Source organism: Leucoraja erinacea, chromosome 8 (assembly GCF_028641065.1).
Source record: "Leucoraja erinacea ecotype New England chromosome 8, Leri_hhj_1, whole genome shotgun sequence".
Classification (NCBI taxonomy): Eukaryota; Metazoa; Chordata; class Chondrichthyes; order Rajiformes; family Rajidae; genus Leucoraja; species Leucoraja erinaceus.
This window is the reverse complement of record NC_073384.1, coordinates 50617025-50689113: the sequence shown is the minus strand read 5'-3', so window position 1 is coordinate 50689113 and position 72089 is coordinate 50617025. Positions and strand designations below refer to the sequence as shown.

Here is a 72089-nt window from a genome sequence, read left to right as displayed (position 1 = left end):
TCAATAAAACAGAAGAGAAAGAGAGGTTTTGGTGTATAAGAGGAAGGAACTAATTACAAGCTGGAAGGGAATCAGAATGGAAAACAAAGATTTTATTTAGTTTGCTGCACTCTGCCCCATTGTCTCCAATGCAGTCTCAGTCTGCACAATGAGACCACCTCTTCAAATAACACAGGAGACTAAATGTCAAATGTTACTTGTTGGTTAAAATGCATGTTACTTTAGTTGTTCAAATTCATAATGACCATCATAAGAAAACACAAAGAAAAGCTTACAGTTGGGTGAACGGTTAAAGGTTTCAGAAAGATATCCACACATTTCTCTGCCTCATTTGTAATGCTTTCATTTCCATGTATCTGTGAAGGAATGTGTTCAGGGCACAGGCAAGTGAACAAATAGAAACAATCGACAAGTGAAATACCACTGTATGCTCAGAACGACGCCATGTGTTTCTTATTTCAAACCCGTTTCAAACAATGCGGAGTGCTCACAAGAACAAATAAAATACCGTCCCAGTCAAAAGATGGTACACTTTCACACGAGAAAACTTTGAAACAACATTATGAGATGAGAACCTCATAACTACCCAACCTGTGAGTTATGAGGTTCTAACTTTGTCCCTCATGCCATAGATAATTTGTTCACATTTTACCAGATTTGTTTATCTCTTGCTTTGATAGAGTTGAAATAAAGCAAGTTATTTTTTTGTTTGAAACATCCTCAGTGCAACAACATAGTGAATTTTATTTACCAAATAAATGTGGAAGAGAAAGGATTTGCTTTTTAATAGGTACTGATTTTAGTTGTTTTAAGCATGGAAACAATTAATACTAACACTAATTAGATAAAATAAGTTTTTGATCGTTAAATTAAAAAATTGGCATATAGATATTTCCAAATTCAACAATTGAGGGGTAATCATTATGCCTGTGTCTAACTAAAACCCCTTCACCTGCATCCACCTATGTTGCCAGGTTTTGCCCCACCCCCACCTCTCTTTCACAGCTTTTCCCCATCTACTACAATCAGCTTGAAGAAGGGTCACGACCCAAAACGTCGATAGTCCATTCCCACCCCAGACGCTTTCTGACCAGATGTGTTCCTCCAGAACTTTGTGTTTTGTGTAAGGATCAATACCCCAAGAGTCACAGCGGTAGAGTTGCTGCCTTACAGTGTCAGAGACACCGGGTTCGATCCTGACAACAGGATGCTGTCTGTTTGGAGTTTCAACGTTCTCCCTGTGACCGCGTGGGTTTTTTCTGGATGCTCCAGTTTCCTCCCACACTCCAAAGACGTACTGGTTTGTAGGATAATTGGCATCTGTGAATAGTAAATTGTCCGTAGCATGTAGGTGGTGCTAGTGTAAGGGGTAATTACTGGTCGGCATAGACGCATTGGGCTGAAGGGCCTCTTTCCACGCTGTATCTCCAAAGTCTACTAGCCTAAAGTAAAGTCTATAGTCAAGTCGAGGCAAGACTGAAAAGTCAGCACCTGTAGGCGGCATTGATCCCGGGTCTCTGGTCCTGTAAGGCAGCAAGTCTACTGCTGCGCCACTGTATAAATGTAGAAGTGTATAAATGTAGAAGTGTATAAATGTAGAAGTGTATAAATGTAGAAGTGCTTCTCATTTATACTTACGTTCGACAAAGGCTATCTGAGCCACTCATTTCCCCACATTTGACCATATGACTCGCTAGATTGCTGCAGCATTGTTTCCCATAGGAATAGGGACCATTCTTGAATCGCCTATGGTTGGTTGCCCCCTATCATGTGTGTTGAGGCAAGATGTGCATGGCATTAAGTTTGCAGGTAATACCTTGGTGTGATTAGTGCTTTCAGAAGGAGGGAGGAAATGAAAGAAAACTAATCAAGTTGTCAGACTCACCTCTGGTTAAGGTGACAATCTGCAGAGAAGGAAACAAGGATCATTTTGATGATGATGCATTATGATTGCAATAGCAAGTTTACAAGGCTGCCACTCTTCCACACATCGATCATTAAATCAAAGATACGACTGTTTCTTGCCAGCAATGAAACTTTCTCATGAAGTTTCTTCCTGGTCTGCTGGCAGGCTGACACATTGAATTTCATACAATACAAAATGAGTTTTGCTATTGCGACCACTCCAATGATCATTGATGATTGGTGAGTGATATCTATTAGGAAGATGTTACGTTCCAGAAAGCTGTTCAGTCAGATGCAAAAAAACAAGCAATAAAAGGCCTCATGAAAATGAATACCAAGACAGGTGGGGTAATCTTCCAGGTCTGGGGTCACATCCAAGATATGCTGCTCCCAGGCAACCAATGGAACATCGATTTAATTTTATTTCCACTCATTTTCATCACAACAGTTTCTGAGAACTGGTAGCAGAAGTATCCAACAGCTCGGGGTTACATTAAATATCATCTGGTAGTGGGGATTTACAATGTGCCAATTCCTGCTCCTTTTAGTGTGTAAATAGCCAGAAGCAAATTAAAGTCAGATGAAAAGATGAGCTCAGCGTACAGTGCATTTTAAGCCAAGTACACTTTAGTCAAACAATCATCTTTTTTTTCATTTATTTTTCTGTTTCCTTCATGAAACAAAAACGCAGAAATATAAAAATAGCAGTAAACCATGGTTCTATCTTTCACTAAGGCCACAGCTGATCTTTGATTAAATACTTTGCCCTTTGCCCTCCAATCCTTTGATTAATAAATACCCATCAATCAACAATTTCAAATCTTCTACTTACCTTGCACTAAATGCCATTTACAGAAGACAGTTCCAAACTCCTATCATAAACTAGCGCTGTTAATATACCTAGAAACATAGATAACATTGGTTATCGCCACATTATCACTGCAATGAAGCTTGGGCAATGTGCTGAACCGTAGTTAAGATTTAAACTACATGGAGTCCCCTTACCCCCGCATACTGCTGGCAAATGTCCAATCTATTGAAAACAAACTGGATGAACTTAAAGTTAGACTCACCTACCTTGGGAAAATGGTGCAGCTGTGTGCTCTATTTTAGAGTCATGGCCCATCTCTGCCTCACTGACTGGGCCATATTACCTCACTACACCAGGCGGACTCAAGGAGTCTCTGGGCAAGGATAGGGGCGGAGGGGTCTACTTCCTTATGAACGCTACATGGTGCTCAGACGTGGTGGTGCTGGTGAGACCCTGCTCCTTGGACCTGCAATGTCTTACGGTGAAGTGCCACTTTACTGCCTGCCATGCAAATTCACACTGTTCAATTCAAGTCCATCCATAAGTTTGCAGGTAATATTCATCTCGATTACAAAGATGACTGCTCCACTCTATCACTGTCCATGTCTCTCACATATCTCTTATAACAGGGAGCATTTAACGCAGTCCTAATCATCATGTGGCTAGGTCTTGGTCTTGAAGACATTTTCTACAAAGGTCCAGCTGACTGGTACATTGCATGGCAACAGTGACCACAAGTCCATCGGGAAGAGGTCAACAGGGAACATCCTGCAGGCACTGCAGGACAAGAACTCGATGGATCCTGTGATGTGGCTCCCTGAGCAGACTGCCCAGTTTGTCTGGTGAAATGCCTCCTCACCAGAACTCACCAACAAGCACCAAGACCTTGTCTCCCAGTCAGATGCCTCCTTTGTCACTGGAATCTTACTACCGACGCAGGCTGCCCTCGGCAGGGCTGCTAAGGAGAGGAGACGGTTGCCCACCTCTTCACAGAGTGTGAATATGCAACGAGGGTGTGGAGAATGATGCAAGGGTTCTTGTCATGGTTCATCCCCAACATGGTTCATCCCGAGGACTCTCTGTTTTACGGGTTGTTCCCAGGGACACGCTCAGAGAAGGGCATCAAGTGCTGCTGGAAGATCATCAACTCAATGAAAAACACTCTTTGATCTGCTCAAAACTTGTTGGTTTCTCTGCAGAGCGTGATGTCCGTCAGGGAATGTTGCCACCTGCAGGAGTACGTGCTGTGGGATGTACTGAAGTTTGTTACAGACAATGCCAAGGCTCTGTGGGAGAGGACACAGTCTAGGGTCCTTCTGCTGCTGAACATTGAGGGGCTGAGTCTGGTGGGAACACCCCTCAAATAAGGGAAGGGATAGCACCTCAGGAGGACACATACGTGGCAATGGTGTTTTGTTTAAAGACAGGTGAGAACATAGAAACATAGAAAATAGGTGCAGGAGTAGGCCATTCGGCCCCTTCGAGCCTGCACCACCATTCAATATGATCATGGCTGATCATCCAACTCAGTATCCTGTACCTGCCTTCTCTCCATACCCCCTGATCCCTTTAGCCACAAGGGCCACATCTAACTCCCTCTTAAATATAGCCAATGAACTGGCCTCAACTACATTCTGTGGCAGAGAATTCCAGAGATTCTGTGTGAAAAATGTGTTTCTCATCTCAGTCCTAAAAGATTTCCCCCTTATCCTTAAACTGTAACCCCTTGTTCTGGACTTCCCCAACATCGGGAACAATCTTCCTGCATCCAGCCTGTCTAACCCCTCAAGAATTTTGTACATTTCTATAAGATCCCCCCTCAATCTTCTAAATTCTAGTGAGTACAAGCCGAGTCTATCCAGTCTTTCTTCATATGTAAGTCCTGACATCCCAGGAATCAGTCTGGTGAACCTTCTCTGTACTCCCTCTATGGCACGAATGTCCTTCCTCAGATTAGGAGACCAAAACTGTACTCAATACTCCAGGTGTGGTCTCACCAAGACCCTGTACAACTGCAGTAGAACCTCCCTGCTCCTATACTCAAGTCCTTGTGCTATTGAACACTATTGAGTATGACACTATTGAATGTATAGACACTGAGAATGTGTGAAGAGTTTTGCACAGCATTTTGTTTTGTATATATTTTTTTATTCTGAACAAAGTTTATATTTGGAAAAAAAATGCCTAGGTCACAGCATTGGCTGCCATATTATTCCCCCCCCCCCCCCCAAATTGATTTAGTGCCACATTTTATTTTATTTGTTCCTGTTATAGTGTGTATTTTTATATCAAGGCTTATTTTGGCCACCATAGCTAATCCATCCTTCTGTTCCAATATGTTTCTTATTTCCCTTGCCTGGTTTTAATTAGTTTACAACATTTAGTTTTCCCTGTACTCGTCGCACCCTAATGCACAGATATTAACTATAACTTCATTCTCTTCATTTTTGTTTATTATCAAGATTTTCCTCGAGCCCCGTGAGTCCTGCCCTTGGCTTGATGTCCACATGGTTTCCTATTTATCCTTTCCATTAGCACCTTGTTCCCAGCCTCCCTCGAGCCAAATGTAGTTGTTCCCTCTCCCGACACCCGTGACGATTCCCCATGGGAGGGGACCACTCCATCCCCATCATTCCTTCAGCCACACGTTCACTGTAATCTCCACTTTGCACATGGCTCAAGGAATAAAGATCCTCACCCTGATGTCCCCGCTACCCGTTTGCAGTATTCCCCTCACTAATTGGTTTCCTTGTGGAAGCTCATCTCAGCTGAATTGTGAGAGGCCAGAGGATTATTGACAAAGGATGTCAGCCAGATAAGCCACACAAACCAAAGAGGTTAGTGTATCTCATTTTGGCTTTGATTAACGTTTTGCTTATTTGTACACCAAGGTACATTAATCTAAAAAGAACTGCCATTGGAACATAACACTACATGGTGCGGCATGGTGGAGCAGCGGTAGAGTTGCTGTCTTACAGTGCCAGAGAACTGGCTTCAATCCTGACCATGATGCTGTCTTTACGGCGTTTGTACGTTCTACCCATGATCTGGGTGGGTTTTGTTCGGGATCTCCTCCCGCACTCCAAAGACCAACAAGTTTGTAGGCTAATTGGCTTGGTAAAATTGTAAATTGTCCCTCGTGTGTGTAAAATAGTGTTAGTGTGCGGAGTTCACTGGTCGGCATGGATTCGATGGGCCGAAGGGCCTGTTTCCGCACTGCAGGGCCGGATTTAGATGAAGCGAGGCCTAAGCTATTTCACTTGAGGCCCCCCATCTCAATCCCCCACCCCCACGACTAGAGGACCATGACTACCCGACAGTGACAGTGTGACACTTTTAGATCCTACTGTATGTTGTCATTAAACAGTTGGTTTTAAAATACATATTGGATTCACAGCGGAGCGGGCGATGCCTTACCTGGATCGCCGTTTGAAGCTCTGGAGTGTTGGGCCTGCTGCTTCAACATCATGGAGCTGTGGTTCGCGGAGCTCCCAGCCTCGGGCTGCGCTGATTTTAATATTGCGGAGCCCTGGAAACCCTTTGCCGAGGGCCACCAGCGTGAATCTCCACCCAGCTCAGCCTGTGGACTTCGGGAGCCGCGATCTCCGGTAGGAAGTGGCCGATTCGGAAGTCCATGCCGCTGTGAATGTTCTCCCGTTCCGACGTCGGATGGTGACCCCCAAATTTCATTGTACCAATGGCCATGAGGGAGGTCCAATAGGAGGGGGTCCGTTGGAGACGGGAAAAGGGATCATCAATGGGGGCGAGGACTCCTTCCCATGGAAGAACGGTGTGAAGCGGAGGTGACGGAAGAGGAGCTCCAAATCACGGCGGGTGCGGAACTCATTGAGGTGGGGACGGAGGGGGACAAAGGTGAGACCTCTGCTGTGGACAGACCGTTTGGTATCTGAGAGGGGGATGTCAGGGGAGATGGTGAACACATGGCAGGGATGGGGGTTGGGGCTGGAGGAAGGCAGGTGAGTGGACTGAGGCCAAGGCGATGTCTGGTGGGGGGGTGGTGGGTGGTCAGGGGGTAGGGGGGTATGAGGACTGTAGTGTGGGTGGGGATGAGCTGGGGTCACATGGTTTGAGGGGAATGGGGAAGACCCAGTGGAACAGCCACTGGAATTACCAGGGTTGGGGGGACTAGCACTAGGACCCAGCACAGTCAAACCCAGGGGAGTTGGAGTCTGCAGCATGGAAACTTCAGGCCTGGTGCTGAGTCCAGGCTGCAGGTAAGGCGATGGTTACTGGCTGCTGAAGGGTGATGGAATGGCCAGGGTCAGCGGGCAAAGTGTAGGAGGTCCCGGTGGGCGGATGGTCGGTGGGGCGGCGAGGTTCGACGCGTCCGGTGAGGCAGCGAGATGAGTAGACCCCCTAAATCTCGAGGCCCTAAGCTTAAGCTTGTCTAGCTTATACGTAAATTCGGCCCTGCCGCACTGTATCTCTAAACTAAACTAAACTAAACTAAATTAATTTGCAAATGACGGTTCCAGTCTTAATTCCCGATCTTATTCTCCAAAAAAATAAAACATTTTAAAACTGACTTTCACTGATCAATGCGAGAATAAATAATTTTGACAACTAGATTGCCTCTTTCCTAAACCTGGTTGTCCCTAAGATTACTCCTTTTTTAAATAATGCAGAGACCTGCAGCAATTATAGTTGTCTACCCTCCTGCATTGTGAAACACTGCAAGAAGACAGAACTGGTTGATATTGAAGTGAGAATGTTAGTAAATGTGTCAAATAGGATAGTTATTTCTCTATTTTACACATTGATATTCTTTGGTAATTGCTTCCCTCCAGCCCTCAATCAGTTTTTTGGCATTCATGTTTTTTTTAAGTCTTTGGATTTCTGGTACTTGTTTTCTAATATTTATGTTTTAACTTTCAATTACCTGATATTTTATATTTTAATGTATTAGTTAGTTTGTTATTCCATGAAACAAACAAAAATCGTGCAATTTATATTTGGTTGCACTTGGAAAAGTATTACTGGGAAGTGATGCTGAGTTTTTCCACTGTTGACTATGTTTTATTGTGGAAGATGCTCATGGCCATAATTGGAACAACAATGATGAAAAAGAAAATACTATTCTGACAAAGGAAATTTATAAACATTCAGGGCAAAATAAATCCAGCAGATCCCAGAATGTGTTTGCATGTACCCTGTCTCATACCAAATTATATATTCCATATGGAAATCTGAAGAAAAATGCAGATGCCATGCATCCAAAATACAAACAGCAACCGCTGGAAATGCTCAGTAGGTTATGCTGCATCAATGAGAAGAGAGACAGAACTGGTGTTTTAGGCCGAATAAACCCTTTTCAGTGCTGAGAAGGAGAGAATAGAGCTCATTAAGATGTATGGGAGTGAGGAAGGGAGTATGCCACTGTCAGGGGAAAACCAGCGTGACCATAGGAATAAGCTTTGGACATTTATTCCTTTGTGAACTGCGGCAAAATACGGCGAGTGTGCATTTGTCGGCTGTGCAGAAGAATTTCACTGTGCTGTGCATACGTGACAATAAAGATCCATTGAAGCTGTTGACAAGGTTATCCAGTAAGGGCAGTTGGAAAATGAGAACACAGGGGAAAGAATGAAGGAGTGGAGGATGTAAAGCAGGAAGACATGCCTGGCAGGTCAGGCTGAACATGCCCTTCACTTTCAGAGAAAAAAAGGGAAAGAAAAGGGAAAACCAAAACAAACATGTTGAGCCAACATCATAGCTTATCAACAGATGTGGACAGAGGAAGCAAGTTCCTAAAGTTCCCAATGTGGTCTCCTGTATACTGGAGAAACCAAATACAGATTGGTCAATGGTCAATGGTTCTTTATTCTCACATGTACGGGCACGTTCTTTACTATCACATGTTCTTTATTATCACATGTACGTTTTTTTATGTATGCAGTTAAGTGAAGTATTGCCTTACCTAAGCACAATTCCTGGTTAGTACAAAAATGCATAGAAATAGTCCACTGACACTTGATTCAAGAACCGCCAGAATTTGGTTCTATTTTCAAAGTCCAGTCCAGTCCAGTGTGCTTGGCCCTCTGGAGCCGTGCCCGATCAGGGCGAGGCCACTGCAGGGCCTCCAGCCGTTACTTTGATCTGGATAGTCCAGCGAACTGTCATCCCTCTCCTTCCCCGACCACCTTTGTGCCTTTGGGGCGCCTCCTGCAACTGACCTTGAGGTGTGGAAGGTAAAGTTCCAATTCACTCTCTTACTGGCAGTTTCTCTCGTATCCACTGCCGCCGGCTCCCTCTATCCTCCCCTACCATATAATATAACCATATAACAATTACAGCACAGAAACAGGCCATCTCGGCCCTTCTAGTCTGTGCCGAACACTTATGCTCACCTAGTCCCATCTACCTGCACTCAGACCATAACCCTCCATTCCTTTCCCGTCCATATACCTATCCAATTTATTTTTAAATGATAAAATCGAATCTGCCTCCACCACTTCCACTGGGAGCACATTCCACACAGCTACCACGCTCTGAGTAAAGAAGTTCCCCTTCATGTTACCCCTAAACTTCTGTCCCTTAATTCTCAAGTCATGTAACCATATAACAATTACAGCACGGAAACAGGCTTTGCTGCTGGCCTATTCCTCCTGGCTGGCAGTGTGTTTGTACAAGCAGTTGTTATTCTTCAAAGTTGACTCAATTTGCAAAACAAAACTGCAGGATGTTCCAAGTGCTGAAGAAGATTTTCACAATTTACTGCCAGCTTTTCAAACGTTACCAAGTGTTCTCCTTGGCACACACCACGAGTGGAAGAATGAAGAGCAGAACATGTCTCCTCAGAAAGGCACAAAAGACCCACCCCACCCCAGGCACTCAGGGGACATCAAAGAGGGGGCAATGTTTCAGTCCTCTGGGTTTCACCTATCTGTGAGAGAGCGTGGGTTGCTCCAGGTGCTCCGGTTTCCTCCCACACTGCAAAGACGTGCAGGTTTGTAGGTTAATTGGCTTCGGTAAAATAGTAAATTGTCCCTAGTGTGTAGGATAGTGCTAGTGTACAGGGTGATCGCTGGTCAGCATGGGCTCAGTGGGCCGAGGGGCCTATTTCTGAGCTGTATCTCTAAAAGCTAAAGTCTAAAGAAAAATAATGTTTGGATGATTAACCTAAATGTAAAATTGTAGTTATTGTTCAATTTCCAATGACAATAAAAGGAAATGCACTAACCTGCTGGATGTTGTGATACCACATTTCTTTGTTCATAATTGGAATAAGCAACTGACCACATGAAGATAGACACAAAATGCTGGAGTAACTCCATGGGCCAGGCAGCTTCTCTGGAGAGATGGAATTGGTGTTGTGGTCGTTCTTCAGAATGATACCACTGACGGAGAAACAAGGCACAACAAATGCTGGTTTACAAAAAAATGACACAAAGTGCTGGAGTAACGCAACAGGTCAGGTACCATCACTCGAGAACATGGATAGGTTGGGACCCTTCTTCATATATGAAAAACTATTATGATTCTACTATGATTGGCCAAACCACAGCAAATACAGGGCAGCAACTCACCTCTAAAGAGGGTTGTGTAAAGGGAAGGTTGAACTGGATGCTCACGATAGTACAGAAGAAACAACCTTTGATACTGAAGAGCTGATAATAATTTATCAGGTTAAGGATTGGATGTTGTTTTTTAAGATTGTCAGGCTATATTTTCTTGTAACCCCAACAGCATCATTCATCGTTCTCTTGTATTATTGAGGAAGGGTGCTGCCTGCTACTCCCTAGACACCAGCCTCAGTTGTTCCCAGCAGAGTGAGGAAAAAAATCCCCACTTCCAACTCCATTCTGCTGAAAGTGAAGTCACAATTAATCCATGAACAAGCTGGTCCTGACAGGAGGTGTCAAACGACTGCAGCTTCAAAGCCTCACACATTTTTCAAGTGCTAATAGGGCCATTCAGCTGTAACTGCTTAATTCATGATTATTAAAGAAAGTAAAAATAATGATTTACTGGTCTTAATGAGTTCTGTGGTTTGAACAAACGGTGAGTCGTAAAATGAGATCTGTGGTCTGTTATCCTCCAGTCTTGAAATAGCATGATGATGACTAAACTTGCAACAAGATCAGTCTTGTTTGTTAAAGTTTGCTTAGGTTTGTTTTAATTTGTGAGTGTGGTTGAATTAGATCTGGTTTAGCATAATGCCAGTCAGGGATAGACAAACCATCAACCCTGTTTCTACAGGTTGCATAATAATCTCTGCTTCAAGTAAAAGTTCTTTAATGTGGGCACTTCAATCACACCAGTGATGTGGCTATGTTAAGAGAGTCTACAATTTAACTTTTAGAAACATTCATAATACACAAGAGACTCTGAGAGGAGCACGTAATTTTTAAAACAATTTTCTTGGTGTGAATGGAAAATATGGGTAAGATAGTCACAAGGTTTTACTTTATTTGACCTGTCCAGACAGAAAAATGGTTTCCACTGCATGTTAGAGTTGAGAAATGTTGATATCAGATGCCTTTACCAACAATTCCCTTTGGATATATTGCTGAAGATGTCCCTATCAATCTCTAACTCTTTCTAGTCAAACTGATCATCTGTTCTAACATCAAACTATTTATGTACTCAAATAAAATTGAAGGGTTGTCTTGATCTGTTGATGGGTTGTTTTTGCATAAGCAGCTTGTGTCTGTTTGTGAGAGGTCAAGTACAAATTCTAGAAACTCCAGGACAAGCCTGAGGATTTGGAAAGTCCATCTGTATGATGCTCAAGAACAATTGCAGGAAAGTCTGCTTCTCCAAGTCTCCAATGGCCCCGGGAATGGATAATGGGAGGTCTCAGAATAGTTTTGGTTAGTTCCTTTAAACGCGAGTCTGATCCAATTTGACAGGTCATGATTCTGCTAATTAAAGGATCTCAGCATCATCAGATTGATCCCATACAGTGAGGATCAAACTATTACCTGGCCACACTGAAGTTTCTCTGCTGATGAAGAATTGATGATTCAAGGCCGTTTTATTACCGGGAAGAAAAATCCCCATAGAACAATGTACATGAATCAGGCTTATATCTGTCCCAATTATAACGCCAGCCAGGCAATTGGAAAATGACACATGGACCCTTCAACGGTTTACAGTGAGGACACACCAAAAGGGTTGTAGTTTGCCACCAAACTTTCCTATTTAATAAATATGACCACATGTTTGTGGCCTTTGTCAATCTCTGTCTGATTTGGAAATCTTCCATATTGTAACGTTGGAGATTTATATTTCAGGCCCTTTTGTGCAATGTGCAATTTTGCCTTTGTCTCATATTTTGAGCTTGTTTTCTTCCATTGAAAAGAACAAAGATTGCTCCTTTCTAGGGAGCTGGCTATCCCCACTACCAGTGTTCTCTTGGAGTCTTTATTCATTCCCATGGATTGGGCTGTCCCTATATCTTAATATGAAGTACTTTGACTTTTACATGCTGTAAAATTAATTCAGTTCTTTGCTAATGTAACATTCTATTTGATTTTTTCTATGGCCATTTTTATAGATTTAACAGGGTTAAATCAGACTTCAGATGCAGCCTGTGTGAAGTTTGCAAGTTTTCCTTGAGACAGTGTTGGGTTTCCTCCGGGTGCTCCGTTTTTCCCACATCTCAAGGACATGTGGGTTTGTAGGTTAAATGCCCCTGTAACTATTGCCTCGAGTTTGTTGGGAGTGGATCAGAAAACTGGTGTGAATGGGTGACCAATGGTGGGTATAGACTCGGTGGGAAGAAGGGCCTGTTTTCATGCTGTATTTCTAAACTAAACCTGTGTCACCAGAAGCATTAATTAGTAACAGTAGTTTATCTAAAAATTGCTTCATGCACAGCCAGCAGTTTCTGATTCCTTGGTTTTAATGGATGAAAAACTGTATCCAAGATTCTCTATCCTGTGGGAATATAGGTCCTCCAAGTTTTTTTTAATAGTTCTGTTTAGATTTCAAGTTTCTATATGTTCATATTATGAGATATAATCTATATCTTCTGGGCAAAAATTCCAGCTGTTTCAAGTCAGATTCTAAACAAAGTATCTCCTCTTTGTGCTTGTTCCCCTCTGTACATTGGCTTGCTTCCCATTTTATGACTTACTGTCTCGTTAGACTGCTTTGTTTCTCTGATTGCCTGTTTGTCTTATCTTAAAGGCAGCATTAAAGATGCCAGATCCTATGGATGAATTTAAGATAGTGAAAAGCTTCACATTTCAACTTCCAGCTGAACACGATGTGCAGTCCTGTGTTCCTCTTGGTTACCGGCCAAAGTTTCACATCAGATTCAGGACACGTTTGAATATGCTTCCATAAAAGAAAAAAATATTTCTGTGATTCTGTCAGTCCTCACATGTTATGGCTCCAAGCCTGAGGTGAAATCACCACCATTTCTAAACAATGTTCTTCATATTTTCTTCGTACTGTTTATGGCACGATTGTACAGTGATAATGTGCCCACATAAATACCACAGCGGGACATTGATAGTTTGGCTTATTTTCACTTCTGTGGCATACCCTTATGATTTACATGATTTAAAATAGTCATTGCAATATTATATCATGTATAAAATATATTAGTACATGTATTCTTTAAACAAATCATCCACCGCTTAGTGCATGCATTCTTTAACCAAATCTTACCCCAGATGGCCGTGGAGGCTGTCAATGGATATTTTTAAGGCAAAGATTGATAGATTATTGATTAGTAAGGGTGTCAGGTGTTATGGGGAGGCATGGAATGGGGTTGAGATGGAAAGATAGATCAGCCACGATTGAATGGGGGAGTAAACTTGATGGGCCGAATGGCCTAATTCTGCTCCTGTAACTTCTGAACATATGAACTAGTTGCTTTCCCAGTGACTCAGCAGATTAACTGATAAATTAATCAGTTTTCTTTATTGATACCAAGCTTGACAGATCAGAAAGTTCTCATGCTCAATCCTCTCTTGATGCTGTGTTATCTGGTCTGATCGAGTCTGGTGGTGATTGGACTCTAAGTAGCCTTCAGGCTAATAAATGAGAATATTTGTGCTGCTAACCTCTATCGAATGGCTCTGAAGTATGTTGAGAGTCATGGATATGAATAAATTTGCCAATAAGGGCAAATTGATTGAAAGACACAGCACAGAAACAGGCCATACCAAGTCCATGCCGACCACCAACCATCCGTTCACACTAGTTCTATATTATTCCCAGTTTCTCAACCATTCCCTGCAGTGGCAATTTACACTGGCCAATGAAATCTACAATCCTGAGTGTCTTTGGGATGTGGGAGGAACCAGCGAAAGCCTACGTGGTCTCAGGGGTAACATGCAAACTCCACACAGACAGTACCCGAGGTCAGGATAGAACCCATATCTCTGGCGCTCTGAGGCAGCAGATCTACCAGCTGCGCCACTGTTCCACCCAAGAGAGTAGAAGAGTGTTGGGAATGTTGCAACTGAGAAAGAATGGGAAGTGGGAAGTGGGAAGTGATTCTTCAAAAGAGCCATAGGCTCTCGGTAGGGCCGAATGGCCTACTCCTGCACCTAATTTCTATGTTTCTATGTGTGCTGCTAGGAGAACAGTGTCCCTGTGGCTGCCTCATGTTGTAAACCATTGGCTCAGGGGTTAATTCAGGTGTTTCATTGACCAGAGCTATGGAGCTAGTCTTCCCCAGGTGTTGTGCCAAGTTACAGAAATTCATTGATAAGAGGTCTTGTGTAGCTACATTTTACCAATGTCTACATGTGCAGAGCTATCAATTGCTTTTACAATCTGCGTCAATGTGGTTGTCATCTGTCGTAAGGGAATTTTCCCTCTAAATATTTTTTTTCCTGGATATTCTTCAATCTCCAGCCTTCTTTGTCAGTGCACAAGTATTGCGGGACATAGTCCCATTGGCACTTCTGGTTGTTGTGAAGATATGGACAGATGATTTTTCAAAATGCTTCCTCCCTCTTTTTCTGCCCTGTCAGTGCGGCTGCTGTGTGTTTAAATCTGAAGTGGAAGAACTGTGAGTGACAAATGAAGACAGCCATTGAAAGGTTGCAGAATGAAGATGCATTTAGTCTTGTGACAACTTTGCATTTTTCATGTGCGCTAGATTTTGTCAGATGATATTTAGTTTGAAAATATTTCACGCACACAACAAATAACTGCTACCGTTTTACCACGTCTGAAGGTCAACTGATAAGTACTGCTAGAGTAGTTACATTCATATCCTTCTGTAATTGCAAGGAATTGTAAATGCTGCTTTATACCAAAGAAAGACAGAAAATACTGGAGTAACTTAGTAGTTCAGGCAGCATCGCTGGAGAACATGGTTAGGCAACGTTTTGGGTCAGAACCATTCTCCCCAGTCCGGCTTACACAAAAGTCCACAAAATGCAGTAGTAAGAAGTGCCCCGACCCAAAAGTTTACTTTTCCATGTTATCAATGAAGAGTTACTGCAGCATTTTGTGTCTTTCTTCATATACCTCTGTTTTGGGTAAAAATGCCTTGCCACTGGACTCAAAGTGTTTACAATAAAATTTGCCTGAGATGATGTATGGTCATAGTATTATTCATTATTTCCTCCTTATTTATTGACTGTTTAAAGGTCTGGTAATGTTCCCTGTGAATTGTTTAAGAACTTGCTGCCAACTCTATGCCCTGTAACTTTCCAGGCCACGCCACAATAAATTGAATGGTGTTGCACTCTATGTCAAATAGCCTTCTACTTCTGCTCTTCTGTAAACTTCCAAGATTAATGAGCTTGGCCTGTGACTGCTTTGCCTCCCTAATTTGATTTATAAAGAACAGCAGTTCAGGGTAGAGATTTGTCACGTTACTATCAGCTCCAAGGCGACTGCTTCAGTATGCATGATAAAAGCAACAGCTGAGTGAAATACTGACAAAGAACTGGTTGTGGATTCTGCACCATTTATAAATAACGGGAAAGTAGCAATTTTCAATTAAACTAGTACATCTTAATCCATTAAAATAACCCAAAGCTGTTGGAAATTTAGACGATATTATGTTTTAAGATCAAAATCACACCAGAGGCACATTCCATTACATTCAGTTGTGTGGCCAAAACAGTTTCCTTGCATTTTCATATTTGTGCAGAGTAACATATTCTCCACACTGCAGGCAAGGGAAGAGGCCACTCAGGCAGGTGATATTAGGAAGGAACTGCAGACGCTGGTTTATATCAAAGATGTGTGATGCATGGTTTGGGAACAGCTCCATCCCAGACCGCAAGAAATTGTGGACACAGCCCAGATCATCAACCTCCCTCCATTGAGTCCATTTAGATTTCACGCTGCCTCAGCAAGACCACCAGCATAATCAAGGATAGTCTCACCCCGGTCATTCCCTCTTCTCCCTTCTCCCATCAGGCAAATTTATTATTCTTAAAGTCACATACACTGAAGTTCACCGATCTGGTTAAATTTAAGACTGCGCAAATCATGTACAAAGCAAGAAATAATTTACTTCCAAGAAAAAAACAAAAACTGTTTATGGAAAGACAGGGTGGGTATAATTTGAGAGGGGAAAATAATTTAAAAAAACTCAATGTCAGAACATTTCTTAAAAGTATGTGCATAGCAATCTGTGGTGTGAATTTGTGGAATAGTCTGGAACAGGAGATAAAACTTAGCACAAACATAATTCAGTTTAAAAAGATGTACAAAAACACTTTTTTAAAAAGGATATTGGGATGAGGATAGGTGATTGTGTGGGATATTTGTTATACTGATTGTATTGGGAAGGGTGATTATAGGGTGATGGGTTGTATATATGAATAAGATACTGTATAGTATATGAGTGTTTTTTCTTTTCTTTTTTTCTCTCTTTGTATGGCTTTGTAAATATTTGATTAGTGTATAAATGTAAATAATTTGGTGTACATATAGCTGCTGGTATACAGATGGAGTACATATAGCTGCTAAATTTGTATAAGATAATTATAAGCAGTTGAATAATGGGTGGGAATTAATAAGCTTTGGCTTCTTCCTGCTCCTTTTCGGACATACGATTTCATTTATTTATAGATATTGTTTATGACACTATAAATATTCTCGTTTTATTTTTTGTATGCTGTTTCACACTTGCTTTTATTCTTTTATTCTGTTCGAAATAAAGAATAAAATAAATAAATAAATAAATAAATAAGAGGTATAGAAGTGTGAAACAACACACCTCCAAATTCAAGGGACAGTCCTGAGAGCAGTCCTGAGCTACTATCTACCTCACTGGAGACCCTCAGACTATCTTTAATCAGGCTTTACTGTACTTTATCTTGCACTAAACATTATTCCCTTTATCATGCATCTGTACTGTGGATGGCTCGATTGTAATCATGTATAGTCTTTCCGCTGACTGGTTAGCACACAACAAAAAGCTTTTCACTGTAACTCGGTACACGTGACAATAAACTAAACTAAACTAAACTAAACTATTGTTCTGTAGAAGGTAGACAAAAATGCTGGAGAAACTCATCGGGTGAGGCAGCATCTATGGAGCGAAGGAATGGCTGATGTTTTGGGTCGAGATCCTTCTGTGTTACTCCAGTACTTTGTGCTTTGCTCCAGATACAGTATATGCTTCATTTGAAACATTTTTCATATATTTCTAAAAGGGGGACATGATGGCACAGCTAGGTGGACCTGCTACTTCACAGCACCAGATAAAGCAAAATCAGGGTTCGATCCTGAACTCAGGCGCTGTCTGTGTGGAATTTGTACGTTCTCCCTGTGACCTCAGGGATTTCATCCGGGTCCTCTTTCCTCCCATGTCCCAAAGATGTGCGGGTTTGCAGGTTAATTGGCCTCTGTAAATTGCCCACAGTGGATGTGAAAGTGGGATAACATAGATCTTGCGTGAACGGGTGATTGATGGTCAACTTGGGTTCGATGGGCTGATGGGGTGTTTCAATGCTGTATCTCTTAACTAGATCCAAGTTGCCATTCTAACAATACATTCAACGCCATTCCGCACCAGTTGTTACTCTTGAAACAATATATGTACAGCTGACAGATTAGACAGGCAGTGTGTTGAATAGTCTTATTTTAGAGTGGAGTCGGATAAACACCTATTTGAGATACAATTAATGGGTCTAGGCATTAAATGCAGATGCAGATGATGAAATAATCTGGAAGTTCAGAAGCAGAATATCCTTTGAAAGCTGCAGGCTAGTAGTTATCATGTAGGGACAGATGTGAGCAAGAAACTTTACTGCACCCTAGTGAGTATGAGAATAAAGTATTCGGAATCTGAATCAGATGTATATTCTTGAGTGTAGCTTGATTACCCTGGGGAATTGCTGCAGCACTGATGCAGAGCAGTTCTGCAACTTCTGAAAGAAAGGTTTTGTGGGATTAAATGACATTTTGTCACTTATTTTTTTTAATGTTTGTTCATATGACAGCCAGCTTGATGCCTCAGTTTTGCACAAAAATTGTTTTAACTAAACTGGGGAGGGGGGCAATCAGCCTTTTCCTGCCGGCGTCTAGAATTACTGGTATCACCGGTAGAACGCACGGAAGGCAGCTCAGTTCACCTCCCTGCCCGCACTCGTATTTTGGATGTCCAGATGGGAAAGCTGAAAGAGATGAGGCAAAAACATTTGTGATAGTCAAGAGAGGGAAGAGTGTTTTATTGTCATAGGTCCTGAAACGGAACCATGAAATTCTTACTTGCAGCAGCACAACAGGTATGTGAACATAGTACTCAGTAAACACCATAATAAACACCAAAAATTGTTCCATAATACAAAAACAAAAATACAACTATGCCAGACTTACTTTCAACCTTCTCATTGTTTCTGCCACTGTGCTTGCGTATTTGGAGTACTATAGGGGGGAAATTCATAAGGCATGGCTGTATGTTTTCTGTACGTCAGATAGAAGAAGTAATGTGTGTGGGAGAGAGAGATAGAGAGAGAGAGATAGATAAAGAACTTGCTATCATTAGCACCTCATAACATTTCTCAGACTTGCTCAGAAATACGTCATAACCAATAAATATAACTTAAAATGCATTTACTCTGCACAGATACATCCAGTATCTGAACACACATAATGCAATCCCACAAGCAGTAATGAAGGAACTTATCAATTACATTTCTTTGAAAATTCCAGTTCTCGATTTTAGGATGTTACATGGCGCTGCAAACATGGCTACTCTTGTGTACTGCTTCAGTGTAATCTACTATTCTTACACTCTTGCGCTTAAGCGTTATTGTGCTGACACATAGTAAGGTTTTTACTGAATTGTATGCAAAATAATTTCACTGCTCCTAGGTATTGATGACAATAAAGTACTATTAATTAAGTAGAATATAAGGTTTGCCAATTCACCTGCAAAAACACGTGTTCTCAAATCCTAACCCATTAAAAAGATAATGCAATTTTTGCATTCTTACACCAATGTATTGGCTAAGAATACATGCTCAGATTGTGGATTAAATGTTGAATTCACAATAATTTTACCAAGAGAAAAAACGCTTGGAAAATGAGCTAGGGGGTGATTGCAGATTTTTATCTGGTAATCTGAACAACATGATATCCCCGTCCTGTAAAATATTTTGCTCAGATGTGATTATTTCTGGAGAATCTTTCAATTATTTGACTGAATCTCCTTACTCCCTTGATTTATCTTGGACATAACCTTGGCAGCACTGAGAAGTGCTCCGGCCTCCAACTGGAACGACCTTGGGCTCCAGTCACGGAGCTGCGGACTTACCCACCATCGTGGAGCTGGCCGAGTTCGGAGCGGGAGGGAGCTGTGGTGGCGAGCTGCTGCGACCCAACCCTGGAGATTCGGGGGCTCCAGCCGCCGGTCTGGTGGATGGTGACACCGGGAGCCCGCGGGTCCCTGCTTGGAGACCGCTTTTCGGGGCTTCCGCAATGGCGACTTCTCCTGCCCGAGTTGCGGGGTTGAGGACAACCTGGAGTGGGGCCTTACATCGCCCAGCGCGGCTTTACAATTGCCGCGGGACTTATTTACCATCGCCCGCCGGGGGCTTTGACTCTGACATCGGGAGGAGAATGAGGAGTGCAGGGGAGAGATAAGACTTTGCCTTCCATCACAGTGAGGAGATTCACTGTGATGGGTGCCGTGTAAATTGTGTTGTGTCTTGGTTCTTCTTCTTGTTTGTATGATTGCAGAAACCAAATTTTGTTTGAACCTCTGGGTTCAAATGACAACAAATAAATTGTATTGTATTGTAAGTGAAAGTGTGATATAACTGGTGGCTCTTGACTCTTAACAGTGTATCCCTGTTGCGCCAGCTCAGAGTGTAATTTATGACTAACTTTCCTAAATAATTGGAAACATTCAATTGGATTTACATATCAACTAATAGGAATAATTGCATATTTTCATCAGCAGGAAAAGGGGACTATCTTGGATGGGCATCCTGGTCTGCATGGACCAACGGCCTGTCCCCTGAGCTGGTATGCATGGATTACTGTAAAAAGGTATTTTTGTGGGTTTTTTTTGTGTGATGTTATGTGGGGGAAGAGGGCACGGCTCAGGGGATACCGTCCTTCAGCGGCTTCCTGGTAGCAGGACGAGGAAATATTCGGCGTCGCGTTCCTTCCCCCCCACCCGCCCCACCACCACAGAGTTGGGCTGAACGGCCTGTCCCTGCACTGTATGCGTCTGTGAGCCTCAGGAAACAAATTGTAAACAAGGAGTGTGATGATGATTCTGAAAAGAAAATCAAAACAAAAATTTGCAGATGCTGTATTTTGCTTTTGAAGTCAAAGATTCTATGTCAGAACTGTTTTGTACAGGTATGATTGTACATAAATATAGTAAAACTTTAAAGAATTGTATGAAAAACATAGAATTTCACTGTATTCACTGTATAGCAAAGAGTGACAATAATGTATCATTGACTTTTAAAATACATCTGGGCAGGTATATGAAGAGTTTAGAGGACTGTTGGCCAAATGCGGGCAAATAGGATCACACCGTGGTTGGCATGGACAAGGTGGGCCAAATGGCCTGTTTACATGCTAGCACTCTCTGAGTTGATGATACAAACTGAACATAGTCGCTACCATGCTGAGCAACTTTATTGGAGATCTATTTTTGTTGTGGGTCTGGCAAACCGTAATTGGTTCTGTATTTAAATGTTATGGGTATGGGATCTGATGTGCAGTTTCACCATCTTCTTCAATAATAAGTCTCACCCTAAACCTAAGCCTAAAGAAGCAGGGCAGAAGCAAGGGCAATGTACAGGCATTAGCTGACTGAAGATGAATCCGTAATCTGCCGACAGCAGATCTCCCTGGTAACAAAAAAAATCTGACATTCGGGTAATGGAGCACATCAGAAACACTTTCACATGACTGAAGACAATGAACAGTGCATGGTAGGGGTAATTTTACAGTTAAAACCAAACGCATTTTAAATGTACCGAGGGTCTGCTTGAAGCCTTCAGATCTGAGCGTATAGACAATCACAGTTCAATCCTTAAGTGGTCGAGGACGGATGAGTTTGAAAGAAACCACGCAGGAACCTCTACACCCCTCTGTGAACTCTGCTCACAGCCTTTCTTCTACACGCTGACTGAAACCATCTTTTCCTTTTAACCCCGAGAAGCTTTTTGATATGAAGCATCAATAGCTGGACATGTGATCCAGATGCCTTACAGTTTGAAATCCCTACAGTAATCCCACAGGACAATTGAGCCTACTTGACCCAGTCAGGGTCCCTTATTGTGAAGCCTGAATTGCAAATGAGGCTAACTGGTGCAACATTATATAAAAAAGGTTTGTTGAATGGCCTGGAAGGGGGTTTTTGTCTTGGCTGGATGAGCAGGGGTGCTGTGATAAAAGCAAAGGCATTTCACAGTAATTACTGCCAACTTTCTCACTTTTATGTGTGAAGCTAGACAGAATGGTTAATAAGACTAATTAGGGTTTATCAGATGCAAGATAATAAGCTTCAGCTAATAAAACCCTTTGCTCTGTCCATTTTTCCAGGGGCTTTCTATTGACATTTGCTAAAAAGACCAGCAGGAGGAAAGTCATTAGAATGGCCAGAAACCATTGCACTGTTGGTTGCTGCTAATGCAATGTCATTAAGTGAGCAAGTGACCTTTGCTGACCCTATCGGAAAATAATTAAATATTCTTACAGTCTGAACATTCCAGGCTCAGAGTGCTTGAAGTGGTTACTTCTGGATGAATACTTCCCTCTGAAGTATATTGCGTATGTGAGGCGGCAGAGAGGCACAGCAGGTAGTGCTGCTTTCTCACAGCTCCAACATAGGCTGGGTTTGATGCTGATCTCTGGTGTAGTTTGTGTGGAGTTTCAACATTGTTCTGGTGGCGTTTACCCAGGGTGACAGAGAACAGAGTACTCTGGCTTCCTTGCACATCCTAACAGCATACTTAGAGAAACCAATGTTCATACCACAGGAGATAGACACAAAATGCTGGAGTAACTCAGCGGGACAGGCAGCATCTCTGGATAGAAGGAATGGTGACATTTTGAATCGAGACTCTTCTTCAGATCTCGGGGATTCTTCAGACTGCTGGGTTGTAAGCTGCCCAAGCAATCTTCCACAGCCAACAATGGGTCAGAGATAGATACAAAGTGCTGGAGTAACACAGCGGGTCAGGCAGCATCACTGGAGAGAAAGGATTGGTGATAAATATCTCCAGAGATGCTGCCTGACCCGCTGAGTTACTCCAGCACTTTGTGTCCATTTTCGGTATCAACTAGCACCTGCAGTTCCTTCCTACACTAACAGTGTGCTTGCTGGTAAGTTAATTGTCTGCTGTAAGCTGGCTCAGGGACAGGTGGGTGGTAGGAGAACAGACGGTAGTTAATGCAAATGGGAGAGAGGAGGTCAAAGTGAAATAAGTGGAGTAATGGGATTGATGAGACTGCTCTGAAAGGGCCTCCTTTGAGGCAGTATGGGAAATGTGCACTTACTACTGACAAAGTGCTAGAGTAACTGAGCGGGTCAGACAGCATCTCTGGGAACGTGGATAGGTGACATTGCGAGTTGCCACACTTTGCGAAACGTCACCATGTTCTCCAATTATGCTGCCTGACTCACTGTGTTAGACACAACTCTTTGAGTCTGAAGCGGAATCTGAATTCTGTACAATAGAGGTAAATACATTTCTGGTCAATCCTAATTACTTCCCTTAATATAGGGAAGGCTATAAGGCTATAAGACTGCTAAACGGACTTTGCCCCCTGCCAAGTATCGCGCACAAACCCCCAACCTGGACACACTGCAGCAGAGCCACTGTTGTGCCGCTGCCGGTCGGAACGCCTGTTGAATGTTTAGTAGAGTGTTAAATTTGTTCATGATACATGTATTTTTTTATTTCTATTTATTTTTCATGCACACTGAATGGACACTGGTTGAGAAACGTTTTTTTGTTTCCTCTGGGTATGCGAATACTCAGGAAATGACAATAAAGATATACAATACAATAAAGTACTATTAAAAAAAATGGCAAAATTACCTGGAGAGTTGTGAGAAGAAAATATATTATTTTAAGAAGCAAGTTATAATCTGGAAATCAATTCCTTAAAGGTAAAAGATTGGCAAATAATGTCTGACGAACAGAAAGTGCAAGTTAAATATTAAACATTTAAATTGCTGGATGACACAGAGGATATATATTAACAAATGTGAGCAAGCAGGTGGTCATGATTTTCCATTCATTAAAATAGTGACATTTTATCCCAAATGAAATAATGATGTAATTTGGGATTTAGCCATTTGGGATCTGCGTAATGCACAAATATTGAATAATTTAAGAAATTATGACAATTCAAATGCATAAATATGGTTGAATCACAATATTTCTTGATGTTTTATGTGAAGCCGGTGGAAAATGAATCATTCAGAGCTTGTGAAAGGGAGTTGATTAGCTTGAGGAAAGATAATGTTTCAGGGCTACAGATAAAGATCAAGGCCATCAGCATTATCAAGAAGTCTCACTTATGTGACAATAAACAAAACAAAACTAAACTAAACTAAACTAAACTAAACTAAACTAAATAGTTTGCTTCATGAGGAAGCAGCAAGGATTCAATGAGTGGAATGGCCTCCGGTTTTGTAATGACTATCAATATTTTCTGTGACTCATTTGGAAAATTGACCCTTTCTTCTGTCATTGCCAGACATGGATGTGTTTCATTCAACTTCATATTTTAATGCCTTTTTTTTCATTTAACTACTTCAGACAATATTTTCAGTTTGACTTCCAATCCAAGGGCATCTGCAATTGTACTGAATTGTGATAAAAAAAAATGCAGCAGTTTACATCATCCATCTCTTCAAATTAAATCAGTGATAACTATTTTGTTTTCCCGTCAAAGCTTTCTCTTGTAGTCGGTACACAGATGGTGGCCGAGGGTATATGATCTTTTTATTCCGCTCTTGCTAATGCATTTGCCACTTGGCAAAAAATTCCATTCGAGCTGAGGTACAAACAACTAACTTCTTCCACTTCAGTTCATGAAGTCTGCCTGGTTTTGTCATAACAAGTCTGCTCTCTGTAGCTTCAACTGCCAAAGATCTTTTTTCATTCTGACTGCTGGAATAAACATCTCCACATTCTCACAAGACACAAAATGCACCAGCTTCTGGAGGTTAAAAAGTCTTGACTGGATGTGACTCCTCCAGTGTGGCTCTGCGTTGAATCAGTGTTACAAACAATGTCCAAATATTTATTCTATGTAGAGAAAAAATGGCTGTAATTGATTCCTGCCTCAAGGAGTGGTACACCAAAGTACAGGCAAACAAGTAGCCATTGTAGTATGTTGACTAATCACCAGGATCCTTTCAGCTAACAGAGCGATACAAAGACTATGCAAATAAAAATGGGACCTCTTCCACCTGATCTCGCAAAATTTGTGAAAAATCACACAAAGCACCATTTTAACAGAAGCGTTTTTGCTGCTGTAGTATAAACTAGCACTGTTTAAGCAACATAGCAAATACATTTCGCAATACTGCGTATTATGTACCCTTTCTGTAGCTGTCATTGTAGCAATGTTACAAAATGTTGAGATTTTTAAAATCAAGTCTGCAATTTATCCCATCAGATAAAGCATAAAAAGAAGTTTAATTTGACACCTAATTCACTTTCATATCTTTAGTATTAAAATATTTATGGCCATTTTCATACTCGGAAATTAGCATTGCTTTTCCATTGACTTAACTCAATAGCTGTGATCGAGGATAGTCAAAAGCCCATAATATTCTTAAAAATTAAGAGAACTGAAAGAAATTTTCAGTTATTATAGATTGAAGCATTCTGAAACAAATATGAAACAATCTTACTTAGATGACTTGAAATTAAAACATATAATTAGTTAGTTACCTAATTGTAGCTAATTACAAAATTCAATTACTAGATCTAAACATCTATCAATTTCTTAAGAATAGATTAACTTTTTAAATAGCCTAAGTGTCCAAATAACATTCACACAAGAATTCACAATATAACATAATTTTTAAATCTCATTGTCATGGATTTATAGGCCAAATGAAGGGAATTTAAGGTTTAATACCTGTAAATTAATGGCCATTTAAATCATCTTGCGAGTGGGTTTTTCTGGAACGCGATCATTTGGAACGTTGCGGTTGCTATGAATTTAAACCCCCATATCGGCAGGAAAAATACTGCCGGTTCGTTTGGGGAAATAATTACCGTTTCGCAACGTAAAATGTGAATTAAAGGCATCTTAAGGCGCACTTTTATGCTTAAAATAAATGGCTTTCCTTTACCTGTCCCATACGTGAAATCCGTCCCCGTTGTCGGTGTTGACGGCTTTAGAAGCTGATTTTAAAATTACTCCAACGCTGAACTTGTCGGGCGATTTAAAAAAAAATACACAGAACGGCTATCGGAACAATTCTTCAGCAAAATCTTGCACTCCAACAAAATATAATCCAGGACAAGGTAGGAGAAAAACACGTTTTAACCCCCCCCCCCCGAAGACGCCAAAATCGCGCACATGGCCAGTGGCAGAACTGCAGCGCCACTGAAGGTAAGTATTGTAACATACCTATGTCATTGCCCTCCTTTGGCTTAGCACTGGTGGCAACACCTTTACTGGCCTTATTCTGAAGATTCCTCACCAACTTCCTCGGGCAATTTTTAAAAACCTTGTAAAACCCCAATTTATCAAACAAATTGAAAACGCGCACCACCAGACTCAGGAACAGCTTCTTCAGCTTCTTCTGAAGGTTAACACAAAGTGCTGGGGTAACTCAGCGGGTCAGGCAGCATCTCTAGAGAAAAAGAATGGATGACATTTCAGGTTGGAACCTTTCTCGCAGACCCTCTGAGGGAAAATCTTCTTCCTCTCTGTTATTAGGTAAGTTATAAGTTCCATACACTGGTTTTCTCTCTAATGCTCCTTTTGATATTTTGTAAGCTAAATAAATGCATATTATTACACTAAATAGTGTGTTTTTAAGAGCATGTTCAATGGTTCTTTATTATCATATGTAGAGATGAACAGTGAAATGATTTTACTTCATACTGTTCAGTAAAGTATTGCCATACCTAAGCACAATCCTCAATTAGTACTAAGTTCATAGAAATAGTTCACTGAGACCGCATGTGAGTCACCACGTTTTGGGACCATTTTCAAAGTCCATTCCAATCCATGCGCTTGGTCTTCTGGAGCGGTGCACAATTCCAGGTGAGCACCAGGCTTCTGCAGGGCCTCCAGTCGTTCCCTCCATCCTGGTTGTCCAGCGAATTGTCATCTCTCTCCTTGCCCAGCCATCTTCAGCCTTTGTGGCCCAGGGATAACCTTGAGAGCGTGGAAGGTAAGACCACAGTTCTCTTTCTTACCGGCCGTTGGTCTTGTGTCTGCCGGCTCCGTCCATCATCCTCTCTGGTCCTCGGAGGAACGAGCAGGGTGTGACTCGGAGGCTCCAACTTGACAGGCCATGCCCATCGATCCTTCCTCCTGGCCGCGGGATATAAACATAATGCAACTGCTGGCATTTATGCCCTGAACTAAGAAAGCAATTAAATGCCAATCGCAATCTAGACCCAAGTTGGTGCATCTGAATTCAGCAAAAGGGCAGCCTAGGTAGGAATAGTAGGTTCTACTATGAACGATGATTATGAACCAGGTGGGTTTTAATGACAATTCAGTGCTTACCATGCCCAAAATTACTATATTTTAAAAAAGTTCAAAATTCCTTAATTCCTTGGATTTAAACCTCCCCGCTGTCATAGTAAGATTTAAACTCATGTCTACAAATGATGTATTCAAGAGAGTTAAATAGCTATATCTTAGGACAAACAGAATCAAGAGATATGGGGGAAAGCAGGAACGGGGTACTGATTTTGGATGCTCTGCCATGATCGTATTGAATGACAGTGCTGGCTCGAAGGGCCGAATGGCCTACTCCTGCACCTATTTTCTATGTTTCTAAGAGCGGTCCTCAGCTCTAGTTGCTAATCCATTCATTTAACACACACTCTTCAGATGATGGATTTTTGTTTTAAATTTATTATGTTTGGCTGCATCCAGTCGTTGGGTTTTGATGCAGAATCTTTGAGTTGCAGTGTCAGATAGGCACACAACATTCTTTTGTGCATGTGTGTCTCAGTTCAGTTTAGTTTAGTTTAGAGATTCAGGATGGAAACAGGCCCTACGGCCTACAATCATCCAAACAAGAGCAGCAAATAAAGCATCTTTGAACCATTGACTAGTTCTATCCTACACACTAGGGACATTTTACAGAAGCTAATTAACCTACAAACCTGCACCTCTTTGGAGTATGGGAGGAAACCAGAGCACCCGGAGAAAACCCACGCAGTCACAGGGAGAAAGTACAAATTACAGAAAGTACAGCACCCATAGTCAGGATCGAACACGGTACTCCGCTGCTTTAAGGCAGCAGCTCTACCGCTGCACCACTGTGCCACACACTATATTTTCAAAATTTACCTCTGAACCTAATGTGTAAAATAATAAGAAAAATATTTGGCTACAGTTTAATTCAGTGTTTGGATAATTGGGTCCAGCAGGAACCTATGGAACCACGTTGTCTGTTTTGCACCCTGTGTGAAGTTACTTTCCATTCCTGGATTTGAAATGGCAGTAAAGGTTGAATTATGGAACAAATGGAGCACTTTAGCACTGAAAGGAGACACTTGAAAGGCCACCTTGTAGAAAGATAAGGGATAAAAGGGTGGTAAGGTTAATCCTAAAGACTACCTCAAGGTATACTAAGAAACTACAATAGTTATAGATTCAAGTTGCTGAAAGGGAAAAACAATGAGAACCAAGGTCAAGAAAATATTTCTAACTCGGAAAAAAAGAATGTGAAAGGTAGTGATTTGAAAAGTGCAACATTAAAAACATTCGAAAAAATCAACGGGTAGATTTGATAATTTGACTGAAATTCTGTGTGTAATTCGAAGTGTAACCAAGAGAAAGACTTTAACAAAGAAAATTTGTACTTTCATTTATACATAAATGGACCCAGTTATATATTCTAATAGATTTTCACAGTTGCTAAGTTATATTTGGATATTGGCTTTTAGTTTAGTTTAGATGAGTAATACAGTGCCCTTTGGCACATCGACTCCGTGTCGCCCAGCAATATCGGTACACTAGCACTATTTCACACACTAGGGGCAACTTACAATTTATACAGAAGCCAATTAACCTACAAGCCTGCACGCCTTTGGAGTGTGGGAGGAAACTGGTGCACCCGGGGAAAACCCACGCAGGTCACGGGGAGAACGTACAAACTCTGTACAGACAGCTCCCCTAGTCAGGATCGAACCCGGATCTCTGGCGCTGTACTGCAGCAACTCTATCGCTGCGCCACCGTGCTGGCCTAATGATATATATTAGGCTATTAATGATTTATGACCAACAAAATATATATTGTACTCAGGACAACCCTGCATGGTGAAAATATGCTTAAACTAACACAGAGGGATTGAAGCAGTTTGGAGCAGTTGTATTACATGTATTTCTCAGATAAAAATACAGAAACAGGAACATTGAGAGATGGCAAACTTATAGAAGAACAATTCAAAGGGCTACACCACTATTTTCCTTGCTTGACAGAAGCTACATTTGCAGGAAAGCAACTGTGTGTGAACACTGGTTAACAGAAGAATCGTCCACATGTTTGGGAATTGCCCCAGTCAAATGAAAGCTGCTGCAGTGAAAGGGTCTGTTCCCATTATAAGCTGCAAGTTATGTATTTTAATGGAAGATTCCAAATCCCATACATCATCAGGTCATCTGTAAACAATTAGGCCATTTCTATATTGTAGGAAGGAACTGCAGATGTTGGTTTAAACCTAAGCTAGACACAAAATGCTGGAGTAAATCAGACCCGAAATGTCACCTATTCCTTCTATCCAGAGATGCTGCCTGTCCCGCTGAGTTACTCCATCATTTTGTGTGTATCTAGACCATTTCTATGATGCCTTCATTAGATTAAAACGTGTTGAAAAATGGGAGATGCCCCTCGGTTCTTCCTACTAATTGCTCGAAGGGCCAAATGGCCTACTCCTGCACCTATTGTCTATTGTCTATTGTCTACTGTCTATAATCAATCCTCACCTAAAGCAGCTCATATCCATGACTACTTTCTGCTGCGGTTGGTTGAGGCAACCTCCCTGCAGATGACCCACTCCTAGCTGCCCTTGCTTCTGAATTCTCTCCCACAATCCGACAAGCAATAGTAAACACCTCAGCCACACTGTTGGATTTACGTTGATGGCCATTTTATTACTCAAGTAATTTCAGCTCACAAATTGGCTGATTTCTGCTACAGGTTTTTTTCAGGAATTCGGAGACTGAACGCAGCCTGCAGTGGCACAGAACGGTGGAGGTGGAGGACACCAACAGCCACACTTGGCCAGGGCGACCCTGCAACTCCGACAGGAGAACAGGCCTCCATGGTCAGAACTCTACACCTATAACACCTGGTACATGAAAAGGCACCATATCTGGCAACTCTGTATACTCTGAATGTACTTCTACAATACACTTGCACCCTCTGTGATGCTTTGTAAGTGCTTACTAAACTAAGTGCAGACCCATTGGGTCAGCTCCCCCAATGCAATATTCCACCACTCACGCATAGCCCCCAACTGCACAGGCGCGGCTCATTTCCTCTCATCCCCCAGCACTCCCTCCCCCTCCTCTTCACCCTCCCTCTTCTTTCCCCTCTCCTCCTCCCCAATCCCTCCCTCACCCCTCCCTCCCTCTCCTTTCCCCTACCCCCAGTCACTCCCTCCCTCCACAAAAAGCAGCATCTGCAGTTCCTTCCTCCACAGGTCATTCATTGTTAGCTTTGGTTTAGATCCTGTTGGCTTGACGATTGGACCAGTTTGCATCGTGTGTGTGTGTGAGTTACTCAAACTCCGCGCAAACTGCTCGGCCACCCTGCAACCCGACTCTCTCTCCCTCCCGCTGCCCGCTCCGGCTCAGCCACCGCTCGGCCCGTCCCCGCCCTGCCCACCCGCCTACCTGCATGCCTGCTCGCTGCCGCTGGGGGGGGGGGGGGGGGGGGGGTGATGGAGTCGGTGTTCATCATGGTGGGCACCACAAGTTTTGATGAGCAGGTGAAGAAGATCTCCTCCGAGAGGGCTGTGATGGTGAGTTACTGCAGCGGCAGCGGAGGAGACGGACGGTCGCAGCCTTTCACCCGGGGGGATGATTAGACGGGACTGTCATTGCCGCAGAGGGTCTGGGGAGAGGGGCGTGTGTGGGAGAGAGAGATGGGACCAAGGCCTCCACTGAACCCCCCCCGCCCCCAAGCGGCCACCGCCGGTGGTGGGGAGACGTTAGACAAGTTACTGTGAGGAGAGGAGAGAGGAGTTTGTGAGTGAGGCGGGGAGGCCGCAGTGCAGGAAGGGGCGTTGCCATCCCAGCCGTGTAATTGACTGACAGGTGAGGAGACCAATCTGCATGGCGCTGACTGACAGGAAAAGAGACCAATCTGCGCAGGCGCGAATTTCGATACTTTTAAACCTTAATAACTTTAAATATACCATAGAATGGAACAAAACTTATTGCACTTGCAGCACAGGAGAATGGCGAGTAAGGTGGTGAAATATCGTAGTGCTATCGTGGACCATTTTTGCGCAAATAGAAAAACCACGCAAACCGGAAGAGCACAAGATCAGAGTTTTAGTTATGTATGGATAGATAGATAGAAGCTAGATAGATGTATAGTGACACTTGTACTGAACTGTATACGAAAATGAATTTCACTGCACCCCAGCACATGTGACAAATTAAGTACCATTAAGTAGCATTACCATCATGCAGTAGAAAACACCCTAATTGTACCTTCAAAGATGTGACTAATCCAGTACAGAACAGCCACATGCCAATTAATATCTATTAAAATTTGTGATCTAAACATTTAATTATGATTTAATGTTATGCTCCTGATCAAAGTAGAAACCTTCACTAAAATGTATATATTTGGTGCTCAGTGTGCAATATTACAGATCCAGTATATTAGTTCATGGGCAATATTTTTGGGAGAAAACCTTCAACTCTTTGAAGACCTTTGAAGTTAAACTGACTTGAAGCATGACTAAATGAACTGTAGAAATAATACATATTATTATTGTTTTTATAAGCACATAATTAAAATTCCTGAATGATATTTAAACTATCTTAGCAAAGTGCTGATGCAATTATAAGGATGTCTTTGCAATAACAAATGACCGCAGAAGCAAGGTGGAGGAGAGTATCCTCACATGGTGACTGAAGACCATTAACTACTTCTATAAAAGTATAAGGAGCATTGGGAATAAACGGACAGGATTAAAGAGAGAGTTATATAGTTAGGTCTTAGTGCTAACGGAATCAAGGATTATGGGGAAAATCAGGAACGGGATATTGATTTTGCATGATCAGCCACGATCATGTTGAATAGCGGTGCTGGCTCGAAGGGCCGAATGGTCTACTCCTGTACCGATGTTCTATGTTTCTAAAGCTGCATGTTACAATTGTACTTCGGGAACATTTTATTAGGAAAGGAATGACAGCAGAAAAGGGAATTTTACAATTGTGGAACTGCATCGAAATTACAACAGAGAAACAAGTCATTCAACCTAAAACTCCAAATAGACAGTCCCTAAGATCATAATTGAACTGGGTTACTGGAGCTGTGAGTCAGCGCCCTAGTAGTTATGTCAGTAGAAAGTTCCAAAGGATGATGAAATGACTGTGATCGATGTCTCTTTAAGTAGGGTGCATCACTGGGAGCTGATGGTATTCCCATGCACCAGAGAGCGTTGTCCTTTGGGGATGGTGCTGGCAATGAAGTCTGTATCACACGCTGATATGGCAGTAAGCTGGCTTCATTACTTCCAATATTTATTCACATTAAAAAATCTTGTTTATATTATTTTCCTACTTCTACTTCCCTCTTTTGCAGATCTTAGTTCTTATCAGGATAACAGATCCATCTGCATCATTTGCAAAACAAGCCAATTTCCCCATCTGTCAGCATTCAACGGCTGAGGCTAATTTTGTGCTCATTGAACATATCCACGCCTAACAGGATTCATCAGCTGGAGAGGCGGGAAGCAACGATTTAGCCACAGGAGAGGGCGTTATTTGGAGTGAGTTAATTCCACGTCACATTGATCACATTTTACACTAGACGAACAAATGTTTCAATAACCCATCACCCTTGTGCTTACTGAACTGTGCTAACACACAGTCTGGCAATCTCTCAAATTGAAAATGTATTTTTCTTTTCAAATCATTGCCCTGCTATATGTCTGTCAGCACCCAGAGCCCTCAGGTCTTGCACTTCCCAAATGCACATAATCAATTTTAATAGATCTATCATTGTGCCCGTGTTTCCCCAGCAACGTTCGTCAGTTCTGGAAGTTCCTCTCTCTATATTTATTTACCATATTATTATAGAACAACATAGAACATTGCAGTACAGGAATGGGCCCTTTGGCCCACAATGTTTGTGTGGAATACAATGCTAAGTTAAACTGATCTCACTTGTCTGTACATGATCCTTATCCCTCCATCGGGGTAAATCTGCTGCTGTTTGCCTTCCATCACTGTAGATGCAAGAAATTGTAGACGCTGGTTTACAAAAAAAGACACAAAGTGCTGGAGCAAATCCCAGTGGCGCAGTGGTGCAGCAGTGGAGTTGCTGCCTCACAACACCGGAGACCCGCGTTTGAACATGACCAGGGATGCTGTCTGTACGGAGCTTGCATCTTCCCCCTGTGACCCCGTGGTTTTTCTCTGGGTGTACCGGTTTCCTCCCACAATGCAAAGATGTGCAAGTTTGTAGGTAATTGGCTTCTGTAAATTGCTCCTAGTGTGTAGGATGTGAAACCGGGATAACATAGAACTAGTGTATGGTTGATCATTGGTTGGCATGGACTTGGTGGGCTGAAGAGCCTGTTTCCACACTGTATCTCTAAACTAAACTAAACTAAAATAATGCAACAGGCCATGCAGCATCTCTTGCCTTTTTGATCAAACCTTTGGTCATTTGTCGTAATATCTGCTTGCTTGTCTCTGAGTAAGATTTTGTTTAAATAGTTGTTTAAATAATTCATCTTGGGAGGTTTTTACAACAATCTGAATCCAAAACAAATCCAAAGATGAGAACATAAGATATGGTGAAGTTCAGCAGAGTTAAATTCAACATCAACAGAGGGCAGTAAATAGCAGTAGCAGATATGCTGCTCACTATGAAGTGTATTTAACCTTAACGTTAGTGTCTGACACCGCGTCTTGCCATGATGTGCAATAAACTTTATGTAGTTTAAGGAATTAGAAGCTGGTGATTGGTACAATCAATGTGATATTCTTTGCTATCGCTTATTGAAAATGATATGCATTTTGAAAGTATAACACCATTTCCTGGTAAACTGAAGCTCCTTCCAGACTAAACATGCCTGGTTGAAGATAAGAAGTTTATGTATTTTAATTAATCTTGTCAGTATTGATACAGCTCCACTTATTGCAAGTAGTCTGGCAAATCCGATTAAAGTTCCCTATGAGTTTTCTGGTGTTCTGTACAAAATTGATAAAATGATAAATTCCACTTGGGATCTTCTGTCTAACCAAAAGGAAGATTACACCATCTATTTTTCCTTATTCCTCTCTTTGATGTGTGATAGTCTCTCTTTTATCTTCATTCAGGGTACCAGCTGCAATAAGTTCAGTTGTGAAATGTTGCAAGCACATTGCTTAATGGAATGGAAGAGCTCGGCACTCCTTACCCTTGTATGTTGTTTGGGCCTGTGATGAAGTTTGTTCACTCAATATTAGGACATTAAAACCATGGCACACAACCAATGAAGAACCATGCTTCTCACATTACTCTTTACTTTGGGCTTTAGACTTTAGAATTTAGAGATACAGCGCGGAAACAGGCCCTTCGGCCTACCTAGTACACACTGACCAACGATCACCCCATACACTAGCACTATCTTACACACTAGGGACAATTAATAATTTTTTTACCGAAGCCAATTAACCTACAAACCTGTACGTTTTTGGAATGAGGCAGGAAACCGGAGCACCCGGAGAAAACCCATGCGCCACAGAAGAACGTATAAACTCCATACAGATAACACCCGTTGTTAGCCCTAACACTGGACTCACTCCTCAAAGACTTATGATAACACTTTTCAATCAGTGTTAGGGTTAATGACAGTTGTGTCTCAATTAAAAGTTTCCATTTTGAACAAGTCCTCCATGTGCAGTAAAGCTTGGAATCATATATGTGCGTACAAGATATTTAGGATGAAATTGCAAGTAATTCGAATTTCGCCATGTCAAGCCTGGTTTCACAAAGTGGACAGTATCAGCGAAATGAGGCAGTTTTCATAAAAGGCTAATCTACTTATTGGATTTACTTACAAATCCAATTCAGTACGAAAGCACATGGTGCAACTGAACTATTAAGTAGCAGAGTGCAGTACAAAAGATCTGAAGACTTTGGACGATCTGACAAAGATAGCTTAAAAAAAAGTACTGGAAGGGATGAAGAAAAAGATTACATAACTTTAATGAGACCTTTGAAACTAGTTCAGCAAAGCGTCAGCGGTATTGAGAGAGACCAATGAAGAAATGCAGCACATACAAGGCACATGATACATATTTGGCTATTTATCATATTAAAAGTAATATAGACAGATCGCAACTTTATCCCTTATACATCAACATTTTCTGAAACTAATCTAGGATATGCCTTTCCCACAATGTCAATGGATCTGAAGGAAACAAGTAATTTTGGATGGCACAGAAGCGCTGCCTTACAGTGCCAGAAACCCAAGATCAATCCTGACTACGAGTGCTGCCTGTACACAGTTTATACGTTCTCGTTGTGACCATGTGGGTTTTTCTCCAGGTGCTCCGGTTTCCTCCTACAGGAGGATATGAAAGTGGGATAACATCGAATTAGTGTCGGGGTGATCGATGATCAGCATGGACTCGATGGGCCGAAGGGCCAGTTTCCACCCTGTATCCCTAAACTAAACTTTAACATCTGACCAGAGCTTCTTTAAAATCCCTTAAATAGGAGACCATTTAAAGTGAGGCAAGTTATTTGAAAACAATCAACTCTTAATTAACCGGTAGCTGTTTTGGAGCAAGGTTTGAAAAGTCAACATTCGGAGAATGCAGTAAGAGTGCATCAAAAAGTCATTAAGCCTTTCATGTTTATTTACCCAGCAACAGTGCATCCTGGAGAGTCATGCTATACTGTCAACATGTCTGCAAGTACCTGTAAATGGACATGTGTGCTTTAATGACCATTGAAAAGAAAGTTACATTTGAGAATGTTGAAAGAGACTGAAAGTCATAGCAATAGCTCTGTAATCCAATCAATGGACCTTGTTAAAATAAACTAATGGTTTGGCTACACAAAAGCATTTTTGAAAGATAACCAATTGGGAATCTTATTGGAAAAAGCTGACAGTTTATAATGCAATTTATGAAGAAGCCAGAAGAAAGGTGAAATCACTCGCACTGAACAGATGGTGGAACAAACATGTTACATGAATAAATGGCAATAGCAACAAAGGTTGATTCAGCAGCAGAAAAGGACAAAAAATGCTGGAGTAACTGAGTATCTCTGGAGAACATTGACAGGTGACATTGTAGGTCGGGACCTTTCTTCACCCAACCCCAATATCACCAACCCATGTTGTACAGAGATGCTGCCTGACCCGCTCAGTACTCCAGCACTTTGTGCCCTTTGCAAACCTACTTCGGCAGTTCATTTTTTCTAATGTTTCAGCAGCATGCCCGGGGAGAAATGGTGCAAAAATAATGATGGAGGTGCAGATCTAAATTGATTGAATTGAATCGATTGATTGAAAGATACAGCATGGAAGCAGGCCCCTGTGATCACTGACCTATCGAACACCATTCACACTAGATCTATGTTATCCCAATTTCGCATCCACTCCCAACATGAGCGGGTCAGGCAGCATCTCTGTAGAACATGGATAGGTGACGGGTGAAGAAGGGTCCCGACCTAAAATGTCACCTGTCCATGTTCTCCAGATATATAGACAGAGAGTAGGGAGAAATTTACAGAGGTCAATTAACCTACAGTGCCCCACATCTTTAGGATGTGTGAGGAAACCCACACAGTCACAGGGAAGAATGTGCAAACTCCGTGCATAGCAGCAGGTCAGGATTGAACCCGGATCTCTGGTGCTGGGAGGCAGCAGCTCTACCAGCTGTGCTAAGTTGCCGCTCTAGTTACAGACACTAATAGTGGCTGGACATTGGTTGGCATGAACATGGATATGAGTTGCTTCCACAGGGTGAAATAGGGTAAGCAGTAAACTGCATTGAGCAAATATAAAGGAGTAGTGGGAGACATGACATAAGGGGGGTTCTTATAGAAACGTATAAAAGTATAAAAGGACTGGACAAGCTAGATGCAGGTAAAATGTTCCCAATGTTGGACGAGTCCAGAACCAGGGGCCACAGTCTTAGAATAAAGGGGAGGTCATTTAAGACTGAGGTGAGAAAAAACGTTTTTACCCAGAGAGTTGTGAATTTATGGAATTCCCTGCCATAGAGGGCAGTGGAGGCCAAATCACTGGATAGATCTAAGAGAGAGTTAGATAGAGCTCTAGGGGCTAGTGGAGTCAAGGGATATGGGGAGAAGGCAGGCACGGGTTATTGATAGGGGATGATCAGCCATGATCACAATGAATGGCGGTGCTGGCTTGAAGGGCCGAATGGCCTCTTCATGCACCTATTTTCTATGTTTCTATGTTTCTATGACTCAGTAGCATTATGTTACCCATGGTGCAGCTCTGTTTGGACAACTCCAATTACACTGAGCTGCATCTCTCAGTGGCAAACGATGCCACAAGTGTCATGGATAAACATCAGCTATACATTGTGAGGAGCGACACAGTGGCGCAGCGGTAGAGTTGCTGCCTTACAGCGCCAGAGACCCGGGTTCAATCCTGACTGCGAGTGCTGTCTGTACAGAGTTTGTACGTTCTCCCTGTGACCGTGTGGGTTTTCTCCTGGTGCTCCGGTTTCCTCCCACATTCCAAAGATGTGCAGGTTTGTTGGTTAATTGGCTTCTGTGGATTGTCCCTAGTGTTTAGCATAGAACTAGTGTAGGGGCGATTGTTGTTCGGTGGGCTGAAAGGCCTATTTCCACGTTGCATCTCTAGACTAAACTACACTAAACTAAACTAATTTAAAAGACACTTTGACGGGTAAAAGGAGGGAAAAGGTTTAGATGGATATGGGCAAAATGCGGGCAAATGGGACTACTTTTGATGGGGCATCTTGGTTGGTATGAACGAGTTGGACAGATGGTTTGTTTCTGTGCTGTATGACTATGACTATGATTATTTTAAAGAATAATGTACAATAGAGTACACTGCCTTTTTGGTTAGTTAATGTGTTTTGCATTATCCTTATTTTTGCAGTATCCATGCTGTCTTTCATCACCCTGGATTATCGAGCATTGGTTGCATCTACATTTAATTCAATCTCTGAACTGTGCAACAACTGGGCAAGGAGAGAGAAAAAAATGATGTCAAAGAAGAAATCTAAAAGATCTTTGCTGCAAGGGATGAATGCAGACAAAAGACTAATCGTTTTAATAGCCTATCTGAAGCTGCAATCCACCTTGAAGATAAAACGTGGTTTAAAGCATTAATTAAATGACTTGCCACCTCCGAATGCACCCAGCACACAATGTTTTGAAATGCTGACAATAATCTATCTGATTAGAGCAAAGCCAACAGATTTTTGACATGCTAACACCTCTCAATTATACCTCAAGATGAAGCAGCCCAAATGAAAGCAGTTAATGACAGAAGATATATGTTTCATTGCCTTTATTATTTTCCCAGGAAGGTAAAGCATTTCACTGACTATGCCTAAGCTTGTCTATCAGTCTCAACAACCAGCACCTGTTTATTGATCAAAGTGAGAAATCCTTTGCACTGTTCTCCAGCCAGAAACTCCTTTGTTGCTTTTTCATTTACTCGTTCAACAAAACCCAACCAGGTTAGATATTCCACCATGTCTAAAAGAGGCAGGCAATAGGTGGGGGCCCACGAGTCGAGAAATATCAGACAGAATCTCCACATTTTTCCAGCCACATGCCGTCAAAAATATATCCTGTCCCTCGCGGGTCTGCGTCACATTGCCACAGGTAGTGCTGCTGACTCAAAGCTCCAGCAACCCAGGTTCGGTTCAACCTGCACTGTCTATGTGGAATATGCACTATCTCTCGTGGATCTCAGCATTATATCCCTACTCTTGTATTCTAGCCCTCTTTGTCAGCATTGCATTCACCGTCCTTGCTGCCGATTCTTTACTACCATCCTGTGACTTTCCCCAATGACCCCTGTTAGCTTGGTGTTATCAGTGTAACTGAGGTGGCCCAGAGCAATATACCAGCCACACGTCACCTTTGGATATGAGGTTGGATTTTGAAATCCTATTTTCTACTACAAACTCCCTGACAATAGTTTTTTTTTTGGATGATAAAGTTAGGCAAGAGGTCATCCTAGAAACCTTTGCCACACCACATTGTCCATCTCACAAGGATTCACAAATGTTCCTTTAATATTCCAGTAGCCCTTTCAGTATTTTGTTTGTATTGGCGTGGATTATTGTAATAATAATAATAATAATAATAATAATAATAATAATAATAACTATTATTATTATTATTATTATTATTTGTCATTCGAACATATGTATACATTTGAACAAAATGTCGTTCCTCACGGGGGTCTGCAAGGTGCATAGTGGTTGATATTGATGTAAGGTGCATGTGCAGCCCATGTGTGTGTTTTAGGTGAGGTGAGTGTGGGTGTTCATCATTCAGCAGGGTGTTCATCATTCTAACAGCCAGGGAGTAGAAGAAGCTGTCACACATCCTGGTGGTGCTGGCCTTGATGCCAGACGACAGAATGGCAAAGAGCCCATGGGAGTGGTGGGAGTCCTTTATACATTTGGAGGCTTTTCAGAGGCATCTTTTATTGAAAATGTCCAGAATGGATGGGAGAGGCTCACCGATGATGTTCTCTGCTGTCCTGACTGATCACTGCAGGGTCTTCCTGCCTGATGCCATGCAGTTCTCGAACCAGACGGTGATGCAACTGGTCATGATGCTCTCTGTGGTACTTCTGTAGAACATAGAGAGGATGGGTGGGGGAAACCTCACTCGTTTCAGCCTCCTGACGAAGTCCAGCCTCTGCTGAGCCCTCCCGGCCAGGTGTGTAGAGTTAAGAGACCAGGACACATCATCAGCGAGGTGCACCCCGAAGGATTTGATGTTGCTCACCCTCTCCACGATGGAGCCATTGATGTGCAGAGGGGAGTGGCAGCCTGCGTTCTCCTGATGTCTACAATCATCTCTTTGGTCTTGGGGACGTTCAGAGACTGATTGTTGCCTTCGCACCAGTTCACAAGCTGCGCCTCTTCCTCTCTGTAGGCAGTCTCATTGTTGTCTCTGATGAGGCCCACCACTGTAGTGTCATCTGCAAATTTGATTATTTGGTTGGTGTTGTGTTTGGCGGCACAGTCGTGGGTAAGTAGTGTGAATAGTAGTGGACTAAGCACACAGCCTTGGGTGTTGCCATCACGGACTGACTGTGGTCAATGTGTTAAGAAGTCTAGGATCCAGTTGCAGAGAGGGGTATTGAGGTCGAGCAGGAAGAGCTTCCCCACCAGCTTCTGAGGGATGATCATGTTGAACGCTGAGCTGGTCAATAAATAGTATTCTTGCATAAGTGTTTTTTTGTTGTCTATGTGGGAGAGGACTACATGGAGGGTGGAGGAGATGACATCTTCTACGGAGTGGTTAGGGGGTATGCGAACTGGTGGAGGTCTAATGAGGTGGGAAGGCTATTCTTGATGTGTCCCATGACTAACCGTTTGAAGCACTTCATCATGATGAGGGTCAGTGCAATGGGACGGTAGTCATTGAGGCAGGAGACAGATGACTGTTTTGGCACAGGACCATGGTGGCGGCTTTGAAGCACGTGGGGATGGTATCCTGGCTCAGGGAGATGTTGAAAATGTCAGCGAGGACATCCGTCAGTGGGCTAACACATTCCTTGACCACATGACCCAGTACGTTGTCTGGTTCTGGGGCTTTCCGTGGGTCGACCCTGGTTAGGGCTCTCCACATGTCGGCTGAATCCAGGATTATTATCTGCTCCTCAGGGGTAGGGGTGGACTTCCTCCCAGGCATGGTGCAAAGCGCCTCAAAGCATGCATAAAAGTAATTTAGCTTGTCCAGAAGGGAGGCATCAGTGTTGTTGGAATGGGATGCTCCTTTATATATCCAAATTTTGTTAGAGGGATTCATGAGTGGTAGCTGTACATGGTAAATGCGATAAGACCTGTGTATTATGACTGTAACTTCCTTTGTGCAGTGCTCTGTACCTGTGTTTATGGAGAAATTGCACATTAATTGAGCGGAATTGCTTTCCATTTACAGAGTAGGAGCATTTCAGACATAATACTTGAATAGTCATATAAGCTCTGCAACAATACTCTATTCTCTTGACATGCCCATAGACTAAAAGGACAGTGGTTCATTGAGGATGTTCAGATGGAAACTGATGAGTTTACGTGGGGAGATGAGATACTTGGAACAACTTTGTTGTATTCTCTCATTCCATGATGTCGATTGGAAGGAAAACGTGACAAGTTAGTTGACAATTACTATCCTGGACCTGTCCAGATTAACTAATTCTAGGAGAACACATGGCATTGATATCACATCACTCTCCGCCCATTGCTGGAGGGAGTGCAAATTAAAATCATGTTGAAACTGAAAATCTGAAATCAGAAAATGCCGGAAAAACTCAGCAGATCAGGCAGCATCTGTGGAAAGAGAAAAATAGTCAGTATGCCACCGGGCAGCATGGTGGCATCACGGTAGAGTTACTGGCTTGCAGCACCAGAGACCCTGATACGATCCTGACTACAGTGCTTGTCTGTACTGAGTTTATACATTTTCCCTGTGACCTTCATGGGTTTTCTCCGAGATCTTCAGTTTCCTCCCACAGTCCAAAGACGTACAGGTTTGTAGGTTAATTGTGTTGCTATAAATGTAAGTTATCCCTAGTGTGTGTAGGATAGTGTTAGTGTGCGGGGATAATGGGTCGGTGCGGTCTCTGAGGGACGAAGGGCCAGTTTCTGCGCTGTTTCTCTAAACTAAACAAAAAGGAGATCTACTGAATGAAATCAGGGATCAGCCAGCATCTGCAAAGTGAAATAGACAGACCATGCTTCTGGTTGAGACTCTTCACCTTGGTCTCTGACGCTGTCAGGCAACAACTCTACCGCTACGCCACCTTGCTACCCCAATGGATAAATGAATCATGTATAAGATACGCCTGGGGCACGCGTGGAGATAAGAACATAGGAAATAGGAACAGGAATAGACCATTTGGGAATTTGAGGCTGCTTGAACTCTTCATTAAGACCGCAGCTGATCTTCAATCTCAATGCCACATTCCTGCACTGTCTGCATGGTCCTTCATTCCCTTTAATTTCCAGAGGCCAATTGATCTGTACTTTGAATGAACTTCCATGGGCCTCTGATATAGTGAATTCCAAAGATTCATCACCTCCATGTGAAGATTTCTTCTCATCTCAGTCCTAAAAGGCTTATCCTTTATTCAGAGTGTGACCCCTGCCTCGTGGCTCATCAGCCGGATAAACATCATCCCTGCATTGACCCGGTTAAGTCTTAAAAAATCTTTAATATCTTTCATCTTTTGCACAGAAAACAGCATCACGGCATTCATATTGCCGGAACATTCTGATCCATTTTATTTTTTATTTTGTATCTTCTCCATCCTCGTGCTTCAAGTATCGCACTATTAGATTTAATTTACATCATCTCTTCATTGAAAGAACATTATGATGTCTGCTGGGCTTGTTTATATCATTTACTATCACTAGTAACTGATATTCTTCAATTTATCACATTAATTTGCTAGCTGTAATAAATAATTACAACGAATTACCAGCACTAATTATTAAGAAATAGTATAATAACATAGATACCAATAAAGAATGTAAGGAGACCAGTTCTATGGAGACAAGGAGATACAGATGCTGGTTTACAAAAGGAGGGGCAAATTGTGTGAGCAACGCTTGTATCTCTGATGCTGCCTGATGCTGCCCTGATGCACTGAGTTTGTCCTGCACTTTGAGACCAATTCTATGGTAGATGTGGATGTATATCTTATTAATATCTACATGGTGGGTCTATCATCCAAAAATATTATAGCTTCCAGACCAGACAAATAGTGGTATTGGGCAATGTATTTAATTGCTGGTGCCAGACACCATGTTGTAATTCAAACAAAACCTCTTTCATGCCATAACATGGCAACAAAGGAATCTTTCTCCAAATCATTTCAACAATTCATTTCTGAGGCACAAAAGTTCCAATGACCTGTGTGCATCAGGCCACTGATGTTGAAAGGTGAGTAAACTCCAGGCACTGAACAGTCTGGGTGGGCAACAATGAAAATTCTTACAAGATAAGAATAATTGCCCTGCGAGTTTACCATTAGCGCACCGTGCAGGGGTTGGATTTCCAACTTCCATTGACAGTGAAGAAATGGAAGGCAGTCACACAAGTTAAAGTGCAGAGCAAGGAGCAACATAAACAAGGGATGTTTTGAAATATCAGTTTAGTGTCAAGACCTGTATGGGTCTACCTGAAATTATCAAGGTTTTAGTGTTTGAGGTTAAAAGAAAAGACAATCAAATTCCATCAATGGGAGGAAATTGCAGTAAATCATTCACTTAGTGAGGTCAATGTGCATTGGATAGAGGCTGGACAAAATCAGAGTCAATATTGGTACTTTGTTATCTTAACTTAAACTTTATTTTTTTGTCTGTGTTGAAGACCAGACTCCAGTGCACTTTGTACTGTATATTTTCACGACTGGACCAGTTTTCCCCGGTGAACTGATCCAAATAAACGCACAGGATTTCATCACTTAGGAAACAAAATATCTTGAGCACTACCCAAAGCCATTTAAACAAAAGCCAATGCTCATGTGCTCGTCTATCCAGTAAAAGTAGGGTGCAGGATATCAAGTGTCAAGACATTTGCTTTCTTTGCCCATTTTCTAACATGAAAACTATTTAGTCGGTGGCTAGACTGTCGTGCACTTCATCACTGGGGCAAGGCATCATGTTTAAAAGGAATAATCCACTGCAGTTGGCATTGTTGGTGTTCATTTGTGTGGCTGCATTGGTTCTGCATGAATCAATGTTTTCATAAGCATTTCATTACACAGTCATGTCTGGTAGCTTAGCTCTTGGGATGTAAAATAAGACTAAAGCAACTATTGGGAAACCTCCCTGAATATCCAGTACCACTTGGATCTAAACCCCAGATAATGAACAGAACCTTTGATTCCATGTGTAAGTAAATCAAAAGCAATGCTGATGACAAATTATGTAAAATACTTCAGATTATATATTGGTTCCATGTCAATGCAATACAGACAAGCACCTGGGACGTTGAAACATAATATATTATACACAATGCTGTAATTCTGTGGATTTGTTATGCCTTAGCATGTTGCTTGTGAGTTTTTCAATGATGAAAAGTCTACAGGCTATTCCAATGAATAACACTGATAAAAACATATCCTGGTTATGAGTAAGTGCAACCTCATGCATTTCACTGGAATTTTGCTACATAATGCCAAATGATGATGGAACATTCAGGGCATTTGATCAAGTGTTTTAATGCCTTTGAGGAGCAAGGCGAGAGCATACATCTTCATGCTTGTACAATTGTAATGAACACATTGTCAGTTGCACCCTCTATTCAAGATGTGCTCATAAGGTAAATGTGAGGTTATCCACTTTGGCGGCAAAAACAAGGGGGCAGAATATTATCTCAATGGGGTCAGGTTAGGTGAGGGGGAGGTACAGGAAGACCTGGGCGTCCTTGTACACCGGTCACTGAAAGTTGGCATGCAGGTACAGCAGGCAGTGAAGCAAGCTAATGGAATGTTGGCCTTCATAACAAGAGGATTTCAGTATAGGAATAAAGAGGTTCTTCTGCAGTTGAATAGGGCTCTGGTGAGACCACATCTGGTGTATTGTGTACAGTTTTGGTCTCCTAATTTGAGGAAGGACATCCTTGTGATTGAGGCAGTGCGGCGTAGGTTCACGAGGTTGTTCCCTGGGATGGCGGGACTGTCATATGAGGAAAGATTGAAAAGACTAGGCTTGTATTCACTGGAGTTTAGAAGGATGAGGAGGGATCTTATAGAAACATATAAAATTATAAAAGAACTGGACAAGCTAGATGCAGGAAAAATGTTCCCAATGTTGGGCGAGTCCAGAACCAGGGCCCACAGTCTTAGAATAAAGGGGTCATTTAAGACTGAGGTGCAATTCACCCAGAGAGTTGTGAATTTATAGAATTCCCTGCCACAGAGGGCAGTGGAGGTCAAATCACTGGATGGATTTAAGAGAGAGTTAGATAGAGCTCTAGGGGCTAGTGGAGTCAAGGAATATGGGGAGAAGGCAGGCGTGGGTTATTGATAGGGGACGTTCAGCCATGATAACAATGAATGGCGGTGCTGGCTTGAAGGGGCGAATGGCCTCCACCTGCACCTATTTTCTATGTTTCTAAGGTCATAAGTCCATAAGTTCCCAGAGCAGAATTAGGCCATTCGGCCCATCAAATCTACTCCACCATTCAATCAAGACTGATCTATCTTTCCCTCTCAACCCCATTCTCTTGCCTTCTTCTCATAACCCCGACACCTTTACTAATCAAGAATCCATCAATCTCTGCGTTAAAAATATCCACTGGCCACCACAGCCTTCTGTGGCAATAAATTCCATAGATTCGCCACCCTCTGACTAATTAAATTCCTTCTCATCTCCTTTCTAATTGTAACTGACAGACTTAGAACTGAAAAAGATGATTGGGCATCAGCTTCAATGCTGGGTTGAGCTTCTATTCTATTCCCAGAACAGCAACATCAATACAGGTGCTGCTTTTTGACTTGCTCTCATCTGTTACCAAATTAATATTGCATAAAATCCACATAAATGGATCAACACATTCCAGAATTTAAGTGTTTTCGATAGATGTTGAAAATGTCTTTGATAAGTCTTTTGGTAATAACATCTGAAGACTTTTTCATGTGTAATTGAAGTCTCAGGGTTTGGCTGATCAGTTCTACAGGAGCTGATGGAATGATGAACATGTATTCTTAATTAACAGATCTTCCTGAACAAGTATGTACAATTTAATTGATTAATGCTGGAGCAAAAATTTTTAATATGTGAAAATCATTGTATCAACATTTGTAAGAGACAGATATTTCAAACCGATGGTGTTGAAGTTAGCAGCAATTATCATTGATTTATGATGGTTAGTAATTGATATTATTTCAAATAGATCAAAATAATTGATCTTAGTGATAGTGCTGGAGACCAACAAGTTAGTAAAGGATAACTGCAGCATTGTACCAAAAGGAACAAAAACAGTCAAAAAATGGTTAAATGGAATCAGGTTACTGTGGACTTTAGCCTCAGGATTAGCCATCAGAGATCTTGGATCTGATGCCATGATCACTGGATTTATGAATGTACAAAATGGGAGGGACATGCTATTCAAACCCTCATTCTTGCTCCGCTACTCTCTAAGATCACAACTCATCATTTGTCCCATTCACCTTCTCGTTCTTACCCTATTAACCATGATTTCTTTAACATCCAAAAAGCTATCTATCTCCCTGTTGAATAGTCAACAACTAAACTGCTACAGCTCTCCCGGCAGAGAGTCTAAAGATTCATTACATTCTGCGTGAAGACATTTCTTCTCATCCCTGTCCTTGGTCGCTGATACTCAGCCAGGGAAAACATCTACTCTGTTAAACATCACGAGAATCTTATATGTTTCAATGAGATCTCCTCTTATTTTTTCTATATTCCAGAGAGTGGATGCTTCACGTCTTCCCTTGGGACGATCCCTCTTTCCCAGAAATCAATCTGGCGATCATCATTTCACTCCCTCTGTTGCTAGTTATTATTAGTTCTGGCAGACCAAACCCTTTGATAAGTCATTTGGTAATAAAATCTCAAGAATTTTTTGTGTGTAATTGAAGTCTCAGGGTTTGGTTGATCAGCCACAACGTCCCTGTTCTCATCAGCACCCTTTACAATTGTAGGGAAATATCTTTACTCATGTACTTCAATCATTTCCTCTGGATTAAAAACCAGGTTAGATCTGTGGCCAATTTAATGCACCCTAAACAACCTCTACTTTAGTTCCTCTCACTTTCTCTGTTAAAGGTGTAGCTATGGGCCCAGCTGGGCCTGCCTTTTTTGTCGGTTACGTTAAACAGTCCTTGTTCCAAATGTACACTGGCACCAACCCCCAACTCTTTCTCTGCTACATCATCAACGGCATCGCGGCTTTCTCCGCACCAGTGCAGAACTCATTGATTTCATTAACTTTACTATTAACTTTCATCCTGTCCTCAAATTCACTTGGTTATCTCTGATACCTCTCTCTCCTTTCTTGCTCTCTCTCAATCTCCATCACAGGTGACATACTATTGCCTACTACAAACCTACCGACTCCCACAGTTATCTGGACTACACGTCTTCTCACCCTGCCTCTTGCAAAGATGCTATCCTCTACGCTCAATGTTTCCGTCTCTGCTGCATCTGCTCCAAAGATGAGGTTTTCCACCCTTGGACATCTGGGTTGTTCGTTCTTTAGTAAACGTGGTCTCCCACCTGCTGTCATAGATGGACCGGAGTCTCCTCTGCGTCCCATCGTTCTGCTCCCGCTCCCCTTCCTCCAAAGGGAAGAAGAATAGACTTCCCCTGGTTCTCACCTTTCATCCCACCAGACGCCGCATCGCACACATCTCCTCTGATATTTCTGTCACCTCCAACCTGATCCCACCACCAATCACATCTTCCCATCCCCACCCCTTTCCACCTTCAGCAAAGACCACTCCCTCTGCAACAGCTTGGTTCACTCAATCAACTTCCCACCCAAACCACCCCCTCCCCTATTGAAGCTAATTAACCTACAAACCTATATGTCTTTCGAGTGTGAGAAGAAACCGAAGCACATGGCGAAAAAACATGATGTCACAGGAAGAACATACAAACTCCTCTCAGACAGCACCTGCAGTCAGGATTGAACCTACGTCACTCAAGCTGTAAGGCAGCAGTTTTACAGCTACACCACTGTGGCACCCTGTCGATAGTCTCAATCACCATACTTTATTAAATTCATATTCACCCTGCTCATTTATCTAAAATATCCATGTCCACTAACACTTAGGCAAATGGAGTGGCTACATATGTTTTTATTCTTGAGATAGTGAAACTATTGTTCCTAAAGTGAATATTAACCCATAAAACTTTACCTTAGGAATTATTGTACCTCACCCTGTAAAATGGAAATTGAAAAGTGGAAACCGATTCCTTTACCACTCAGTCTATCCATCAATTTCATTTGATTTCTTCTCAAATGTTGGCCTGTCCTGGGACTTGGTAAGATTCAGGCACTTAAACGTGACTTGCAAGTTATTAGATCGTTCTAACTTGTTTCCATAAATCTGCCAAAATCAGCAAATTATTTTCATACATTGAAAGCGGTCTTCCTCTTTGGCAGAGTGAAGGGAACATTCACTGTAATGGGAACAGATTTGTGTACACATACACCCAGCGTTCACTGTTGCTGTACCTGCTTTGGAAGTGTAAGCTTTACACCATATTCAAAACCTGACCCCAATCAGTTGTGCTAAATATATTAGCAATGGCTGTCTGATCGACTATACATCTGAAATTCAGCTCAATTGCAGTCAATGGAACCAGGGTTCAGAGAAAGCACCGAATGACAAACTGCAACCTTCAACAGCACTTGGTGCTACTGAACAGAATAGATTTCTTGGGAGAGCGTACTTCCCCATTATTCCTACCAAATGTAAAAGTTTGACTGCAATCGCAGTAGTAAAACTCATATTTTTGGAGGGAATTGTTTGTCTTTATCTGTCCAACAGTTAGCACAAAGGAATGATCCGCAGACTCAAGTTCTATGGTGCCTTATTGTCACATGTGCTCCCTCCTCTTCGGTTCTCCAATCTTCGGAGGTCGAGCAGGGTCTGGATGCAACCAGGTAAGTAGTTGGATGTAAAGCACAGCAAGAGTCAATGCAGCATTCTTCCCATTTTATCCCCGCACTGAGCCTGACATGTAATCACAGCTGAACAGCTCTTAATTCTTGACATTGCCAATGTTTTCATACCATGGTTTCCTTTTGTAAATGATGAAATTTGATCAGTTCAGACACACTGAGGGTAACTTGTGTCATCCGCCAAGAATTGAATTAATACTCCATTATAGAATTCCATTCCATTTGGGCAGACTAATTGTAGTTCCTTGCGGTTACTGGTTCATAACAGAACTCCAATCAGTTTACACAAATAACATTAAATCATCATATCCTGCCAGAGTTACCACAGCCATAGCTGTTAGAGATGAAAATAACTTCTGTTGAAATTAAATAGTTTTTATTTGATGGTTGGATTTCCTTCCAAATTATGTTAATCTCAATGCAGATGAGATACCAGAAATATAAACTGTTAAATTGTCATTATTAACAAAATTATTATTGATGCTATTATTAAAGTTTAAACGGTTGATCAACAGTCAGCATGGATAGTGGGCTGAAGGGCCAGTTTCCACGCTGTATCACTAAACTAAATTAAATTAAACAAAACTAAACAAAACTAATCTAAACTAAACTAAAATGTAAATCCTTTCCTGTACTACAGAGAAACAACAGAATTAATAGATCCCATGTCCATGACCACAAGGTAAATCATGGAACATAACAATAGATATTGTGTATTTTCCCTTGACATTATTATTTTATCCACTTTTCTCAGTCAAAAAATCCCAGTTCATTTAGGTACCTTTGCAGCTCATGGACATGCTCAGTTCAGCACAGGGACTGGCCCTTTGGCCCATAATGTCCATGCTGAACATGATGCCAGGTTTAACTAATCTCCGCTGCCTGCACATGATCCATGTAGCTCCATTCCACCACTATTATATCAGCCTCCACCACCGACCCTGGCAATGTGTTCCACTATTTTCACTGTAATATATACCTGCTCCCCATATTTCCTTAAACTTGCCCCTTGCACCTTTGACCAATAAGTGCTCAGGGGAATAAAAATAAGAAGTATCTGGAGAATTCATTAAAATAAAGTCCTTTTGTGTTCATGTAAATATTTGAAACCTATTCAGGGGTGGGAGCCTGTAAACTGTCCAGGTTCAGGAGCAGTTTCTTCCCTTCACCCATCAGACTATTAAACATAACCAAATCTCCCCAGTGTTCTTAGGAAATAGAGGCACTGATGAGCTTTCTTTATGATTGCATCAATGTACTCCGTCCAGGATAGGCCAGAGATATGCATGCCCAGGAATTTGAAGATTTTGACTCTCCACTACCATCCAGTCGATGAAGACAGGTGTGTGGATCCTCACCCTTCTATAATTCCAACTCATCATCATCTGTAGTTTGTCCAACAACGTTGGTGTCGTCAGCGAATTTGAAGAGGGAGATGGATAGTCAAGAGTGTTTAACTGTCATCCATGTAGACCACAGAAAAATGAAATTCTTACTTGCAGGAGCATAACAGGGATGTAAGAATAAGTTAGGTCTTTATTCTCTGGAGTGCAGAAGGTTAAGGGGGGACTTGATAGAGGTCTTTAAAATGATGAGAGGGATAGACAGAGTTGATGTGGACAAGCTTTTCCCTTTGAGAATAGGGAAGATTCAAACAAGAGGACATGACTTCAGAATTAAGGGACAGTAGTTTAGGGGTAACATGAGGGGGAACTTCTTTACTCAGAGAGTGGTAGCGGTGTGGAATGAGTTTCCAGTGGAAGTGGTGGAGGCAGGTTCATTGGTATCATTTAAAAATAAACTGGATAGGCATATAGATGAGAAGGGAATGGAGGGTTATGGTATGAGTGCAGGCAGGTGGGACTAAGGGAAAAAAGTTGTTCGTCACGGACTTGTAGGGCCGAGATGGCCTGTTTCCGTGCTGTAATTGTTATATGGTTATATGTTATATGGTAAGTGGATAATGTAGATTAGTTACTTCACGCTAACCAATTGTAATGCTTTATTAGTAGAAGCTCTGCCTACCATTCGGTTTATATTCAGCTCATGCAGTCAGTCGAATAGCTACTACACTTGTTATAACAACATGCTGAAGTATACCGTAAGTGAACTTTAATAAATAATGTTGTACCATGTTGTGCGAATGGCTGGCACATTTATAGATAGCATAACCTAATATAACATATAATGTCATTAAAAAGTCAGATACAAGTAAGTACAGCTGGTCTACAAAACAAAGACACAAAATGCTGGAGTGGCTAAGAGGGCAAGGTGGCATCTCTGGAGAGCACAGAGAAGTGATATTTCTGTTCAGGGTCCCCCCTCCCCCCCCCCCTACCCTCCCCCCATCAGACTGAAGATGGGTCCAGACCTGAAACATCACGTATCCATCCTCTCCAGAGCTGCCGCCCGACCCATTGAGTTACTCCAAAACTTCATGTCTTCTTTTTTCAATAAATTAATAACCTCCAGTATTTATTCAACGCAACCTGAGACAATTCATAGTTTAATCAGTGTTTTGTCATGTTCAAGCACCTGGTGGTTGTTGAGAAGAAGCTAATATTGAACCTGAAGATCACAGCTTTCAGACTCTGATACTTTATTTCTTCCCGATGGCAGGAGTGAAATGGGACGAGTTGCTGTGTAGAGCAACAGCAAGGATTTAAGTATTTTGTCTGATGCAACGGAGACATTCCGAATTGTCAAGGACCGGAAGAGAAAATAATTTTTGGAATGCATCATGGATCCCTGATAGCGAGGAGAATGGATATACTCTGTGCAGAAAGAAAGAACAGAATGTTAAACATGGAGTGATCTCAGTTATCCAGAAGGGATAACAGCAGGGAAGAAGCTAGGGAAATACACATAACCCTGAGATTTTGCAGCCGTTCAATCATTCATTTTTTTATAACTCTGGAAACACCCAGCAAGAAACAGCAACACAGTTTATTTCAGCCACATATGCTGCTCTCATCTGAGGTTGTGATGGTCTCTCAACAATTCTATCTGCTGGTTAAAGGTAACTACTAAAAACAATTTACAGATAGCTTCCTGGACAATTTATTAAAAATATATCTAATGCCCAGAGAAAGTCAGCATATAAAGCTATGGAGAGCTAGGACTCACCACCCGAGTAATTTGATGTTGAAGACGCCTGCAACTCTGACCCAGTGACACCGCCAGGACAATGGGTCTTTAAGGCCAAGTTAAGGTCAACATTTTTATGATCTTTCAAACTTGCCGGATGCAAGGTGGCACCGGAAAAGTGGCGACACCTGTATACTGCTTCAGTGTAAAATGTTAAAGAGATGAAATAGTCTAAGGTAAAAGGTTGAGAAACGTAACATCCAATAATAGTTCCTCACTCAGGAGTTCATCTGGCTAATCCTTCAGGCCACTGAAATTTTAGTTTAGTTTATTGTCACATGTACTGAGATAAAGTGAAAAGCTGTTTTGTTGCGGGCTATCCAGTAAGTGGAAAGACTATACATGATTACAGTCAAGCCGTCCACAGTCTACAGATACGGGATGAAGGAGATAATGTTTAGTGCAAGGTGAAGTCCAGTAAAGTCTGACTAAGAGATAGATGGCAGGTCAGGATCGCTCTCTAGTTGGTAATAAGATGGTTAAGTTGCCTGATAACAGCTGGGAATAGCCTCAAAATAGCCTGAAATAAATTAGCCTTCTGCCAGCTTCCACATTGAACATTAGCTCTAGACCAAAATAAATTCAAGCATTTAAGGGCTCGCACTCATATACTTTCAGTTAACGCCTTGTGCCACATTCCCGAGTTACTCACAGACTCTCCCGAATTTTCCCCTTCGAAATCGGGGAATGTCGGGTAATGTCGGCAGCGAGTCCGTAGGAGGCCGTACAAGTCCGTAGATGTTTTGTGGTGGCTCGTAATGCCAGCCGTAGGAACTCGGGGCATCAAGTAAGTCGGGACGTTTTTTCAACATGTTGAAAAATGTCCATGAGTTAAAAAAGTAGCCCCGAGTACCTACGAACGGCTATTACCGTAATTCTCCGAGTTCGAATCAAGGGGAAAACTCGGGAGAGTTTGTGAGTAACTCGGGAAAGTGGGACAGGGCCTTTAGGCTCCCTGGAGAAAGGTATAGAGAAAACCGGTGTGACTGCATCCTCAGTAGATGCAAAATCACCCTGTTTCATATAATGACTTGAGAAGATCATGAAGCACTATTTCAAAACCACCCCCCACACTATTTAACACATTTCACAGTCTGTTTTTGCCTCTACTGCTATTAATCAATGTGTATAATAGGAGTAAAAGAGCGGGGAGTATGGGGAGAGATAAGTTACAGTAGGGGCTGGCTTGAGTCCAAAGAAAAATCAGTCCATAATGCTTATTTCTGGTGCACATCTAAATAGGCCAAATGTGAGATCATTTTGACATCCACACTATTTCCTCTTGTGATCACTCTAGTATTCTCCTTGATAACTTTGCTCAGATACATTGCACTTCAAGGCCTGCTAAACCAATCACCTAAACGGAAAGAATCTGGAACGGACAAGCAACAATTTACATGCACGCTGTTTGATTCTTTCAAGACGTTCACAAAGTGCAGCAGGAAGTTTCAGCAACAATTACTTGTGCTCTGCCGTTTACTATCACAATCTCTGTACGCAGCCTGCAAGTTGAAACAATTTCCAGGAATTTCCAGAGGGAGGTTCCCAAGATGAACAGCCACTGCAGTTCGCCTACAGAGCCAACCGATCCACAGAGGACGCAGTCTCAACAACACTGAATCTCGTACTGTCACACCTTGATCGGAAAAATACTTATGCCAGGATCCTCTTCATAGACTTCAGCTCTGCATTTAACACATCATTCCGCAGCAGCTGGTGGAGAAGTTGGAGCTATTGGGGGTTGATGCTGGCACATGCAACTGGGTCCTGAACTTTCTGTCACAACGGCAGCAGACAGTCAGGGTGGGCAGTAGGACATCAAAAACCATAGCCGTGAGCACTGGCTCACCCCAAGGCTGTGTCCTAAGCCCCCTGCTGTTTAGTCTGCTGACACACGACTGTACTGCTAGACTCAACAACAACTTCATCAACAAGTTCGCTGATGACACAACAGTGGTGGGTCTCATCAGTGACAATGATGAATCGGCGTACAGGATGGAGGTGGAGCTGCTCACAGGTTGGTGCAAATCCCACAACCTCATTCTCAACGTGGGAAAAACTAAGGAGATGGTGGTTGACTTCAGGAGGGCGGGGAAACAACACCATACACCTCTGCACATCGACGGAGCTGATGTGGAAAGGGTCAGCAGCGTGAAGTTCCTAGGACTCCATCTGTCAGATGACCTGACGTCCACGGCCAACACCACAGCACTGGTCAAGAGAGCCCAGCAGCGACTACACCCTCTCCGAAGACTACGTAAAGCAGGTCTCCCCACCACACATCTACGGACTTTTTATAGGGGGACAGTCGAGAGCACATTAACCAACGGCATCACTTCCTGGTTCGGGAGCTGCAAGGCGTACGAACGGCACCAACTAGACAGGATTGTGAAGACCGCCAGCAGGATTATTGGTGCTCCACTCCCTTTCCTGCTGGACATATACAGGAAGAGATGTATCAGCAGAGCCATCTCCATCATCAAAGACCCCTACCACCCATCGCATCACATATTCTCCATCCTGCCATCTGGGAAGAGGTACAGGAGCATTAGCTGCAAAACCAGCAGGATGCTCCTCAGCTTCTTCCCACAGGCTATAAGACTGATAAACGGAATTTGCCCCCTGCCAAAGTATCACGCACCAACCACCAACCTGGACACACTGCAGCAGAGCCACTGTCGTGCCGCTGCCGATCGGAACGCCTGTTGAATGTTTAGTATTAGAGTGTTAAATTTGTTCATGATATATGTATTTCTATTTCTATTTATTTTTAATGCACACTGAATGGACACTGGTTGAGCAACGTTTTTTTGTTTCCTCTGGGTATGTGAATACTCAGAAAATGACAATAAAGATATACAATACAATCATTTCGCCAGAAGATCAGCAAAAGTTCCAAGCAATGTGTCAATGGAGTTTTGGACTGCCTCAGCTGCAGTGGCCAATATACCCCCAGATTCAGGTGTAGGAAGGAACTGCAGTTGCTAGTTTAAACTGCAGGTAGACACAGCAGGACAGGCGGCATCCCTGGAGAGAAGGATTGGATGATGTTTTGGATTGAGACCCTTGTTCTGAAGAAAGAATCAATCTCTTTTGGGGAAATGGACTTTAGTTATACTGTTGTCATAGAGTCCTAAAGCTGTACAGCACAGAAACAGGCCCTTCAGCCCACCTTGTCCATGCCGACCAAATAGCATTCTGAGCTGGTCAATTTGTCTGCATTTGGCCCATATTCCTCCCTATCCATATATCTATCCAGATATTTTTTAAAGGAATTGAAAAAGGAGCTGAAGAGAAAGGCAACGGTGTCACATGTGTGTGTTGGCAGCAGTGGAGACCATGTCCTCCACATATTCGCTGGCTGGGGCCTACCTCATCTGGGAAACAGAATACTACATTTTATAATTGAGTACAAAGGCAACTTCAGGCAGTGCAAAGCTCGGCACCCATCTTATGCAAGAAATATCAATCCCAGCAAGAAACAGTGTCATCGAGTCATACAGACAATGAGTCCCACAGAGTGGAAAGAGGCCCTTCGGCCCAATTTGCCCACACTGGCCAACATATCCCAGCTACACTAGTCCCTCCTGCTCGCATTAGGTCCATATCCCTCCAAGCCTGTCCTATCCATGTACCTGTCTAACTGTTTCTTAAATGTCGGTATGGTCCCTGCTTCAACTACCTCCTCTGGCAGCTCGTTCCATACACCCACCACCCTTTGTGTGAAAAAGTCACCCTTCAGATTCCTATTAAATCTATTCCCCTTCACCTTAAACCTATGTCCTCTTGTCCTTGATCCCCTACTCTGGGAAAGAGACTGCATCGACCTGATCTATTACTCTCAATATTTTGTATACCTCTAAAAAATCACCCCTCATCCTCCTGTGCTCCAAGGAATAGAGTCCCAGCCTACTCAACCTCTCCCTATAGCTCAGACCATCTAGTCCTGGCAACATCTTCAAAAATCATCTTTGTACCCTTTCCAGTTTGTAAACATATTTCCTATAACATGGTGCCCAGATTTGATGTGAATGTAGGTAACTTGATTGGTAATTTTGCAGATGACACCAAAATTGGTGATATGGTGGACAGTGATGAGGTTCATTCCCTCTCTCTCCATCCCTCCCTCACCCTAGTCATCCTACTAGTTCTCGACCTCGACTCAAAACGTCACCCATTCCTTCTATCCAGAGATGCTGCCTGCCCCGCTGAGCTACTCCAGCATTTTGTGTCTATCTCCTATTTTCACTGTTGTCCTGCTTAGTTTCACTGTGCCTGCATTGGAAGGTTTGACATGCAGAGATCAGATAAGTTAGGCTTCTTTTATTTGGAGCGAAGGTAACTGAGAGGTGACATGATAAAGATATAAAAACATAGAAACATAGAAAATAGGTACAGGTAGGCCATTCCGCCCCTCAAGCCAGCACCGCCATTGAATATGATCATGGCTGATCATCCAAAATCAGTACCCCGTTCCTGCTTTCTCCCCATATCCCTTGATTCTGTTAGCCCTAAGAGCTATATCTAACTCTCTCTTGAAAACATCCAGTGAATTGGCTTCCACTGCCTTCTGTGGTGAGAATTCCACAGATTCATGACTCTCCGGGTGAAATAGTTTTTCCTCATCTCATTCCTAAATGGCCTACCTATTATTCTTAAACTGTGACCCCTGGTTCTGGACGGATTCTGGACTAAATTATATAAAATTATAAGGCACAATTTATGAGGTTATGGCTAGGATATATAGTCAGTCTGTTTCCCATGGTAAGTGTGTCTAAAACTAGAGGCCATGGGCTTAAGGTGAGAAAATTGAGGTTTAAAGGTGATATGAGGGCTAAATCAGGGCAGATGATAAGAGGCAGGATCAGCAACAGCATTTAAAAGGCATCTAACCAGATACTTGAAAGAACAAGACAAAGATAATATGGAATGAATGCAGGCAAGATGAATTAGTATCAAGAGGCATTATGGATGGCACAGACATTGTGGGCCAACTGGCCTGTTTCAATGCTGTACATCTATATGACTTAAATGAATAGATATTGTGATCCTTACAATTGGGAAATGGAATGTGCAATATTATCTTGAGAAGGTTTATTCAGGTGCCATAACTCATAAAGTACTTGTAAAGTGAGCAGTTCATAATTAAATGCAGTTATTGATACCTCTTTATCTTTGCAATGTGGATGCTGCGGAGAAAGTTGTGGCTAAAATTGTTCTTATTGTTCTGTGACATTAATTAGTCGTCAGGATATATTTGAAAGGATGGCTACTTTATCGAGGCAAGTCGTCTTTGAAATAAAGCTGTTGTATGTGTGTGTAAGCTGAGTAAATATTGCGAAATCAGCGTTGTATTTTTATGACAAGTCAAGGACAAAGAGGAGCCTTGAAGTTGCTTTTATAGTGGGAATGTTTATTGTGTGATATTAGGTACCATTTCCACAAAACAACCATCAGTGCTCCGTGTGAGTAATGTTTCCAATAATCGTTTAAACCGTTTCTGTGAACAAGATACACAGCTCTGTCCTAGACTAACTGGGACCAAAGCATGATAAGGATCAGTTCAGAGGTACATTTTCTGTCATTGCTTCATTCTGTCAAGGACAGAATTGCTTTTTCCAAGTCAAAGGACATCATTCACCATATTTTACCAAGATTTCTGTCCTGTTTTCGCCCTGAGATATCACAACTGTTTGCTTTTGGTCTTTGATCACGCAAGTGTCCACAATTGCAATCAGTGATACGTCAAGTTACTTGTATCTAAAATAAACAACAGGGAATCATAAATATCCTGGTCTCTTAAAACGAGAGCTTCCATATCATTAAGCATTGAGGTTGTTATCCACTTGATAAAGTGTCACTAGAATATAGCAACATTAACTACAAAAGAATAAACATGTAGAGGTTTAACTTTGTCTTGTATATTCTACAGTTAGAATGCTACAAGTCAACAGGATAATTTTCAATTATTGGGTGGGGATACCACAGGGTGAGTCTCCTCAGCACTTGATCAATGATCCTATTCTCTCAAACTTAGATACAACAAGACAGAAATGTTGTATTTGTTGCCCCTAACATCTAAGCATTAACAGGCTCTAAGTCCAGTGACCTTGTTTCTATCGTGACTATGTATCTCTCGTATGTTGCAAAACATACCTGGCTAGTAAAGTATTATTGTGATTGTGTTTGTGTGATTGTGATTGGTGACTGTATGGTGTGTAGGTTTTCCCAGTGACCGTGTGGGTTTTCTCTCGCTGTTCCGGTTTCTCTAACTGCTCCTAAAGACTTCCAGGTTTGCAGGTTTTGCAATGTGGATGCTGCGGCTAACTTGTTAATGGCTTTGGGGAAAATATGTAAATTGTGTCTAGTGTGTAGGATAGTGCTAGTGTACGGGATCACTGGTCAGCGCGGAAGTGGGTTGAAGGGTCTGTTCCCATTGCTGTATCTCTAAAACTAAAACTAAAAAACTTTAGTGCGAATTAGATGTTTTTTCAGGCTTGTGCACAGATGAGAAGGAGCAGTCGGCTTTGTGAAAGATAATATGAAGGCCTTTAAGAAAATACAGAATAACAAAGCTCCAATATAAGTGGTTATCAAGCCAAGCTTCTTGACTGCGTGCATAATTTATCATCATCATCATCATCATCATCATCATCATCAACCTTTATTGTCATCTTGCAAAGCAATAATTGTACAGTGCAAAATGAGAAGACGTTTCCCAGGGAATACCGGAGCATCGCACATAAACATTTCACACATAAAATAAAAACAATAAAACAATCCAGTCCCTGATAAAACAGTACAACAGTTAAAAAGTGCAGGTGAAAACAGCAACATTAAAATACAAGTAAAAACAGTCATAAATTGTCCAGGGCAGCTGATTTAAGTGGCCAGTGCCAGAGTTATTAAAAGCACTTAATTTCTTGAGATAGCACAAATTATGTAATCGTTTGAGTAGAAGATTGCTTGTACATGCTCCCGAACTCCTTGTGTTTCCCAATGTGTCAGTATTGTTTTGGTTGTTTTCCTGACCATACTCTTCCAGCCTGCAAAAGGTATTGACCACAAACTGGATACAATTATGGTCGGACCCTGAGGAAGCCTACCCTGGAAGAACACCAAAATCAGTCAATGTATCTGAAATGTTATTCCAAGATTCTATGAGATATTGGTAATCATTTTGGTTGCAGTAGGGGCTTGTTTTTGATGGGTGCAAGACTGCTTCTGTTTATGAAATAAGAAGCAGCAGGGTCATAACCTCGATTGTTGTAGAGTTCTGCCATTGAACTGTGCTAGCACTGAGCACAAAGCTTAACTCTATGGTTAAAGGATCTGGCCTTATTTTCTCAAGACATTTGGCATTTTACCATATTATATAAAAAATAAACTGCTGTGATTCAAAAAGTGTAAAACAATTAGGATCCTTCAACCACAAACCCAGCGAGGCAGGAGTGATCGTAACAAGTCTCTCCATCTAATCTTCCTCAGTTCCTGTGTGATGGACATCTAGAAAGTCAGTTGGTATTGAGAATCAGTTGGAGATTTAAACTTTTTAGATTTTAGAGATACAACATGGAAACTGGCTCTTTGGCCCACCGAGTCCACGCCGACCAGCGATCACACCGTACACTAGCACCATCCTACACACTGGGATCAATTTACAATTTACAGAAGCCAATTAACCTACAAACCTGTTTGTCTTTGGAGTGTGGGAGGAAACTGGAGCACCCAGGGAAAACCCACAGTGAGAATGTACAACCTCTGTACAGACAGCACCTATAGTCAGGATTGAACCCTGGTGTTGTAAGGCAGTAACCCTATCACCGGAGGAGCCATCTTGGAGGAACGGCTGCTAACCAGCAGCCATCCATTAAACTCGCTTTTTTAAAAGTTTTTTAGTTAGTCCTGTCTCGTCCGTTTGGAGAATTGGACTTTTTAAATGTAGGGGGGAATTTTATTTCTAGGTCCCTACTTTTTTTAGGAGGCAGCTTTTTCTCCGGGCTGCCCGTCGACCCGTCCTCGCGGCCTACCAGAGGGCTTGGAGCGCCATTTCCTGGCGGGGATCGCCCAGCACCTCGGCCTCGGTGGCGGCACAGAGCTGGAGCGCTATCGTGGAGCGGAGCGGGCGATGCCTTGCCTGGGTCGCCACGCTGGATCGACGCACTGGAGCTCCGGTGAGCTTGACCGCCGAGAGCAACACCTCCGGGCTGCGGGTCTGCGGAGCGGAGCGGGCGGCGCCAATTTCACCATCGGGAGCCTGGGAGCTCCAAACCGGCGCGTCCTTGTCGGCTCCGGAAGCCGCGGTCCACAGCTTGGAAGCGGCCGTTCCAGGTGGCCCAGCCGCTGAGAGGACTCTCCCGACGCCGGGGCAAGACCACCCGGTGAGAACGGCCAGGAACATCGGGCCTCCGTAGAGGCAACTGCGGTGGCCTCAATAGGCCTGACTTTGGGTGAACTTGGGGTTGGGGACTGGACATTGTGCCTTCCCCCACAGTGGTGTCCATTGTGGGGGGACGATTTTCTGTCTCTACGTAATCCTGTTAGTCTCTGTCCAAGATGGCTGCCGTGAAGAGAGAGTGGACGCTGGCGCGCTTTGGCTGCCGCTGCTCTCTCTTCACATTGTGTTTTTGATTTTCTGTTTTTGCACTGAATTCTGTTTTTAGTTTGTGTCTCTGTGATGTCTTTATTATTTATTTTACTCTGATTATATGTTTATATTCCTGTTAATCTATGTAAGGTGTCCTTGAGATGTCTGAAAGGCGCCCAACAAATATAATGTATTATTATTATTATCACTATGCCACCGTGCCATCCACATTTGTGTCAATAGGATAACAGAATGGTGGCCAGTCAACTTTGTAGAATTTTCAAAGTCAAAGCTTGATTCAAGAACTGTGATTTTCATCAAGAGGATTGACAATGATAAATTCCTCAAAACTCCCCAATTTTATATAAATTCTCTCAAAAAATGAAACATCATCTTAAAATGTAACCACAAATTGTTCAATCAATGGATTTTTGACTGTCTGAGCACGGAGAGAGCGCAGGAAGGATGTGCAGATGATTGCATACCGAAGAGAGACACAAAATGCTGGAGTAATTCAGCTGGTCAGGCAGCATCTCTGGAGAAAAGGAAGAGGTGACATTCCGGGTTGGCACCCTTCTTCAGGCGGAAAGATAGAGGTGTGGGGGGTGGGGGGGTGGGGGGGAGTAAACTGGGGCGAAATAAAGGCCAGAACACATCAGAACACAACAGATGATCTCAGGAACGGTGGAGTCCATAATGGCCCATTGTTAGCTGGGGAAGATGTGCTAACAAGAGGGATACAAGGATGCGAACAGTGGAACTAGCAGGATGACTAGGTTTGGGGGGGGGAGGGGGGGGGGGGGGGGGGGGGGGGGGGGGGGGGGGGGGGGGGGGGGGGGGGGGGGGGAGAAGGAGGGAGGGAATGCAGCAGTTACTTGATATTAGAGAAATCAACGTTCATACCACCCTTCATACCACCCACCAATACTGAAAAAACAAATCAATAGCATAATGTTTTAAAGGTCTTTAATATACATTTCAGCAGCTGCAAAATGAGAACAAGTTAAAAAGTCGTTTCCCAAATTTTGGAATGTCTTGTTTAAATGTTGATCATTAACATTTCCTTTCCATTCTTGTGTTTATAGGTGAACATAAATCCTGGCATTTATATACCTCTTAAACTTATACAAGCACACAGAATATTATCTATTAGTGTGCAGTGGGGCTGATAAATCATTTTGTGAACAAACAGACAGCCTTGCCTGATATCTCTATCACATTGCCTTGGTTTATTGTTAAACAGCCTATTGTGTGCAGAATGGGGCCAACAATTAATAGTTCCCAGATTGATAAAATTAGAGAATTTATATAAAAACTAATTGTAAATAAACCCATTCTTATGCTTGCAAGGCCCCTCATAGTTTCTTTTGTCAAGTCCATTATTACAAGACATGCATGATTGTGCTACAAAATAGTATGGAGCCTAAAATAGAAAAGCTGGGATCAAAGGTCCAGTAACTTTAAGATATCAGGGATTTGTACATGCTTGCTGAATGTGATCTTCAAAAGTGTTACATGATTTGTGTAGCAAACATTGACCATTATTTGTACTCCTCCCTGAAATCGGAGAATATTGCTTGGTTAAATACTTGTTTCAATGTTCAATGGAGATTCTTGTAACCAGTATGATTTTACTTTTGTGCAGCGTAATGAAGAGTTGCTAATTCAACTGAAACAACATTAGAAAAGCAATTATAAATCAGGATTCGCTGAGGAAAGTAACTTTGGACATTTGATTTTTTTCAACATATTTTGCTGTTAACGCCAAATATCTAGAATTCATAATCAGTAATGTTTGTTTCTAATACAAGTAAAACATTTGTACTTTACTTGAGTTTGGTTCAAAGATACAACATGGAAACAGGCCATTCGGCCCATCGAGTCCATGCCGACCCTCAATCACCCGTTCACATTAGTTCCCTATACATTAGAGGTAATTTTAAAGAGGCCAATTAATCCTACAAACCGGCATATCTTTGTAATGTCCGTGGAGTACCCAGAAAAATGAAAGGGGAAAGATTTGATTGGAACCCAAGGGGCAACGCTTTCACTCAGAGGATGGTGGATATATGGAGTGAGCTGCCGGAGGAGGTAGTCGAGGCAGGTACCGTAACATTTAAAAGATATTTGGACAGGTACGTGGATAGGAAAGGTTTAGAGGGATATGGGCCAAATGCAGGCTGGTGAGACTAATGTTGATGAGGCACTTTGATCAGCATGGGCAAGCTGGGCCAAAGGGCCTGATTCCATGCTGCATTACTATGACACCCAGAGGAAACCCACGTGGCTACAGGGAGAACATGCAAACTCAACAGAGTTCTGAGTCCAGTAAACCCTGGCTTTTACGGACCTCTATATAACGGACCTACTGACCTTCACTGCCAGGCCGGGCTGCTGATGCCACCCCTGGTCTGCACTGCCTCCCTGGCCATTTCCAGGCTGGGCTGTCGATGCCACCCCTTGCCCCCACCGTTGTCCCGGCTGGTTCCAGGCGGGAACTACTGCTGCCGCCGCCGGTTCACACAGCTTCCGTGGCCTGCTACTGTCCCTGGCATCACCACCGCTGACCAATACCTGCACTCTGGCTGTCTGAGGGCTGCAACTAAAGACTCCGCCAATCCTCGCCTCTCCCCCAACCACCAGTAAGCTGGGGAGGTCAACTCACCTGGATTCCAGACTGAGACTCCAAAGAAGGGTCTTGGCCCGAAATCTCTCCACGTTTTCCAGAGATGTTGCCTGACCTACTGAATTACTCCAGCACTTGGTGTTGAGTACTTCTTTGTTTCAACTACTTATACAATAATACTCTATTACTCAGTAATTACTTACTTGGTTCAATGGACAATCGGCAATAACAAACACCCCCCCCCCCCCCCCCCATGGTCAGTTATAATGAGGGTTTACTGTATATAGTTAATTCCATTAAAACTGTGGTTATGAAAGAATTGACCTAGGTGTAAAATGCTTTGCAAACTCCTAAAATCAGTAAAAGCACCACATAACACAGGTTCTTCATTCATACTACTGATAGTAAAGCCCAATTTATCTCGATTGAGCAGTGTGTGTGTGTTTGCGTGTGTGTGAATGTGTGCACACTCGTGTGTGTGTGCGCATGCGTGTGTGTGTATGCATGCGCGCATGTATGTCAAGTCAAGTCAAGTCAAGTTTATTTGTCACATACACATACGAGATGTGCAGTGAAATGAAAGTGGCAATGCTCGCGGACTTTTGTGCAAAAGACAACCAACAAAACAACCAAACAAATTATAAACACAATCATAACACACATATTCTTTTACATAATAAATAATAGAAGGAAAAACGTTCTGTAGAGTTAGTCCCTGGTGAGAAAGGCGTTTACAGTCCGAATTGCCTCTGGGAAGAAACTCCTTCTCAACCTCTCCGTTCTCACTGCATGGCAACGGAGGCGTTTGCCTGACCGTAGCGGCTGGAACAGTCCGTTGCAGGGGTGGAAGAGGTCTCTCATGATTTTGTTTGCTCTGGAGTTGCACCTCCTGTTGTATAGTTCCTGCAGGGGGGTGAGTGAAGTTCCCATAGTGCGTTCGGCCGAACACACTACTCTCTGCAGAGCCTTCTTGTCCTTGGCAGAGCAATTCCCGAACCAGATGGTAATGTTCCCGGACAAGATGCTTTCCACCGCCGCTGCGTAGAAGCACTGTAGGATCCTCGGAGACACTCTGAATTTCCTCAATTGCCTGAGGTGGTAAAGGCGCTGCCTTGCCTTACTCACCAGTGCTGAGGCGTGTGATGACCATGTCATATCCTCAGAGATGCGGACTCCCAGATATTTAAAACAGTTCACCCTATCCACAGGATCCCCATTTATACTCAATGGAGTGTACGTCCTCGGATGATGTGCCCTCCTAAAGTCCATGATCAGCTCCTTTGTTTTTTTGATGTTCAAGAGGAGGCTGTTCTCCTGGCACCAGAGTGCTAGATCAGCCACCTCCTCCCGGTAGGCCTTCTCATCATTGTCTGAGATCAGGCCCACCACCACAGTGTCATCAGCAAACTTAATTATTGAATTGGAGCTGAACCTAGCCACACATGTGTGTGTGCGCGTGTGTATGTGTGTGCTTGGTTGGGTGTGCATGTGATTGCGTGTGTGTGCATTTCTTTGTGTGTGTGCGTGCATCTGTGTGTGTGCAAGTGTATGTGTGTGTGTGTGGCATGTGTGTTGCTGTTAAAGATGTGCAGATCCAAATATCAGAGCACTCACCTTGACATTTATTTTAAGGTCATGGAATTTTTAGTGTGAATAGTTTCCAGGTGCAGCCGGGTGAATTCTTCATTGTTGACCTGGATATCCTGCTGGCACCTTAGGCATGCAAAGGGTTTGGGGAGATCACATCTGGAATACTGTATGCAGTTTGGATCTCCCTACAAAAGGAAGGGTATGGGTGAATTGAAGGCAGCGTGATGTAGCTTCATTGAAGACATTCCTGGGAAAATGGGGTTTGTCCTTTGAGAATAGGGAGTGGCCTGCACTCAGTGACATTTTAAAGAATGAGAGATGACTTGTGGCTTCCTTGAATGTTTATAAATCTGAGAAAAAAAAAACAGTAAGTTGGTCGTTGAGGGACAGTTACTACCAGATGGAGTCTAGAATTTGGGAATGTAGACTTGAAATAAGGAATAAGCTATTCTTGACCAAGATGGAGAAAGATTTCTTCACAAAATGTTCTGAATTTTTGGAATTCCCTTCTCCAGAGATTAATGGATGCTCTGTCATTGGGTATAGTCAGGAATGAGTTTGATAGTCACTTTGGTGAATCAGGACATATGGGGGGCGTGGGAGATTGCAACCTTCACGTGGTCCAACCTGTTTCAACAAATGCAATCAACCTGGCGTGCACAAACAGAAGATCAAACAGAACAAGTTGTCTTCCAACTTTAGGCTGTGCATGCCATAAGCAAGATGAAGAAGGACATATGGGAAACATATGAATTTTGGGGAATGTTGATTGTTGGGAAGTGTAGGCTGTAGGCTTGTGGGGACACATGGTTGATTCCACTAGTTCCAAAGATTCTTCCTCAGAACATATGGAAAGTCATTTTTGAATAGAAAGAGAGTAGAGGTTTAGAACATAGAACAAAGAATAGTTCAGTACAGAAAAGAACCCCATCATCCCACAATGTCTGTATTGAACATCTAGCCAATACCAACTCTTGTCTTCCTGCATATAATCCATATCCCTCCATTCCCTGCTCAATTATGTCCCTATACAGAGATCTCTTAAATGCCACTATCGCATCTGCCTCATCCACTACCCCCAGCAGAGAGCTCCAGGCACACACACCATGAAAAACCTGCTCCACACATCTCCGTCAAACTTTGCCCCACTCACCTTAAAGTCATGCACTCTTTATATTTGATGTTTAATATTAAGATTTTTAGAAGGAAACCGTTTTGATGTGGCATTTTAAGTGTTTCATTGTCACTTGTACCAAAACAGTACAATGAAATTCTTCAAGTAACATAACAGGTATGTGCAGTTTTCAAACACCCAGTGAAAAAGCTGCTCTGGGAGGCCATGCTGCAATGCAAATGTGAGCATAGATGTGAATCTGTTGCTATCTTGCAGGCAAATGTTTCCCTTGTTCTCTTGCAACAGAAGTGTAGCATGTACAAGGAAACTGAGGATGAACATAGTGTGGAGCAGATAAGGCAGCCTCTGTTATCAGCGCATCCTTTAAATCCAGTTGACAGTGATGTAGTGCAGGCCCTGCTTCCAGGCTAAGGCCATCATTAGTAGTGATCTCACCTCGCTGAGTCTTAATGACCACTGCAAAATGCCTTCAAATCCTGGAGCAATAAGCCATGTGTCAGAAATGAATAATTTGTTGTGCGTTGTCTCTGGGGTCAGTTCACTGGAGCCTGGAGTTGAAATGATAACATAACATTATCACTGTTTGTAAATGTGCTTTGTCAGTAGCCCCTGATTATCTGTCATTAAACATTGCTGTGAGGCTTCTTTCATTGTTGGTCAGTGACCTAACAGTAATTTTAAAGTTTAAAATTACAATTGGTGTAATTGGAAATAACAACTTATTGGAGTTCACCCAAGATTGGTGGGGGTCACTTATTATCTCCCCCATTTTTTAACCTTTGCTGTTTATAGAACAAGGCAGCTTTGATTATTGCTACATAATTACCTGGTATTTGTATACAGAAGGGGGTCGAGGGCACAATTTTGAGGAAACTCATTATTTACACCAATGTTCACAGTGGACGCAGCAAACTGCTGTAACCTTAAATTTGTTTGTCCGAGAGTGAATTCTGCAATCAGAGAAGATTAGTGAAATGCTCCAGGCAAAAACTGTCAGAACATTCTTATTAACTTGTGGCTGGTAGATTAGCCATTTAATTCCTCCTCTCTATGCCCACACTGACATATCTGTCCTCAGCTCCTCTGCAGTCAGGGTGAGTCCAAATGCAAACTAAAGGAACAGCACCTTATATTCCACCTGGGTGGTCTACAACCTTGTAGGTTAATTGGCTTGGGTAAAATTTTTTAAATTGTCCCTAGTGTGTAGGATAGTGCTAATGTATGGGGTGATCGCTGGCCGGCTCAGACTCGGTGGGCCGAAGGGCCTGTTTCTCCACTCTGTATCCCTAAGTCTAAAATCTAAAGTCTTAATATGTTGGCATGAACACCAAATTCTCCAATTTCAGATAACTACCTCCCGCCCCTGCCACCCCCAGTCCTTCTATCCACGTAGATCCTCCCACATATATCCTCCTTTCCCACAACACACCACTGCCCCCTTCCTAACCCCAACTTCGTCCCTACCCACTCCATCTGCTGTCTCTCACATATGCCTCTCATTAGAATAACTCCTTCCACTGTTCTCACCTCCCCACCCCACCCCTCCCCACCAAAACCCACCACACCCCCACACCACCCCACTGAAATCCAATCCCCCCCGCAACCACACATTGGGGGAACAGACCCAACGGGTCTGGACTTGGTCTAGTACACTTTAAAAATAGTTCACTGGTTGAAAACATTTTGGGGTATCCTAAAAGGGACATGGTGGTTTGCACAAATGTAAGTCACTCTTTTCTTATACCTTTAATCCCCATCACCCCACCTCTCCGGGAACCTTGATAATGAATGAAGCTTTATAACAGTGACACAATATAAAGAAACTTCAGAGAGCTTTCAGGAGTTACAATATCTATCAGGGTCTGGAGGAACTAACTATTTCAGTGGCATCGAGTCATAGAGGGATACAGTGTGGAAGCAGGCCCTTCGGCCCAACTTGCCCACACCGGCAACATGTCCCAGCTCCACTAGTCACACCTGCATGTGTTTGGTCCATATCTCTCCAAACTTGTCCTATCCATGCACTGTACCTGTCCAAATGTTTCTTAAATGTTGCAATAGTAACTGCCTCAACTACCTCCTCATTCCATACACCCACCAACCTTAGGCATGCAGGTGCAGCAGGCAGTGAGAAAGAACTAGTGGTATGTTAGCTTTCATACAAAAGGATTTGAGTATAGGAGCAGGGAGGTTCTACTGCAGTGTACAGGGTCTTGGTGAGACACACGGAGTGTTGCATACAGTTTTGGTCTCCAAATCTGAGAGGACATTATTGCCATAGAGGGAGTGCAGAGAAGGTTCACCAGACTGATTCCTGGGATGTCAGGACTGTCTTATGAAGAAAGACTGGATAGACTTGGTTTATACTCTCCAGAATTTAGGAGATTGAGAGGGGATCTTATAGAAACTTACAAAATTCTTAAGGGGTTGGACAGGCTAGATGCAGGAAGATTGTTCCCGATGTTGGGGAAGTCCAGGACAAGGGGTCACAGCTTAAGGATAAGGGGGAAATCCTTTAAAATTGAGATGACAAGAACTTTTTTCACACAGAGAGTGGTGAATCTCTGGAACTGTCTGCCACAGAGGGTAGTTGAGGCCAGTTCATTGGCTATATTTAAGAGGGAGTTAGATGTGACCCTTGTGGCTAAGGGGATCAGAGGGTATGGAGAGAAGGCAGGTACGGGATACTGAGTTGGATGATCAGCCATGATCATCCTGAATGGTGGTGCAGGCTCGAAGGGCCGAATGGCCTACTCCTGCACCTAATTTCTATGTTTCTATGTTTCTATGTTTTCGTGTAAAAAAAAGTTACCCCTCAGATTCCTATTAAATCATTTTCCCTTCACTTTAACCTATGTCCCCTGGTCCTTGATTCCCCCACTCTGGGCAAGAGACTCTGCATCTACCCAACCTATTCCTCTCATGAGATCAGATTATCTTTTCATCAGCAGGCCTTCAGGTCCAGGCCAGCAGATGGCTGAACTGCGGTTCACCTTCATCTCTGTTCATAACAGCGGTTGCAACGTGATACAGCCCTTCTGACATTTCCTCTTGGAGGTGCTCAGGATTTTAGTCCATCTTCGACAGCCATCAATATTGGCAAATCAGCTTGTTCTTTCTGTAACATTTCACCTTATGTGACGGCACAGTGTGCAACGGTGGAGTTGCTGCTGCCGTACAGCGCCAGAGACCCAGGTTCCATCCTGACTGGGTGCTGTCTGTACGGAGTTTGTACGTTCACCCTGTGAGTGCTTGGTTTTTCTCCATGTGCTCCGGTTTCCTCTCACACCCTAAAGACGTAAAGATTTGCAGGTTAATTGGCTTTGGTAAAATTGTATATTGTCCCTGGTGTGTAGGATAGTGCTAGTGCATGGGGTGATCGCTGGTCAGCGTGGACTTGATGGGCCGAAGGGCCTGTTTCCACGCTTTATCTCTAAAATCTGCAGGTCAGAAGCAGAGGGCAGGCAATTCTAAAGGGGACCCTGTAATGGGATAGCTGCCAGTGGATTCCAACAGCCTCTATCATGCACATGCAGGGGAGCAGCAGAAGCTCCATGGATTTTCAGCGCCATCCGATTAAAATGCTTGGACCATGGTTTGCTCAGGCTACAGGAATGCTAAACACTCAGCATAAACATTAGTATGCTTTGTCCTTATTCAAGACCCTTATTCAAGGCATGCATGTATCTCCAACAGGAGTGACAGCAGTAGCACTATCACGTACTTGTCAACATCACCTTGTTATCTTCTGTCAGTGAGGGAACAGTGTCAAAACCTTGTCAATGGGCAAGTCCACACTCTGACATTGATGCACAATCAGTCGCCTCTTCATACTGGAGAATGTTACAGATGTTCTCACAATAAGATGACTGTTGCTTAATGGCATAATGGCTTACTATGGAAGTGTGCTGGAAATCTATCAGAAGTGCGGTTGGGAGGTTCCAGTACTGCTGTGCTTATTGAAGTATGTCGTGGGGTTTTTATCAGTGGCATGTCATTCCTTTGACATGCAAACCTGAAGCTGAGTTTTTAAGTGGATTAACTTTTTAAAACACCAAATATCTCCACTATATCAAAGTGTGACAGGGAAGCACAATTTGAAAGGAGTTATGGTGCCATCAGTGTCTGATTTACATCTGACAATTTGATGTGGCAGGTCACTTAAGTGCAGCAGTTGATTCCAAGTTATGACCTGCATTATCTGTTATTGTTGGGAAAAGAATAGATGATAAGTGGCAGGTTTGTGCAACACAGCGCTTGAGTCAAGGTTAGATGCCATAAGCCAGCAGACCATTATTTACTTTGTCCTGTTTCTCTCTTCTTTCTCTGCAGCCACCTGCTTTCGATGAAGTGACGACCTGAACGCCTAGGGCCAGCCTGATGCATGGAACATTCCAGCATTTATTCTCAGTTTCTAACCTCTGTGGCGTTTTCTGTCAATAGTGAAAAGCAACGGTCTTCTTCCTGCATAAGGCTCATTTTGTAGTCTTTGACAAATTGACAGTAATGTAATGGATAACTTTTTCATATGGAATAGAGTCATAGAGTCTAGCGTGGAAACAGGCTCTTCGGTTCAACTTGCCCACGCCGACCAACATGCCCCATCTACACTAGTCCCACGTTCTACACTAGTCCCACCTGTCCGCGTTCTACCCATATCCCTCCAAACCTACCATATCCATGTACCTGTCTAAATGCATCTTAAACGTTGTAATAATACCTGCCTCAACTACCTCTTCCAGCAGCTCGTTACATACAGTCGCCATCCTTTGTTTAAAAAAATTACCCCTCAGGTTCCTATTAAATCTTTCCCCCCTCACCTGAAACCCAAGTCCTACATGGAATATGAAACCATAAAGTCACATATTCGATTCCCGGTCTCTGCTGATGTTAATAGAGACAGAAAGAAAGAAAAGATAATGGAATTTCTTCAGTAGCTTTTATATCCCTTTCTTGATGAACTGAAATCTCTTTCTGCCAATGAGGTGCTTCTGAAATATAGTCATGACTCTAAAGTAGGAAACACAGCATTGAATCTGCACACAGTCGGCAATAGAAACATAGAAACATAGAAATTAGGTGCAGGAGTAGGCCATTCGGCCCTTCGAGCCTGCACCGCCATTCAATATGATCATGGCTGATCATCCAACTCAGTATCCCGTACCTGCCTTCTATCCATACCCCCTGATCCCCTTAGCCACAAGGGCCACATCTAACTCCCTCTTAAATATAGCCAATGAACTGGCCTCAACTACCCTCTGTGGCAGAGAGTTCCAGAGATTCACCACTCTCTGTGTGAAAAAAGTTCTTCTCATCTCGGTAGGGCAATGACCAATAGGGCAATGACCATATAATTTGTTTAGGTAAAGTTAATTAAAACATCAGAATTGATGCCAGCATCAACCCACTCCCCCATGATGGGCCGAGAGTACTCTTCACAACAGTTTAACAGTTCATCTGAAAAACCTCTGACCATGCCACACACGGTCAATGCTGTCTGATATTCTGCGTTCAGCCTCTGGAGTGGGACTCAAACCCACAACCTTCTGATTGAGGGGGAAGAGCAAAACCTGCAGTGCTACACTTAATGCATGTCAGGAAGTGCACCACGACTTGCATTTGGCAAAGAGTGTCGTTACGGCAATGAAATAGATATGAAAGGAGGGGAGGTAAGTGCGGAAAGGCATGGGGTGGAAATCCCGTGGGGGGGGGGGGGGCAGGGGACACACGCCCCCACTCTGTTTTCAGAGGTGGGGGACATCCCCCCCAAGTTTTTGTAATCCGGATTTTAAAACCCGGTGAAATCTCCGCTTTCCACGAGACATTGGGGGTGGGACTGCTGATTGAGGCAGCCAATTGGATGAGAGAGACATCGGTCAGCAGGCAATGGGGGCGCAACGTGATGATTCAGCGCAATCATTGGAGGAGGGAGGAGTAGGGGGGTGGGTGGGACTGATGATAGAGCACCGTGATTGGATGAGGGAAACACTCTCGGCACAGACCTGTGCCTCATCCGCAGCCAGGATCGATCCCGGCTCTCTGGCGCTGTCCCGAATGCCCCCCCCCCCCCCCCCCCCCCCCCCCCTGCAGATGGCCAGAGATGTTGGGAGTTAGACGGGAGCCGTTCCCCCAGGCCCACAGCCAGCGCAGAGATGCAGTGCAAAACCCAGCTCAACTCTGCCTATCCCGTCAGGTTAACCTACATCCCTGCCTGGACCTACGGGAAATATGGCCCAGGTTTACAGCTAGCGTGGAGAAGCAGCACCGGTGTCCCTTCAGTCCAGGCAGGGCTGCAGGTTAACCTGGCGAGACAGGCAGAGTTGAGCTGCATTTAGCGCTGGATTGAGTCTTCGTAGCCTCGCGCATGTGTGAGTGTGCGCATGCGCGCGTGGCCACCAAGAAATTGTGTCCCCCCGTTTCCCCGGTCCCCTCCATATTTTAATGGCGATTTCCGTGCCTGCAGAAAGCAAACAATATCAAAAGATACTGGTGCCACTCTACCTGAGCAAGAGGCACTAGGCTGCATTGGCAAGCAGTCTGAGGTGCTGCTGGCAATCAAAGAGGTGCCAACAGAAACCATGACCAAACATTATGCACTCTTACACC

The 72089-nt window shown here is 42.8% G+C and overlaps 1 long non-coding RNA gene across 1 annotated transcript; it reads left to right on the top strand.

Moving 5' to 3' along the window:
- Positions 1–16845: 16845 nt before the first annotated feature.
- Positions 16846–38833, top strand: LOC129699682 (uncharacterized). Its single transcript, XR_008723910.1, has 3 exons — positions 16846–18396; positions 32124–32310; positions 37642–38833. It is a non-coding gene; the product is annotated as an uncharacterized LOC129699682 (long non-coding RNA).
- The last annotated feature ends 33256 nt before the right edge of the window (positions 38834–72089 follow it).